The 72089-nt window shown below is 32.4% G+C and overlaps 1 protein-coding gene across 1 annotated transcript; it reads right to left on the bottom strand.

Annotated features, from left to right (window-relative positions):
• Positions 1-19682: 19682 nt before the first annotated feature.
• Positions 19683-52487, bottom strand: LOC145327719 (uncharacterized). The gene is made up of 11 exons (XM_080171274.1): positions 52393-52487; positions 47536-47589; positions 45466-45545; positions 44433-44506; positions 40759-40849; positions 39291-39423; positions 36563-36648; positions 35660-35707; positions 34613-34729; positions 33828-33987; positions 19683-23149 (listed from the first exon to the last, which is right to left on the bottom strand). Exons 1-11 carry the CDS (start codon positions 52478-52480, stop codon positions 23073-23075), a joined length of 1008 nt encoding a protein of 335 aa, XP_080027400.1. The 5' UTR covers positions 52481-52487; the 3' UTR covers positions 19683-23072.
• Between the last annotated feature and the right edge of the window lie 19602 nt (positions 52488-72089).

A 72089-nucleotide genomic window follows, 5' to 3' on the forward strand; every position in this document is an offset into this window, starting at 1 on the left:
TCATGTTTTATTTTTATCCTAACTTTTCCCCCAGACAAATATTGTGTGACAATGCAAAATCATTTTTAGAAAAGCAAAATTTGATATTCTTTGCTTCTATTGGCATCCGAGTTTTGTATTCTACTGCGTACTTTTCACCCTTTTCAAGGATTGGTGGAAGCTAGCAACAAAGTAATAAAATGGCCAATCATTAAAATTTTAGCGCAAGACTCAACAACCTCATGGTTATATCTACTACCGTTAATAGTCCGACAATATAATTGCACTAAAATACCAAAAACTGGATTTTCACCCATGGAATTATTATTCGGGACACGCAGCTCCCTGTCTAAATTGTTCTTTGGAGCAATAAAACCGGACGAATATCACCCTGAAATAGCTCGCACAGAAGCCTATGTGCAAGACCTCTCGGACGGTATACAAGAAAACTTGGACATCTCAGCAAAAGCTATTGAAAAGGGAAGGGAGGCAAGACTAAAGTATATTAACAAAACCCGCATACACAAACAATTTGATATAGGAGATCTTGTCTTGGTTAGAAATAACACTATTACACCTGGTGTTAACCCAAATCTTACTCCTATCTATCATATTTCACCCTATAGAGTTTTGGATGTAAGCCCTAACAGTTGCAAGCTTGAAAGAATTTCTGACAAGAGGACTGAAATATTTAAATACTCTTTCAACGAAATCAAAAAGTTCAAGCCAATTGACGAACATTTTGACACCCTCCCAGAGGAAATAAGGGGAATTATTACAAAGCCTTATAATAAACTCACAAATCAAGAGATAGCCACATTAGTTAAAAATGACACACTTCCGCTTATATTCCCGGTCAATTCAAAGGATCCGCAACCAGGAATACGCGCACACTCACCATTAGAAACACGAAAACAAGCGTCACAAAATAAGAAACCATTAGACTCTGATTCGGACATAGAGGACTCTAGTGCCGATGAGGACATGACACTAGACTCCGTATTTATTACCGGAGGTCAGCGACTTAGAAAAATAAATGATAGACATGTCAGATTTAGGAATGGCACAAGTTCACAACCATAATTTACATTTCCATTTACCCTGTAAACTTGTGAACAATATGATAATATGTTATTCTAATCTGATAACTAAGTCATCATATTCATGCAAAATTTTCCCACTCAAGGTTATATATCCAGTGGTAAAATATACATCTTTTCTCTTAAGCGAGGGAGACCAACTATATGCAATACACGTCGACTAAAAAGTCGATCCCTTCAAAAACACTTACATAAAATTGCATATAGAAAGTTTTGATTCTGTATAGTCAAACAGAGTCAAACGATTGACACAGATTGTACAAATATACGAATGTTACGAATGTTAAACACGCACCCTGATATATACACAAAAACTATTTAAAACATTTAATACAAATTGTATAAAGTGTACAAACATAGCATTACTATTAGGCAACCTATATATATATGCCTTGAATTGTGACGAGTTTGATTAGTTATTAGAAACTATAACCACTCTACATACAAAAAAAAATATGTCAAAACTTTAATTATAACTTCGGACAGGAAACGCCCACTCAGAATTTTAGTAGTAGTGAACAATAACGATAACTTAAATTTTATCCTGAAATTGAGTCAGTTTACTATAACATATCCACAAGTGAGGAAATCACCAACCTTGTGAAGTACTACAGTTATCACCTAACACGTAAGTCTTAACAGAATATTTTATAAAATTTATAAAAATGCAAACTAGATTCCGAAAGCCTATGCCTAGATCACAACGAATTCTACATGAGACCTTCGCGAACCTAGTAGAATATTGTTATAACTTGCTCACGATGATTAAAGAAATGTTATCGTTTAAAATTAGTTGTGGAATCAGCCAACCCAGTCGTATTGTACGATACTTGCATTGTCGTCTACTTAGAAATACTTATAGAGACGCATACAACCGTTTGGTTATACGGTACAGACAGCAAGAGTATAGAAGCCGGCAGGCTATAACAGACGAATTACGGGCAGTAGCACGCCAAATAGAGAACCTGAGAGACACAGTCCTCCTCATTTCTGGACATTGCACCCTCCCCACTATCCACGAAGAGTAAACTAAATTAAAACTGATTCTTATAATCTGACTTCTAACAATGACGTACGGACGTATCCTAACGATATAAAAGTTTTGCATATGGAAAGTATAAAACCTCTTGTACATATATGTATTGATGTAAAATACTTATATTCTCATATATCTCTATGTAATTATTGTAAAATTTATCTTAAATGAGAGCGATAAAAACGATAGGAAATTAATCGCATAAATCATAGCTGAGATATCAAAAAGAACATAGCAAGAAGTTTTGTTATTTATGAAAGTTATCATAAATCAAGTGAATGTAAGCTAGTTTAAGCACCTTGCAAAAATAACAATTTAATTATGTATCTAACTAAATTAAGGAACAGACAGTAATACTTATAGAGTAGCTACGTAAACGGGAGTTGTACACAACATATACTAAATCAGTAAATAACAGTGTATATGTTACTTAAAATCTCTATATTTATTTTAACAAAAGTAAATAATCTTTAGGAAAAGGTATAAAAATTTGACAAATATTTCTCTTTGGTGAAAATATAAAATTAAATCAATTTTGAAAACAGAACATAAATTTTTATTTTACAGTATTTGAAAAACATTATGATAGTAAGAAGATTTCTGACAATTTAACATCTTAGTTAATATAATTTTGGACATAAGCTGTATACTGGCACATAATAAAACTTCGAGATCGTTAATACTATTAATTGAACGCTAAATGTTGAATTTGTATATATATAAAGGCACATAGCCTAACAACAAGTCAATGTGAACCAAATTAACTCTAATTGTTGGAAAGAAGACTTAGTTTCAAATTTAAAGAGACATAAGAATATTTTACCTCGAAACATTAAGCTTAATGACTATTGTATTGAAATTAAAAAAGGGATGTTAAGCTCTATAATTTTAAAAGGAAACGCTATTTATTCTAAGCCTTATTAATTAAATAAATCTTCCTTAATGAGATCATCCGATCAATGATATTACTTTAATTACTCGTATTACAAACCGTCTTTACATGAATTTTCTTAAAAATACTTGAATAAGCGTACTTAAATAACTTTGTCTAACGTCAGTCTTTCGGTCTACTTAGATATTGGTTACAAAAAAAAATATATATGCTATTTACAAGTCCTCTCTATATCACAGCACAATTAAAATTCACGATTAATGCACAGGGATGGATATAAATGAAATTTGGAGAAAAGGTACTGAGGTGCGAGTTCGATTAAATATCTATATATACATAACCCTTAAAAGCTAACAAGAATGAATAAACTGTGACATAAGGCTGTAATTACAGTTGTTAATATACTATTGAGAAAAGAAAAAAATTAGTTCGCTTACGAAGAAAGTAATTGAGATTGAATGAATTGAAATACAACCTTATAATCATTTCCTGACATACTAATATCCTTACAGACTAACATGTATATACATAACATAATGGCAGAAGTGTAAATTAATATTTAGTTTTGTACAGTATAAAAAGTCATAACGTCTAATAACAAAAGTCTTTACTTCATAGTGATCACTATTTTGACTAGTTACAAAAAAAATTAGAAAATCTGTAAATTTAGTCACATGTTGTCTAAACTGGTCATTGTCTTAAAATTTATATGTCATATCAACCAAGCTAACAGCGCCACTTTACGGCGTACGTTTAGGGAACGTAGGACCCCGACGCCGAGGGACTCCCTCAACGCCGGAATCCTCTGTCCTGTTATTATCTGAGGAACGCGTAGCCGAATCGAAGCTATTTTCCGCCGACGTTATCTCTTCCAAAATGGCAGGAGTTGGAGTACGCATGGAGCGGCGCAGATGTTCCAAACTGAGAACTCTCAGTGGCGTAGTGTACTCGATCTCATCACTCACCGCATTAAATCTAATGGGCGGGAGATCAACTTCCTCAATATCGTCGACCAGTGGGACTATACTATCCACATCCTAAAATAAGAAAAGGGACATTAATAGACAATCATTTTAATAAACGTTCACAAGAAATATACCAACGCTTATCCATACATGTTTGCGAGTCATTTTTTTTACAAGATTATTAAATAACTTATCCAGAATCTTAATGTTGACCATTAGGAAGGAACTACACCATAGTTAAAGTAAAATTATTGTCTATAAGCATAGCTAACCGCGCTAAAAAGCCTAATCTAAGTTACGTAATTTTTGCAACGAAGAAAATAAGAATATTATAAGAGCTTATCAAACTTACCTCAGACAAATCAGCTGCAGATGGAGACTCAATGCGACTAAGGCACATAATAGAGCTCAATGAAGAGCTGTCGCTGGATCCCTCAGCTGTCCTCTCAGTACTGGCCCGATTACACCTCCCCATAGTTGTGTAGAACCGCTTCAGGGGGATTGAATTTGTCGCCTAAAATATAACAGATTTTATTAGCTTAATCGCAACACTAAAATAGAATCCAGGAAAATCAGGAAATAAGAATGCTTAAAATCCTGTAAAGCTATATGATTAGGTAGCGACTCAACCCACTTTATAATAGAATTAAAATCTTAAAACGGTTCAAAAATGCTTACGCAACCATACATTTTAAGGTTAATATTCTACCAATATAAGAATTTTAGTTGCAAACACCTCTAGATACGTGTACAAAGATACAGCCTCTTTCTGAAAATTAATATAGAAAAACTAAAGCATGGATACTTACATGAAGACGCTCTGATTGATCAAATATCAATGGACGGAAGCCAGGACTTCCTGACGGGGTGTCCAATCCCGCAGGCACATTACTGCCAGTAACTCGATCCTCAGTGGCAGATAGGCGGTGTACAGCAAACAGCCCAACTCTGGACCTCACCTCAGCTGGAGTTGATGGACTAGCAGAGGGAGCCTAAAACAAAAAGAATACATTAAAGTCTTGAACTAACATTCAAAACCCCAATGAGAAATGTGCGGCACGAGCAGACTCTCAACCTTCCCAGAGGGAAATAATATTAGCTTGCTAACTAAGATTATAGTAAATGTTAACTGGTATCTCAATTTGATTGCGGTAACCGAGCGGATTTCTCTGGTGACATAAAACGATGACAAGCAGTGAGCGATACATATGGAAGAGCCGAAAGTCAACGTTGAGGAAGTGAGAATAGGACAGAACAATCCTGCAACAACATGATGCTTTACTAGACAAAACGGGTGGCTATACAAAAAAAAGAATACAAAACAAAAAAAAAAAAAAATATACACAAAAGAAGAAAAGCTCACCTGTGTATCTGACAGAATATCATCCATCACAGAAGACGCGGCTTCGTAGATGCCTGTATCCGACGGCTCCACAGTTGGCGACGTAACTCCAGATCTAGTCCTGTTACCGCAGTGAAGAAGCTCAATGGTCCGGACGCCTATATCACGGAGGCGCGTACATACATCTCTTATCCAGCGAGCCAGCGACCTGTCTGAGGTGTTATCTAAACGAGTCAGAGTCTCAAGCCCTACAGCACCGAAGAAGACAACTAAGAGAGCACAAGAAAATAAGCCTAAACCCAACAACATGTTGAACAAGCCATCCATGTTGAGTGCGTCCAGACTCGTCTTCTGGTCTCTCCTCGACTCGGCAGACCCAGAATCACCTCCGGCAACATCGTCACCAATGTCACCGCAGGAATTCCGCATCACCGAATTGAGGAGAGACCAGATGATTTGTATCGTTCTACTAAGCATCAGTGAGAGATGCTCGTTGCCAAACATCTCCCCTTGATCCCTTTCGGACTCTACAGTATCAAAAGTACTCCCATAGTCATCAACGTCAGCAAGGCTTGGCATCCCAGACGTGTCGCTGTACACTGAACTCGAGTCGTCTAAGGAGGTTTCGAGAAGCGAGGAATTGGCGAGAGTGGCCGCAGCCGCTCTCATCGACTCCTCGAATCTCTCCTTAATATTCTGATGCGCGTCCAGGCTGTCCGGAATATACATAATGAGCGGATGTAAATTTAAAATAAAGGACTAGTGATTCTGAAAGGCAATATAGTAAAATTAATTTTATGAAAAAGACTGTACACACGAATATTTTTTTTTCCAGTATTTAAAGCAACTATGGTCGAGCTACCTAACCATTAAAACTTTGGTTTATCATTTAAAAGTAAACTTACTTAAGTTAACGAATGTGTAATTAATCTTACATAATTCAACGCTTAAAAATAGCTATCGTTACGCTATTTAACCATAAAAACTTTGTTTTTATCATTTAAAAGCAGATTCAATTAAGTTAAAGAATGTGTAATTAATTTTACATGATTCAACGTTTAAAAATAGCTATCGCTGAGCTATCAAAACATTTTCAGTATGATGTATCAAGCAACCAAAACTTATGTACTAGCTAAATCTGAATATTTTCAATAATGTTTTAGAAGTACCTACGATGAAGCTAGCTAAATATAATTTTTGTAAGCGACCACTTTAAAATAAATATGGTTGAGTTACTTGTAACGTAAATAACCTATTAATTAAACGACATTATAACTGAATTAAGTAAAACGAAAATCTTATTTTAAAATCTATAGCAAAATTGTCTTAAAAGATTTAAGTCAATATTCAATAAATTTTGATTACAAACAGGGGCGCTGTAATCAAAAGTTAAAACGAATAAAGTGATGGAACATATCTGTGTCAATATAAGTTTTGCTTACGATGAACAAATTTAACTTTTGCAGACAGAAAACGTAAACAAAACAAGGTACGTCAATTTACCTGATGATTCAGATATGTCCTATCAAAACTACAAATATTATATAAAACAAAATTGTCATAAATTGAAGATATACCCATATTGTTTCTAACCCACTTTTGATCAAAAATATAGTGATAAAGGCCTTATCGACGAAGAAAATGGGATTCTTGAGTCTTAAATAGTGGCTAACAAATGCAATAATGGGCATAACAACAATCTATAACATAAAAACATTTATATAAAACAAACGAGTTACTATATTTTATCACTTTTATATAAATTCCCTTGGAATTAGCGGTAAAATTAAACACTCGAACGCAAGCTCCGCTCGCAAAGACAATTGTTGTTAAAATGAGCATAATTATTGAGCCGCCAGCTTTTTATAACCTCGCTCAAATCCAACCCCTATCACTTTTGACCGCCCAAACATAAACAAAGGGTTGACAACTTATTGTTACGTAAATTTTAATTACGGACGTCGAACGATATATTTCATAGATATTAAGTCTAAAAGGTATACTTGACAGCGATGTAACGTAAGACATTAGTCTTCAAATTGATTAAAATTTATTCGTGTTAAAAATAAAATGAAATACAGCTAATACCAACAACGATATAAACCATATGTACATATACAAAATATACAAACAAGGGTTACCAACTATTGTTGGTAAAACCTTATACTTATACATATATACGAGTAATGTAACCAAAGAAATTAATACGATATGTAAATATTAATTGTACTTATAAATTTTTATATAAAATATTGTTTAAATTCAGGAACCAGTTATATTTAACAGAAATAGAGATAACTAATCAATCCAATATAGGTCTATCTGTAACGAAAAGAATTTCTATAATATCCCAGGGATAAAATGATTAATAAAAGATTATTAAAAGTTCTTTTGTTTAGATTACCATAGCCAGGATACCCCAAGGAACCGGTTGGAGCACGCGCACTAACTCTTTTTAGGATCTACCATGGACCAGCCTGGAGATAACCTAGATGATCATGGAGTATTGGAGCCCTACCACCACCCTACCTTGGACGGATTACGGTTGTGTTCCTGTCAACACCTTGACGCTATAGACGAGAACAACAACATTATCACCACACCAGAGTACGATGGATTCTCAGAGAATCTGTCCATCACCATTAGAAATTTCTTGTTAAATACAGCCCTGAATACCAGAGAAGAGAGTAGAGTGGAGACCGATAGTGACATTAGCTCCAGCAGCACACTATCCCTCTCTACCGATGACCTCAACCAACTCTACTATGACCTGGAAAATCACTCAATCACCTTGGACGAGAATGGCAACGAGGTAGCACAAGTGGACGCCCTTAGCTACATATCTACCTCACCCCCAACCTCAGTCTACACTTCGAAAGAGAGCATTTCACCACCTAGTTCATCATCAGAAGAAGCTGAACTATCCAGACTAACCAAAGCAAAAACATTTATTGATGTGACAATGTTAGATAAAACTAAACCCCTCAAGAAAAGAATGTATTCTATTTGGGAGGTTTATCATCTTGTATACCCAGCCATGAAAATACGCAAAGCTTACTTTCTTAATGGAAAGCGTATTTAACTTAGCTTGGAATACATAATTATAGTTTATTATATATGCCTATACTGGGACTACTAAACTTTTTCTTTTTCTCTTTTTTCTTTTTTAACAACTTACCCCCATTGGAGATGCGATCCTCAATTTTCAAATTCTTTGAACGTACATATAATACTTTTACAGAAATGCTTCGCATCCACAACTATCTATCTATGCTTGATATAAAGTCAACACTTTATAGAGCAGATTATGAATATTTGATTGACGCGTGCCCTGCAATTATCTAGTAGCACTCAGGGGCAAGACACAATTACTTTAGCTAGGCCCAAGGCATTATTTGTATCAATTTATGCATTCATAGGCCTATCTCTACCTATATGACACCATATATGGGTAACGCTAGCCTATTCATGGTAATCTGTATGTGATTTGCTAATAGTATATGTTTATTAAAGATATTATGTTTATTGTTAAAGTAATCATATAAATAATCAGTACAAATATGTATGCCTACAACCATGCCTGATTTACGTCACATATTAACACACAGACATTTAATTGTACAGACAAACACTAAAATCCTGGTCCAGAGCTAATGTTATAGCATGTACCTCTTAAATTTATTCAGTTATTTATTGACTCCCCTACCATCAACTTCTCTTTCTGGCTTTAAAAGGTAATGACTTAGTTGTTTGGCATGCATTGTAGTTTAAATTTAGGCCCCTTAGTACTTAGCATGAATTGAGCTTAGGCCTTGTGTTAGAACTCTAACACTTAGCACAATTCACTGCTTGGGACTTAGGGCACATTTCTGTCCTACTCTACTTATAATTTTAACACTTATCCTGTAAATATTTTCATACTTAACTTATGCACTTGTAATATAAATACACTTTATAAAAACATTTTCCTTCCTTAATACTTAATATACTTATATAATTCTGATCGAATATCAAAACCAACCGTTTATTCTTAGGTTAAAGCAACATAATACTTCGCCTGGGTCTTTTGTTGAGCTTCCACCAGCTCAACCAAATTCGTATTATACTTGTGGGAATAGAGGGTTAAGCATTCTAAACAAACGAACCGACGATGAGAATGTCTATGTGTATTGCTGTAAAAGTAGGTTTTTAGTAGTACTCATAGAAGAGCGGTCTCCATACCTAAATTTGGACAAACGCCCCATTCGCACACACAGGGCACAGCCCCTAGAGGCTAGGGGCGAAGCCGCTAGTAATTAGTAATTAGTTATAACTTTTCAATCAAAACTAGAAAATCTAGAGAAACATAATCTAATGTATTTTTTATATACCCTGAAATTCAATATATTTTCCAGTATGGCTTCGAAACCGATTAATATTCGATGGATTAGAACCGGTTCTCAGTCATACTGTAAAATCATGCGTAGCAGACTATTTTCCATGAACATTAAAAAAACAATAATAAAATGAATATCAGTTTTGTTAGGCCAGGCCTTCGGCCCCTCGAGGATACTAAAACTGGTTTTATCATTTTAACTTTTCAATTCAAAATCCGCGGAAAGATGTCTATAATACGTTGCGATGAAGTGTCTTAGTATATTTTGCTAATATTTTCTGTGGGTGTGTATTTTGTATTTGTGTTTGTGTGTGCGTATGTGTGTGTTTGTGTGTGCGTATGTGTGTGTTTGTGAGTGTATAGATTGATGAATGCTACGATGCCATGATAAATGAAGTCAATCAAAGTAATTGTATTTTCTTACATTGTTTTTCACAAGGATTAGAACAGGGAAGGTTAAGATTTATGTCTAAATATAAAAGTATATAACATAAATGTTTAAAGTAACAGGATCTCTGTGTGTGTGTACCAAAGTATCTCGATAACTGCTGAACCGATATAGTTCTCCTATGCATAATAGCATCTCCTTGGTCCTTGGTAGGTTTATAACTATTTTGGGGGAGGGCACCGCCCCCCTTCCAAGAGAAAGCGGCCATTTAGATATTTTTTGATTATCAAAAATAAATCCTTGCACAAAAATAATCTGAAGTAATATAAACGGATTTGTCTTTCAGTGGCGCAGCTTTTACATAATTGCTTTATTCTTTGTCGTGGAGCGTGCACTGACGAGTAAAGGGATTTTAGAAATAAAGAGTTCAATATAATTTTAGAAATTATCTCTTTTTGTGGAAGTTTAGTTTAACAAATAATATTATTTTTACGAAAAAAAACCAGTTTTTAATAATAGTTTTTCTTACATTCCCTAAGAAAGCACTTAGAAGTATGGAAAATTTATGATCATAATTGTTTGTTTTGGGAAAATTTATTGATTTTTGTAACAAATTTCATTTTGTTTATTAAATAAGCAAAATACATAATTTCTATAGAAAAACTTTGCTCCTCAAAATCAAATTAGTCTTTTATATACCTTTAGAAATATTAAACATAAAATGATAACTAAGAGGATCCAAACTGGTTATGGGAGAGTAATGCCTGTGTAAGGGCCAATACATTCTCATATCTAATGTAACGCGACAGTCACAGAAGACGTATGTAGGTATCATTTTAAACAGTTCTTATGTGACGTTATGTTTTTTTACAGTTGAAGTTTTTGTATAACAATTATAACAACTACATGATTTATTTAATAAAAGTATGTACATTCACTCAAACCTATTTGTGGAACACTGATCCCTTCTCTCATAAACATTGTTCTAGTTCCTTCGGGTTGTCCAAATCCTTTTTATGTGGGGCTCTTCTAACCAATACCTAACCCAAAAAAACTATTTATGTACATATGTATTAATGATAAGTTTTTTCCTCAAAAAGCTTATTTGTGATCCATATACGATTTAGAAAAACTAACTAAATTTCTTGTTAAATTTTACTTTTGTTTGTCTTAAACTAGACATAACCATGAAAACTTTTCTGTATGAGTTCATAAACATTAACCGTAGCCAAAATTTCATAGTTTGTTCTTTTATTCAAGTTATAGAATAGAGAGGGCATGAGCCACTGGGAGGGGAACCTCTACCATTTATGCTTTGGGTCTTCAAAATTAGCTAATAGCGTCGGAAATATAAACACAGCCGAGTCCCTACAAAAGAACAGAAAGCATTTTGCTCGCAGACAAAAAGGATTCCACCACCAGGGCCACGTAGTTATCTGGATGATATGTTAATCTATATATTTATTGTTCATATACCCAGGGTTAGATAAAACTGCATACAGGGTATTGATTCTGGTTCTAATATAAGAGACTGTTCTACCAGCTAGCTTGTTAGCTGCATTTTAAGTCATTTTAATGAAACAATATGCGGACCTAGTGCAGTTCAAGGTGAATTTTTGCTGGTAACCTTGAAAATTAATCTTTATTGTAAATATTATTATTTGTAAATAAAATTCTAAAAAATTCTGTTGTTTATGGCATAATTTGTTTAAATCCTTGAAATAATTTCTTTGGTATCAAGATAAAGAAAAATAGGACATGTATGTTTATTTTTTGTCAAGGGTTAGTGGGTTAAATTGTAACGTACAAACAAGCATGGTAGTTATAGAAAAGCATCGCTGTAAAAAGGTAAATTGTGAGTTTATTTTTTTACCTAAATGTTTACATAAGATTTGTGAGACATGTTATGGCTTTTCTCTTTTATATTTTTATTATCATTGCTCGGCTTTTAGTAGTTTCAAAGCCACTGCCAAGAAAATTTGTGTTTATAACAGATGAACAATCCCCTTATTGAACCAATAAGAACAGAGTAAAGTAATAATCAGACTACATAAATAGATGTAAAATATGCATGGATATTTTAACAACAGAATAACTGTCGTAAATTTAGATTGCTAAAATGGACATCATTTATTGGTAAATTTGTTAATACAGTAGGAGGGGAGGGGATTAGTTAAAGGGTTGGATTGTGAGAGATCGTTATTTTAGCCAGCAACAAGGTTAACTTTATCAGAGTTCACAATAATCTTGTGTAAGATCCTGGTAACAATAAATCCATTATTACAACAGGCAAGTTTTTTTCATTTTCACCAATCCGCTATAAACAGTTGAATTTTAATGATACAATCAGACAGATTATTGTGAAATCTTTTTACAGGAAATGCTGGAAGTTTGAAAGTAACAAAAAGCCACCAAAAATATATTTTTGAGTAGCTGCGCTTTTACAACTTTACTATGTCAAAAAATAACTTTGGCACATTGGAGAATAATAAACTTTGTTTTTAAAATTAAATGTAAGTTCAAACAATTATTTTTAGGTGGAACTTTAATTAGTTTTTAAAGCCTTATTAGCGGCTGCTTATCAAAATTCAATTGTTTGTTTTAAAATTATGTTTGTAATAGAATTTAAAAAAAATAACTAACTAAGATAAAAACCTCTTTGCAGGCTTTAGTACATTTTTAAGCACAAATATCGGGTATAGTCCTTTCCACGACATCCCTCCATAAGTAGCGATTCTTCGCATTTTTAAAATGGCTTTTTATAGGTTATTTTAGGTTAGGTTAGGTTATATTGTGTTAGGTGATTGCCCCACAGGGTTAGGTAATTGGCCCCGCAGGGTTAGAGCCCCCCGCAGGGGCTAGAAATAGGAGAAAAGCTACTGTGAAAAATAGCTACTGTGAAAAATACGAAGAATCGCTCCTTATGGAGGGATGTCGTGGAAAGGACTATACTTCAAATATCTTTTGGCTACCGCAAAGCCTTGACAAAAAGCATGCCAAAGTTTACTAAAAGAACAGCTGTCCTTGACTTACTGGCACTAAAAATTAAAAAGCCCCGCTTTAAAAAAGACACATTTTTGCATTGAGACTGAGAAATGGGGGAAATAAGTTAATATTATCAATCAGACTTACAAATAATCTGGCATCCAATGGATATTGACACAGATTATAAAAATAAATATTTTATTTCATACTTTAACTTTCAAACTTATTATTGTGTCGAATTTGATTTTAAAAATTTAAATGAGTAACGTCTCTATAAGTATCTGCTTCCCCCACTGAATGAATGAGTGACTGACTAAGAAATGTTATTTACCGCTATTAGAGTATATGCTACTAGAGTGCCCTCTGAGTCAATGCTATTACATTATATTAGTGTATCTGTTAAATCGAGGTAATGTTTCCACTAATAACAAAAAAAACATTGAAAATGTTAATCCCATAGGTAAAAAAATAGCAGCCACGTGCGTAGCAAAGTAGTAGCAAAATTTCATAACCTATTATATGACCACTTTTATCTAATTCTATACAGTCGACATTACAAAAAAAACAGCATGTCGATAATTTAGTATACGCCCCTAGAGGCCTCTAGGGGCACTTGAGGAGGGGAGAGTCGAATTTGATAACCCAATTACTATTTTTTTTTTTGGGGGGGGGGGTGGAGAGGGTGCCCCCTCCTCATTTTTAATTTTAGTTACATTTTTTTTTTTTTGGGGGGGGGGGTAGGTGGTAATTTTTTATCTATGGGCGATTTCTTTTGTGAGGGTGGTGGTACCCTCCCCAAAATAGTTATAAACCTTACCGGGACCTATTAGAAGCTACCCTGTTAAGGAGAACCCGATCGGTTCAGCGGTTAACGAGATCCTTCGGTACAAACACTCAAACAGACATCCTGTTAGTATAATTATCAATTTTAACAATATCAGCGAAAGCTATAGTCAAACAAATCCTTTAAATTGTTTATCTATATCCATACTTGCATTGGGCGAAAACTTTTCCATTGCAGTGGAGAAAGTCTTCTTATGTAACTAACTGCATAAAGGAAAAAATATCAATTAGGATGGGGGGAAAAAATTATCCGAATTGGTTATGATATATTTGGGCATATTTTCTAACCTCTTATATAATTTATTTCCGTTCAAATGCGAATATAACCCAAATCTAGAATGGTTTTAATATAAATATAAGGGGCCCAGCAAACAAAAGAAAATAATCATGTAATTTTTATTTATGTATCCAATTACAACTTTCTACTAGAAATATTCTATTCTAAAAAAAAGAGAGAGATGTTTGGCTGAGATAAAAATATTTCTGAAATTTTCAATGGTCTCCATTTTCAGGAGTCGGCGACTGCATCTGAAAGCATGGATGAGGCTGAGGGTGTCTGTAGATGAATGCAAGATTGTGGCTGCGGGTAAGATTGGTTGTGGCTGGTTTCAAGTGGCTATAGCTTAAATTAAATTAAAATTTGATAGCTGTGGCTGAGGGTCGCTGAAGCAGAGTTGTGGCTGCTTCCGTTTGTCTAAGATGTAAGAATGAGTATTACAGAGGTAACAGCTGATAAAGCCAGATTGGTGAAAATGAATAGGGTTGAGTTAGGCCTTATGTGAAATTTTTTTATGATGACTGTTAGCTGGGTAAGTCGCACGGCTGCCATTGAGGTTTATTGCGTAACTTACATAAATTTTGTTATAAAAGAGAATTTTTTAAAAAGTTTATTAAAAGTAAATAAAAAAAAACTCCTGGTGACAGGTAAACCTGTGAAGCTGGATTAAAATTTTTAAAAAATAATGATTCAAAAAATTGTTTTTATACCAAAAACTATGCAGGGGTGGATTTAGAAAATAATTTTAGAACAACCTGGATAGATTATTGAGTAGCTTCTCAACTAGAAATGAAATTTAAAATAGATGCTGGGAGGAGGAAAATTGTATAGTAAGAAATTTGTCCTTAAAAGGGCAATGGCAAGGATAATGCATCTTACTAAGTATTCAGGGTTAAAGGGATATACAATGTAAAATCTTGTAAACTGCTTGATTTATGAATCGGTTTAAATTTTTTTGGTAAGTATAGATTTGATCCTGATTATGTTTTAAGCTATTTAATTGGGGAATAAGTCAATAGGAAACGAGTGTTCAAACAACGATTATGATCCTTATATTGGTCTATATTATTTATATCTACCATTCTCTTTATAAAAGGACTATTACTCTATAATAAACTGCACAGGTGCTGCATTAACAGACAAACAAAATGTAGTATAGCATAACTCTACAGTCACCAAAATTTAGAATTTATGTTACACATTTTTCTGGGAAAAATACTGAATACTAAGGTTTTATCAAAAAAGGTGAAACGATCAACTGCAAGGTGAATGCTTCTAGAATCTAGGTGATTAAGGTCATTAAAATTATGTTTACTTATCCTTGCTCCGTGAAATAGTTGTACTTGTGTTAGTTGCAATTATTGGCATTCTCAACTATACTTTCACACCAGTTAGATCACAGTGGCATTGAGAAATAAAAAAATGTAAAAATATTTTTTTCAACAACGACAATCATATTTATAAGCAACACAGATGTACTGAATTTTAGTTTCCAAAAGTGTACCTAGCTTCCGCGTCTTATATCAATATTTGCTACTGACTAAAAAAGCTTCAAACTTCCAAAAAAAAATCAAAATTTGAAAAATTTAAATTTTGAATGTATAATTTATAAATTGTTTATACATTATATCGCTTTTCCCTTTGATCGTAGTAGCTGAATTGCAATAATTGGGTTATCTGCTGTACAACTTTGGAAATTAGGGAAGAAATAGGCAATCCATTTTCAGCACATCGAAACACAGCAAGAGCAACATAAAAAGATAAAAATAATTTTTTATTATTTCTAAAAAATATATGAAAATGATTATCCTAAAAACTCTGAAATTATTTAACTGTGAGTCTGAATGCTTAACAATGGTGCTAAACCCTTTTCCAGTTACTTAGTTATAGATTATCTGAAAATGATTACAAGTCCTTTCTAAAGATAGTATATATTTTCAAAATACAGTAAATTTAAAAATCAAAAAGACTGATTTTTTTTTGTTTTTGCAGTGTTACAAAAGGACTTTGGAACCCACTTTTCACGTTTCCTGGTTCCTTAACAATTTGTTGCACTAAAACTGTCAATTGTCCTGTTGCATCAATTGAGGCAGGGAGGGGTCAATGACGGTTAAATTAACCTACAATTTCCAATTATTTTATGGCTTTAAAAGACAAATTTTCAAGAGAGGGAGAGGACAATGGTAGTTAAATTAAAGAACAGCTCAATCTATTTACTTCATTTTACAGCAATGAAAAGCTAAATTTTTAATAAATCTATTTTATAGCTTTTTAAAAATTGTTTTAAAATAACATTTAAGGTCACTCATTTTGACTTTACAAGTCTCTAAAAAATAGTATCCTTATAGAAAAGTAACAGATTACTAGCGAGTCTGTGTGTACCGAAGGATCTCACTAACCACAGAACTGACATGGTACTCCTTTACAATGTAGCTTTTTATAGGGTCGTGGAATGTTCATAACTATTTGGGGGAGGGTATCACTACCTCCCAAACAGAAATATATTCTAAAAAAGGACCCTCAATTAAAAAAACTAAAATATAAAGAGAGGGGGGGTGGGGGCGTTTTTTACCCCTCCCCCAACTAAAGAAGCTTCTATATATAGTATTGCATATGACATCGAAATTTACCCAAGTAGCTTGGTTTAAAGTTTAAAAACATTCATATTTTTGTGTTATTATACCTACTAAAAATTTATAATAAAAGTTTTATCATAAACAAATAAGAAAAGTTTGAATTATGTTTATTTTTTTTCCTCCAGAGCACTTGTAAATTACTAATACATGTTTAGTTTGTTGCTCTCCATCTCACGGATAAAGGAAATATAAATGAAATATGGGGAAGAATGAATTTTAAAAAAGTATTCAAAAACCCGCTTAAAAGCAGTCCGACCACCATTGAAGTATTCTATTATTGATTATGCCTTTAATGGTGGGAATGTTGTCAAAATGTTTCAACTTTCTATCTTTCATAAAAGCCGAGAAAATCACGTTTCCCCCAATTCGTGTCTAACTGACAGACGGACATTTTGAATTATAGAGTAGCTTCACTACTAATAATGGAAAATATATCTTCTAAGTATATGAGTTATATATTTTTTATATTCATTCTTGGTTTAAGTAAAAATCATAATGACAAATTACACAAAAGGAAAAAGTAAATAATACATACAAACGTCTATTAAAAAAATCAGAGATATTTAATTTTACTTTTTTGTTTTCTGATTAAATGAGTTGTAGAGATGCTTCGCAAAATTTAAATTTAAATCTAAATTATTATAATCCATATTAAGAAATATTAAAAACTTATTTGCAAACTTAAACCGTTTTATAGATCTAATGGTCTTATTTTTCAATGACCCCATATTTTGCAGACAATTGTCTTTTTTGTCAGAATGTATTGCATTTATATCAAAGGTAACAATCTTATATTATTGTCTACTTTGTAGAGAAGCTTTGTTATTCCCAATAATACAGAGTCACCATATACAAGTTAATTTATAGGCAAGCAAAACAATGTTGGTTTGAATATTTAAGACAGCGCAAAATAGCACCAAAAAAACACGTCATAAAATAACCAATTAGAGGCGAGTATATATTTTTCCATTGGTCAATTACAGTGTATTCTGGCCTCTCATTGGACAACTTTATTGTATGACATCATTTGTTTGGTGTTATTTTGCACTATTTATAGATTAGGTTGGGTTAAACAGAAAGATCATGATTCCTTTCCTTTATGTATTTTGGGGAAGGAATGGAAAAATACAAAAAAAGATAATAATATTATAAAAATATATACAAGCAAATTATTATCCATGGGAGTATAGCAACTCTTTAAGTCGTCCTGTCCCACTGCATGAGCATATATATTAAAGTTCTTGCTGTAGTATACAATGATTACTTATCCCTTCTTCCCTGTGATTGTTAAGATATATTTTTTTCCTGTTCTGGATTCTAAAGGAAGAAACATGTTTGGTCTGGCAGATCAGGGGTGATACAAACCTGATAACCTGGCGTAAAACCTGCGTCGTGTTTACCTGATTGATACCTAGGATTTTTATCCTATAATATAAAGTAGTAATTTGTTGTCTGAAGCAAATAATCTCGGTTATTAGTGGTCTAAAGTTGATGAACTTTTTAGTGGAGCGATATAAATATCTTTGTTTTTTTTTGTTGCTATTTTTGCTATTTCTAGAGGCGAGGGGCGAAGTAACTAGTGTAACTTTAAAAAAACTTTAAAGTAAAATTTCTATGACATTAAAATCCCGACTTTTGCTGAAAAACAACCCTTTAATTACACGAATCTTGGGTGGAAGTCCTATCGTTTCATAATAATGAGATGCGCTTTCTTTGAATGCCTCTTTTATAACTATAACTATAAATATGAAGCAGCATTAATTTTTGATTTTTTTTGCTCGATTTTAGCCGAGATTCTAACCCCATCTAAGAGTCGCATGTAAAAATTTCTAAACTTAAGATGACAATCTTAGTTCCTTTAGCCTGTGGTGTAGAATGTAATAGCCCATGAGCAGGCATAACTCAATTATAACTGTGATATTTATGATATTTTGAGTCACCACCACATGTAGACTAATAATCCTAGGAGTAATGATCTTGTAATGAAGGCTTTATGATAGGAGCGCAATCATATCCGCACGTGTGCCACATCAAAACTGCATATTATTACAACAGTACAAACTGACCCTTTCCCTTTTCTTCTCTTTAATCATTAAAAACAAAGATTTTTCTATATTTAGGGTCTTATTATTATTATTTAGGCATGGTAGAATTGTCCTAGCAATATTAAACTTGACATGTTGATTCCTGTAACAGTTTAGAATAGTAAAGCTTAGCCCCATCTCTATAAAATGTCCAACAAATAATAGTATGTCCTTAAATAGTACCTAGTATTTACTAAATTTTTTAACAAATTTACATATAATTCTTTTAAAGTTCCTCTTCTAAAATTCTGACACTCCACAAGCGTTCTTGTTCGTTCATCATATCGTCTGTTGTTAGAGGTTCACTTTAATGAATGTTGTATTAATTGTTTATTTACTAATGTTATAACATAGAAAACTTCAATAATATTTGACAAAATGTGAAAGTTATTTCACAACTTCATGATATACTCACTTAATAGGCATAGTCGATCTTTTAAGTTTTTTAAGTCGTATAGATACAATCGATTTAATTATCTATACTGCTGTGTTTAAAACTAGTGGCTACGCTCCTAGAGGCCTCTAGGTCGCCTCCCCCCAACATTCAATTTTAGTTTTAAAAAGAAAAAGTAAAGAAGGTAAGCTTTCCCAAAATTTGTATTGACCTTCCCTTGACCTATATTGGTTCAGCGGTTAGCGAGATCTTTCGGTACAGACACACGCATACATACACAGATACTGTTACTTTCATATGAGGATTAAGGAGTTACCAATTTCTCGTAGCACTTCAATATTGTTGAACGCCCCCCCATCCGGTTTTTTCTATCTCATTTTCTGTGTGTGAAAGATAAAGAGCCCAAACTGCTTGACTTTTTAAGTATGGGTATGACACATAACTGAGAGTTGAAATTTTTTGAATATCTCCATCCTGGCGGGCACAGGATGCCAGCAAACCTGGCAGGGTCATCCAGGTAAAGAGCAAAATTTTTTTTTTGACTAAAACAAAGCATTTTATCATACCAAAATACTAAAAAATCCTCTAGTAGTACATCCTTATATGAAATACAGGTGTTCAAGTCACTTTCAGGTTCCAGGTATGATCCTGCAGGTCCTGATCCTCCAGGTCTCCAGAAATCTTTAAAAGGCTCCTGTGGCCGCAATTTTTGACTTAGAGACTTCAAATTTAAAACTTAAGCTTTTCTTACATGTCTACATAACGTATTAATATTTCATGAAGATCCGCCGCCGTTTTCCCGCCGACCGCCGACTGCGGCGGCTGGCAGCTGCCAAGTACAGCTGCGGCCGCTGAAATTTATATTTTGATATTTCTAATGTAAAATTTACATAAAAATAAACATTTTCTGGAAAAAAAATTTTCTTCTAGCTTCAAAAATAAGAAAATTACAGCCGTTTGAAATTTTTAAGTAAAACAAAGGTTGTTAAATAAAAGGGTGAAGGAAGCGAAAATTTACTTAGACTTATAAAAGGTCGGAAATTCATTATCAAACAGGGGACTTGCACAAAAAAATTTAGCCCTCTAGCTCTAATAGGAACTGAGATAATAAGGGGGGGCGTTGAACGCCCCCCCCCCCCTTCCGACTGATTAAGGTGCGGCAAGGGGCCCGACTGTAAAGGGTTAAGGAGACTATGCAACTTTCCCCAACCCCTGCGAACTATTTGTTGGTTAAAATTTTTAAACAGAAGATGTATTTTTTTCTCTTGTAATGAACGTTACAGGAATCACCAACTAACGTGAGATACTAAATCTATCAGTTTTGAACGGACACAATCTGATGAAAAGCTTCGGTTATACAATTGTTTTTATATAACTAAAATATATTAATATTTAATATCTTGTACCAACCGATTAGAAAATTGCTTTTCAAGAGCGAAGTTTTTTTTTATGTAATTATGTTCGTTTCGTTCGTCTATCCGTAACAGTTTTAGGAAGCGTAGCAACACTATAACCGTTATCAGAATGTACGTACGTCCATTTAAAACATGTTGATTCTTTACCGTTTTGACAACATTTTTTTATTTTATTATTGATACTGATTCCTATTACAACAAGGTACAATGTTTTAAGCGAGGCATCTCTATAAGCAAGTCCCAAAAATGTAAGTATCTCCTTAAACAGCATTCTCTATTTAAGCAGTTTCGCAACAAATTTACTCACAATTTTGTTCAGACTTATATATTTATATATTCAGGTATGACACTATGACAATATTTGTTTGTCCACCGTTTCAGAGCTTCGCTTTTATGTATGTTGTCATCCTTGTTCCTGGAAAGATTAGGATCTATAATGCAAAGTGAAAATTTTGCACTACCAAAATTATTCTAAAGTAAAGAGAATTTTAGTTCTTTCCACAAATTGGGTTTTGTATAGGTAAATATAAATTAGAATAATATACACTAGAGTTTTCATCACATTTTTTAGGGGGAAGTGTTATTTTTTAATCAAATCCTAAAAATGAAAGTATGTCCTTTTACTGTATTCTATATTATGGAATTTTGCAACAAATTCATGTACAATTTCGTTTAGACTTACAAATTAATGTTCTGCTTATCAAGTGTTAAGATTCTACAGATTTTAGATCCTCGCTTTTATAGATGTTGTCATCCTTGTTTTTTACTATTTAGTCATAATGTCATTGGACTATTGATATATCAAGAATACGTCAGCCAAGACCACTTTTAATATGTGCCATATAATCGCAATTATACATTGAAAACCGACAGAATGTGATAAGTTTTTAAGTTTAATGTTCAATTTATTTTTCAAAGTATTTCCCCCTCTTCCTTTCTTACAACCAAAAACCAATTTAGGTAAAAGCTTTGAATTCGCTGAAACTTTGCTCTTCTTAACAACAATAATAGAACTTATAAGATAACTTTTAAAAACTTATTTCTAATCAAATCATTATTTGAAAAACTTTTTTTCTTCTTAATTTTGATTGTCATTTTTTTATCTAATTATTTTTCCTTTACTATATTGTGTTAAATGCTAGATTAAAGTCAAGCTGATTTAAATTGAATTAAAAAAGAAAGCTTTCCGCGGATATCAAAATGAAAAATTATAGTATTAAAACCAGTTTAGTTTGCCCTGAGGGGCCTATAATCGGAATAAAAAAATGGTAATAATATTATGACTTTTATTTAATATTCGTGAAAAATTATCTGTAATACGATGCTATACATGACTTTTCAGTATGACTGAAAACCGGCTCTAACCTAGCGGTTTCGAAGCAATACTTGAACAGACAAACTCACCATATGAATTGTAATTCCTCCTCAATGATGCCAAGAAAATTACCCATTCTTTAGAATATAATTATTGATTAAAAAGTTTGGAACTAGCCAATCAAAATTCACCAAAAGCACCCACAGTTTTTAAGATAACGGATGATTTTAACTTTGTTAAAACCGTTCGAACAGTTCATTGTCATGTCCTTCTATGCAAACTTGTAGAGCGAAAATGTAAGCCATACACAAACATGATAGATATAGAGCAGTTGCGCTACTATAAATTCCAAGCACCTTTGGTAATTTATTGCTTTTGCTTTCTAAACCTAAGCTTCCTACACTTTTCCGTCCGTCTGGAACGAGTAGCTTTTATTGTTAATATATGCATGTTGGAATGGTCCTATCGATTTTTAAAAATTCACAAAGATTCCTGTGACGTTTGGGTACACTAAATAAAGCGGAGGAAATCTATAATCAGAAAGACCGGAAATATAACACTAGGTCTAAAAACACCGTCACTCTTTGCTATTCAATATTTGTTTGACCGACAGTTAGATTTGCTTGGCTTCGCTTTTAATGATGTTGTCACATTTGTTTAAATTAAAATGATTGTCATGAAAACATGTATTTTAAACTCATTAATTAATTAATGCATAATATTAAACAGCAGGATTTAAATAATAAGATCAAGTAGGATGGAAAAAATTTGGACAAGGGCTCAGGTTTATTTGACGTTTGTGGCTTAATGGATGAAAATACCAACAAATAGTATTGAATACCCGAGATCTACTAATAAAAAATAGCGTAAAAACGCATTAAATCGTGATTTTTCGCGCATTATTTATTATTATGGTGTATCATTGCCTCTAGAATCATATGTTGGTAGCTAGTAAACAATAAAGTTGTTTTTATAAACTTTGGCTCTTGTCTAAAAGGTTTTCATGCATCAAACTTGATCCAAATAATTTGAAAGACTATTTATTATCACAAGAAAGGAGAGTAGAGCAAGTATAAAATATGTGGGAGCATCATCAAGTTAAAAAATCCGCCATCCGTCCAGCCTGAAAAGAAAATAAATCCATTAATATTAATTTACATCAACTGCTTTGCAAATTTGTAGATAGGGGTATGGCATCTAAAGAAATTCTATTTTGTTATTAAAGTATTTACAAGAATATTTTTTAGCTTTGCCAACAGGGTGAAGAGTCGACCTTGTCCCGATTTTTGTATTGGGTATTATATAAATATATTTATAAATAATTTAATAGCGTCGGAATTATAAACACAGCCGAGCCCCTACAAAAAAAGCAGAAAGAAATTTCTTAGGAGACGAAAAGGATCTCCGCCACTTACGAAATCTATACTTATACATTAATTATTTTGTCTATAACTTTTCCGGCAGTCTAATATAGTTAATAAAGTAAAAAATATTTTTTTCTTGTATATTTTATACAATGCAATGCCGTAATGATTAAAAATAAAAGGTTATATAGAGCTGCTTCCTTTGCCTAAGTTAGAGATAAACAAGGATGACAACATCCATAAGTAGCGAAGCACAAAAATTCGTGGATGGGACTGACGGTCATTGTTGTTTTCTTCAAACGACGGGAAATTTAATTTTGATATCTTTAACTGAAAAAATTTTGAAAATAGATCCATAAACACCAAAGATATAGGGGAAAATGTAAAAATATAAAAAAAGCCAAAAACCTGCAAAAAGGTAGCCTGACCGTCATTGTTGTTTTCTTCGAACGACGGGAAATTTAATTTTGATATCCTTAACTAAAAAAATTTTGAAAATCGGACCATAAATACCAAAGATATGGGGGAAAATGAAAAAAATATAGAAATAGCCAAAAACCTGCAATTTAATTTTGATATATCTAACTGAAAAAATTTGAAAATCGGACCATAAACACCAAAGATATGAGGAAAAATGTGGAAAATAAAAAAATAGCATAAAACCTGCTAAAAAGCCGTCCGACCGCCATTGATGTTTTATAGTTAATTGTGCTCCTTAATGATATGAATGTTGTCATTCATTGTCAGAAATTTCAGCATTCTATCTTTTATATGAGCTGAGTAAATCCCATTTGCCCCATAGCGTTACGGACTGACGGACTGACGGACGGACGGACTGACGGACAAAGTGAATTATAGAGTAGCTTCGCTACTAAAAAATGTTATAACTTCAATGTATTGTTGGGAGGACTGCTCGCTCTTTGCCCTAAACATTCTTCAAGCATCCTTGAAAATGCTAAACGGTATTTCAGTCGTTTACAAAATCTTACCAGACATACATACATACATCTAGCTTCTCATGGGCTCTTGAAAGTTGGGTGGAAGGAGGGGGGTTACTTTTGTTTAAACTATTAAAAAAAGAAATACATAAATCGCCAAAGAAAAGAGAAACCATATTGGTCCAGTGGTTAGTGAAACCAGTTGCTACAGACACACTTATAATCACTCACACACACACACACACACAAACACACACAGACGACTACCTTAGTAACTGTGACCGATCTTATTTAGAATGACAATGCAGTAACTAAAAATTTAAGAAAATGGTATGAGGAAAAAAAGGAAATAAAATTGAAGGATCAGGACGGTAATACAAAAAAGGTATCTATCCTAAACCTTCCAACTTCTATTGCACAACAAAAGCTCGCAAAACAAAACTTTAAATATTCTGGAAGAGCCAAAAGTTAATAATGCACAGGAATCTGCTTAAGTAAATGCGCTAGAATGTTAACCCTCAAAGAGCCCCCCCCTCTAGTTTTTTCAATCTCATTTTTTTTGTAGGTAAGATGGAGAGCTGTAACTTCATGACTTTTTAAGTTTAGTAATTATACGTCGGCAAGAGTTGATTTTATTACGATATCTGCTCTGTGTCGGTCGTGGTGTCCGGTCAAAGTCGGTTGGGTAGCAAAAAAAATTAGAAAAAATTCTAAATAAATCCTAATTTCTACATTATGACTTTTGTGTATAAGGTAGAAACCTAAACTTTTTTTGTGAATACTTAGATATCAATGACCATCTGAGAAAAGTGGTGTTATGACCGTTTGACCGCTCCCTGACCGACTTTATGACCGATTTTTGTCCGGCTTTTATTACAGACATATATCATGAATATCGTGGCTTCTATTACAGCTAGAGACCTATAATTTTTTTGGTAAATCCTTGAGCAATAATAAACAGATAAAAATATTAATTTGCGCCGCCAACCACCGTTTTACCGCCGTAACCGCCGAAAATGGCGGTTTCCGTTATTTGCCGTTTTTCGGCGATGATTAGAAAAAGTAATTTTTTTGTTATGAAAAATAAAAGTTCGTCCTAAAATTTGGTAATCCTAGCTGCAAAATTGGCGCTCTACAGCTGTTTTAAAATTTAGCGGCTGGCCGCTTAAAAGCGGCTAAGGAGCGGTCTGACTGCTATGACTAGAAAAATTAATTTTCTCTAAAAATACACATGAACCACCAGAAAAAAATTTTTACGTCTTTATCTGTACCAGGAGCCGAGATAGATGGGGGGGCTCTTTGAGCCCCCCCCCCCATCCCCCGATCTATTAAGGTGGGAATTGGGGCCCGATCTGTAAGGGTTAAATGCTGTATAATTATATCCATTAATGGACAAGGATCATAGAGGATAAGAAAATAAAAGATAAATTGTTGTACAACCTCAATTATGAGCAATGATGTATAGATAAACAAGGATGACAACATCCATAAGTAGCGAAGCACAAAAAATCGTAGATGGGAATACGTACAGGTAGATTTAAAAGGTTTTTACTAAAATCAAGAATATATTTATTGGATAAAATAAATATGAAACCTTGTTTTATTTTGTATGATGACGATGGTCAAAGTAAATTATATTAAAGATGCTCATAACAATGGAAAAAATTATTTTGATACTGATATCCCATAAAAGTTTGAAAATTGGATCAAAATAAACAAAGATCTTGGGAAATATGTAAAACATATAAAAATAGCCAAAAACCTGATAAAAGGCAGTCTGGCCGCCATGGTTGTTTTCTTAAAACGACAAAAAATTTAATTTTTAAATCCTTAAAAACTTTAAAAATTTTGAAAATCGGACCATATACACTGAAGATATGGAAAAAAATGTTAAATATATTTATAAATAGCCTAAAACCTGCCAAAAGGGCAGTCTGGCCGTCATGGTTATTTCCTTTAAAGACGGGAAATTTAATTTTGATATCTACAACTGAAAAGTTTTTGAAAATCGGACTATAAGCACTGAAGATATGGAGAAATATGTTAAAAATATAAAAAAACAGCCTAAAACCTGCTGAAAAGGGAGTCTGGCCGTCATGGTTGTTTTCTTTAAAAGATGGGAAATTTAATTTTGATATCTTTAACTGAAAAAATTTTGAAAATCGTACCATACACTGAAGATATGGAGAAAAATGTGAAAAATATAAAAATAGCCTAAAACCTGCTAAAAAGGCAGTCTGGCCTTCACGATTGTTTCTTTAAACGACAGGAAATTTAATTTTGATATCTGTAACTGAAAAAATTTTGAAAATCGGACCATAAACACTGAAGATATGGAGAAAAATGTGAAAAATATAAAAATAGCCTAAAACCCGTAAAAATCGGTCCGATCGCAAATGATGTTTTATAGTCAATTGTGCTCCTTAATCATGGGAATGTTGTCAAAAAATTTTAGCATTCTATCTTTCATAGGAGCTGAGTAAATCCCATTTCCCCCATAGCGTTACGGACTGACTGACGGACTGACTGACGGACGGACGGACGGACAAAGTGAATTATAGAGTAGCTTCGCTACTAAAAAATATTATTTACTTTATCTGGTATTTTGATGCAACCAATCAATACTGAATAAAAGTATCTCAAAAATGTATAAGTCAACCAATCAGATAACATGCTTAGAACACATTGGGTACCAGAGGAATTAAAGTCTCTTGCCCCCAGCAGGGGCATCCAAGCTTTTTTATTTGGGGGGGAAGGGGGTAAAATTTTAAATAAAAATTTTAGGGGTGCCTACAGCACCCCCAAGCTCATTTTTTTTTGTTTGGGGGGGGGTAATCTTTATTTCATAGAGGCATTTTTTAATTGGGTGGGGGGGGGGGGATAATCACCTTTTTTCCCCCTTCCCTTGGACGTCTATGGCCCCCAGTTTCTTATAAAAGCGAATTTAAGCTGTGCGGCTATGGCCGTTTGGAATGGATAAAATATAAACATGCATATTATGACAGGGGAAAAGTTATCGTTAATTTATTCTGCTAAAATGGAAATCACTTATTGGTCAATTCGTACATCCAATAGGGTGGGAGATGACGGTGTAAGGGGATTGGATGGGAAGGGGATTGTTATTTTGGCCCACTGCGAGTTTTACTTCATTATAGAACCATGATGTAAAATCAAAATAATAATATATCCATTTTGATTGGTCACAAGCAGTTTTTTAAAATTCCTTAATATTTTCTTACTTGATCCAAAGGAAAATGAAATGTTGATTGTTTACTTTATAAAACTAGGCAGTATAAAGTTTTCTCATTGTAAACAGGGAAAGGCAAAAGAAATATAAAAATAAATTAGTAGAATTAATTAGTTAGTATTTCCGTTCTATTCTTTTAAAAAGTAACAGTATCTGGGTTTGTGTGTCTGTACCAAGGATCTCGCTAACCGCTGAACCGATATAATTCTTCTTTATAGTATAGATTTTCATAAATAATAGGAAGGTTTTAACTATTATGTGAGATGGTACTAGAAAAATATGGCTCCCCCAAAGAGATTATTTCTTTTAAAACTATTAACAGACAATCAATATATGTTTTTCTAAGGTTAAGGAGCTTTGTCAGTATCCCTGTTTATAAACAAACTCAAGGGTCAACTTTATTGGAATGGTCATTTTCTTATCCTAAAACTTAACCATTTCATACGGGATGGTAAATATAAGTCAGTATGTTTTTCATGCCTGAAAAGAAAATAAATCTATTAATATTAATTTACATCAACTGCTCTGCAAATTTGTAGACAGGGGTATGACATCTTAAGATATAATATTTGGGCTCAATACCAGCTGAGTATCCACGTGGATATTCAGCTACTATTGGGGTCATTTTTGGATACTCAGCTACCATTGGGAAAATGTGTGGATATTCAACTACCATTGGGGGAAAAAAGTTTTTATACAATTATTTTGATTAGCTTTTTTGTTAATTTATACATGTTAGAATTGTCCTATTGATTTAATACAAAAGATACGATTTGGGAAGCGTAGCAACCTTATAAAGTCCGCAGGTCAATTTTAAACATGTTGCTTTTTAACAATTTTTTTTCATATAATGTAATAAATGAAAGTTTTTCTACATTTCTAGGAAATTATATCAACTCTATAAAATCGTGGCTTTAGGGATTTTTGGTCCAAACAAATATTGGATTATTAGCCCTGTAGATTCATCATTTTTAAAAGCGAAGCTTTTTATAATAAGGGCCTGTGCGTCTGTCAATTTCAAACTTGGCATTATGATTCATGTAAAGCACATTATAAAGAACATAATTACCAACATATCAAATTGATTATTGTATGCCCAACTACGCTTTTAATGATTTTGTCATCCTTGTTTTTAAGGTGCAATAAGTGGGTGGAGATTTTTTGGCTTCTGTGTACAAATTAAATTCAAGACAAAAGCATACGTAGATTGATTTATGTCTAAATGGTATTTATTATTTATAAGTTTGAGGATATCTAATTTATGGAATACTGGATTCTTATTACGATAAGGTACAATATTATAAGCAATATAATTCAATAATCAAGTCCTAAAAATGGCAGTATGTCCTTAAACACTAGCATATACTTAAGCAGTTTTGCAACAAATTTACTACAATTACAATAATTTTATTTAGACTTATGCATTATTATCCTGTTAATGGTAGTTTGTCCTTTCATTTCAGAGCTTCGCTTTTATAGATTTTCAATATTTGGTTCCTAAATCTGTATTAAAGTTAAATGATAGGTGTGAATTGCTTGCATTAATGTGCTTTATTGTCTTGGGAATCAGCATTATGAAAGGATATAATGAAAATACCAATAGGAAACTATTGTGGATATTCAACTACCATAGGGGAAAAGTGTGGATATTCAACTACTCTTGGGAAATATACGTGGATACTCAGCTACTATTGGGGAATTTGTGGATACTCAGCTGGTATTGAGCCAATATTTGTCTACACCTTTTCCGGCATTCTAATATACTTATAATTGTAACAAATTTTATTATATAAAAAGGTATCCTATTCTATTAAGTAGTAAGTATTTTTGTCTGTAGCCTAAGATTTAAATAACTACTGAACCAATTGGGTTCTCAACTTCATGTAAGCTTCACATAGGTCCTGTGATGGTTTTTGGTTACTTTATTTTTTATTATTTTTTTAGTCCCTTTCAGTCCCTAGATGCAATGGGCGTAGCCTCTAGTAACTGTCATAAACCAATAAAATGCAAAAAAATTTGCTCCACCCTTTGCCTTAGTGAAAAAGAAATTAATATTTTTTTTTGAAAATCTGTAACTACTGTAATTGCTGATGTAAAAGTGAAAAAAAATTCAGGAAATGTTTTTTTTACTAGTCAGTTTGACTGTCCATTACCCAAGAGCCTGATTTAGCAAAAGCATCCTTGAAAATAAAAAATAAACGATTGTTTCAGTTCAGTCGTTTACGAAATCTTACCAGACATACATACATACATCTAGCTTCTCAGGGGCTCTTGAAAGTTAGGTGGGATGGGGGGGGAGGGAGGTACTTGTATTTAAACTTTTTTCTTGAGATATACATAATCACAGAAATGAGAAACCATATTGGTCCAGCGGTTAGTGAAACCCGTTGCCACAGACACACACATACTCACACACACACATACTCACATACAAACACACACACACATACTCACACACACACACATACACACACAAACACACACACACACAGTGATAGATCTTATTTAGAATGACAATGCAGTAACTAAAAGTTTAAGAAAATGGTATGAGCAAAAAGTCTTAATAAAATAAAGGATCAGGACCGTAATACAAAAAAGGTATCTATCCTAAACCTTCCACATCCTATTGCACAACAAAAGCTCGCAAAACAAAACTTTAAATATTCTGGAAGAGCCAAAAGTTAATAATGCACAGGAATCATACTGCTGAAGTAAATGCGCTAGAATGTTAAATGTTGTATAATTATATTCATATTCATTAATGGACAAGGATCAGAGGGGATAAGACAATAGAAGATAAATTGTTGTACAACCTCAATTATGAGCAATTATGTATAGATGCCAAATATTATTTTATTTATCTGGTATTTTGATGCAACCAATCAATACTTAATAAAAGTATCTTAAAAATTTATAAGTCAACCAATCAGAGACCATGCTTAAAACACATTGGTACCACAGCAAATAAAGTTTATTGCCCCCAGATTTGAATGTAGGCGAATTTAAACTATGCGGCTATGGCCGTTTGGAATGGATAAAATATATACATGGATATTATGACAGGAGAAAAGTTATTGTCAATTTTGGCTGCTAAAACGGAAATCATTTATTGGTCAATTTGTACAACCAGTAGGGTGGGAGATGACGGTTCAAGGGGATTGGATGAGGAGTATTGTTATTTTGGCCACCTCGAGTTTTACTTCATTATAGAACTTTGATGTAAAATCAAAATAATAATATATCCATTTCGTTTGGTCGCAAGCAGTTTTTAAAATTCCTTAATATTTTCTTACTTGATCCAAAGGAAAATGAAATGTTGATTGTTTACTTTATAAAACTAGGCAGTATAAAGTTTTCTCAAGGTAAACAGGGAAGGTAAAATAAATATAAAAATAAATTAGTAGAATTAATCAGCTAGTATTTCCGTTCTATTATTCAAAAAAAGTAACAGGATCTGGGTCTGTGTGTCTGTACCAAGGATCTCGCTAACTGCTGAACCGATAAAATTATTTTTCACAGTATAGGTTTTCATAAATAATAGGAAGGTTTTAACTATATTGTGAGATTATTTCTTTTAAAACTACTTATAGGGTGTCTGTTAATATATAAAATTAACAGACAATCAACATATGTTTTTCTAAGGTTAAGGAGCTTTGTCAGTATCCCTGTTTATAAACAAACTCAAGGGTCAACTTTATTGGAATGGTCATTTTCTTATCACAAAACTTAACCATTTCATACAGGATGGTAAATATAAGTTTTTGAACCTATTTTTAAAAAAATATTCTAAGAATTAAAGATATATTTCGATTTTATCATTTTTAATTCATTTGTCTAAAAAATATAGATATGAGACATTAGATAACAATAAATACGATCAAAGATATTTAAGATAAGTTAATATAAAAAATTGTTACAAATTATGTTAAAATTCGTCAACATGATGATAAAGTAAAAACTAAAGACATTTTTTTACCACCCCTAAAATTTTTATCCCAGGGGTAAAATTTGCTTGGGGGGGGGGGGGGGGGGAATTGCCGACCCCTTGAAATCTGTTGGCCGGGGAAAATATTACCGAATAACCTGTTGGGGTGGGGGCGGGTGTTACCTCCTCTAAAATATTTACCCCAGGGTAAAATTTTTTGTCGGGTATTTTAATAAAGTAAAAAACTACCTTCCTAACAATGAAGTACTATTAAATATTTAGTGGTATCTCATTCCTATATATAAAAACGCAATAATATTATTCAACCCACAAGTCTTGCTAGCTGATGAACCAATATGATTCTCCTTTAAAGTGTAGCTTCAAATAGGTCCTGCCTGCACCAGCAAAATAAGATTTTGATATTTAATGAAATGTTTAATTAGGATGATTTATCTATTTTATTGAAGCTTTACATTTGATTTTATTTAAAATTTTTTCCTTAATTATTGGGAAAATTTTACTTCTATGAATAGACATTGTTAAGACACACCCAGTGCATTGTTTACTTTAAAGGCCATTACAAACTATAACATGTATTTTTTTATCATGGTTCAAAACTGTTTTAGTCTAATGGAACTATATAGTATTTGATGAAGAACATTCAAGCCTTTTCGTTTTGAAGGTGGTAAAAATCTAAATAGTAAAAATACGCGTCGAAATTATTTTTATTAGGGATTACTTATTTTTTTTGAGTGGGTGGGTAAATACCCCCTCCTAAATGGTTGAGAGTGCCTACAGCACCCCCAAGATAGGGATAATTTTTCACATGAGGGGGGGGGGGGTAAAATATAAAATATTTCTAAAAAATTTGGCGGTGACTATAGCATCCCCAAATTCGTTTGGAGGCGGTTATCACCCCTTCCCCCCCCCCCGTGGACGTCCCTGCAATAACCATCACAGGATCTATGTGAAGCTTACCTTAAATAGAAAACCCAAAAGGTTTACTAGATATTGGGTCTTTTATCAACCCTTACTACTTTATGATCTAATATAGGATGACCCAAAAACATCTTTCTTTTTTACAGGGTGTTTCTGGACAAACTTTTTTAGAGATGCCATTATCTTTTTTATCTTTTGTAAAGCTGCTTGAATCATATACAACAATACATTTTATAATGTTAAAGATGTTTCAATAAAATCTGAAACCCAGTATTTTCAAAAATCAACCAAGTATGTATTATCTTATTCAATTATAAAATATTTATATCTTAACTGTAGTAAACAACAAATACAATTTTTAGCAAACAAGGAAACTGAATGAGAAAGATTGTCACAAATTTTAACATTTTAAATTTCTCCAACTTTAACAACATTTTTATAAACTCTGATTTTCTTAGTAAATACTTTTTATTTTGGAGAGAAGCTATTCTAGAAATTATACTTTTATTAATAATAGAGGCTGAGCCCCTAGCATCTAGGGACTCTGTGTTAAGAGGGCTAGGAAAAGGAGGAAAAGTGGCATAAAACCATCCCAAGACTTTATTATGAAAAAAATAGACTAAAACCATCCAGGATGGTTTATCTATAATACAAAGTAGAACGATGTCTGTCTGTTTGTTTGTCTGTCTGTCTGTTTGTTTGTAGCGAAGGATCTCGCTAACCGCTGAATCGATCGGGTTCTCCTTAACAGGGTAGCTTCTCATAGGTCCCGGGAAGGTTTATAACTATTTTGGAGAAGGGTACCACCACCCTCCCAAGAGAAATCACAATAAAATCGAAAAAAATTGAAATATTTCCGCCGCATAGTGTCGCTAGCGTAGTCGCTTTGCGTAGAGACATGAATTTAACAGTTGATAACATAGACAAATTATTTCTCAAATTAGATATTTGAAATAAAAAAAAAATATTTAAATACCACTAGAGGCCTCTAGTGGCGTAGCCGCTAGTATGTGTACAAAGCAATAAAATAAAGAGAAAATGAATGTACAAGATAAAAAAATGTTCAAAATCTTTGTTTAGCAGGTATTAAAATTATTAAATCAGAAAGTTTACTCTTTCTATTTTGATAAGATTTAGCTATGAAAATTTAGTTTCTTGTTGAAAAACGAGAAAACATTTAAAATCTTTCTTTTGTTGAAAGTATTTTCAACTTAACAAACAAATTGCTTATTGTCATGTTAATATTATTAAGTTGCAATTTTAAAACTTTGATTGAAAACCTTTTATTGGAAAAGATTTTTTAAAATTTTATTTAGCCTATTCAGTTGTGTTTTTAAGGGATGTTTTATTTTCCCTAAATGAAATACCAAAAAGTTTGAATCTTATACCTGCGCCTGCCGTCACACTAGGCTGAAAAACTGGTTCTAACTGGTTTCCCGCCGTGCCGGTACCACCGTTTTTCCCGCCATGAGTTTGGTTGGCGCGCACGGAGGCAGTTGGCGGGTCTTTCACCAGTATCACATAGTCTTTACTCTGGTAATGGTGAGTCTAAAAATATATATATAGTGATTACCTATCAATATTTGAATGCATTCTTTTTAGTTTTAAACAGGATAATTGTTTGGGGGGTGGGGGAGATATCTTATCTATGATGGATTTCTCTTGCGAGGATGTATTAAAACATTCCTATGACCTAAAAGCTTAGAGGCTTCACTGTAAGTGAGTTTAGTGGATTACGAGATCTTTCTGCAGATACATTTAGACAATTCAAACAGACAAACAAATATCCTGTTACTTTTATAAAAATATTAGTAAAACACAAGCAAAAATTTTACTATTATATCCATCGTATACTGTTAATTAAATTTATTGATAAGTCAATCTATCCATCTTTTTATCAGTGACTTCATTATGTCGATCAGCTTTTATCAATCTAAATTTATATTTTTATATCTATTTAGTATTTACCTAGTTTTCTGGAACACAAGAACCTGTATCCAGATCAGAGTTTTCATTTATCCCTCAGGTTTTACCCACCTGCTATTAATAATAACTTACCCAGAGAGAAGCCAGACACTTGACCTTAGTTTCCTGGAACACAGGTGCCTGCAGCCTGGCCAGATATGTCATGAAACTATTAGGTTTTACCTGTCTGACATTTATAATAACTTACCCAGAGAGAGGCCAGACACTTGACCGTAGTTTCCTGGAACACAGGTGCCTGCAGCCTGGCCAGAGTTGTCATCAGACCTGAGTCCTCCGTTTCCTTCTCAACACTCACAGATTCCGTCTAAAGTAGGATATATTATAACTAAGATGGTACTAAAAGTTTGTCTATTCTTCAACAGCTAGACACCTATTTTCTCCAGCTATGTGCACCCTATACATTTATTACATTAGTCAAAGGGCTAATCAATATTAGTTTATCATTTATATATTGTACTTGGTCAGTTCTTGTCTCCTTTTTAAGGCCGTTGGACTTTATTACCCTAAGCACAAGCAGACAATAACTATGGAGACTATTGTTATAAAATTTTTGGGTGTTAAACAAATGACGAGAAAGGATTTTTAAAAATCAGTTGGAAAGGTAAAATTATGCGTTTTATCAGAATGCATAAAAAAGCTTTGTCTAATTTTAAAATAATTTTTACTTGTAAAGTAATCCAAGTAGTACAATAAGTTCTAAAACTTTTATGAATACAACAACTGTGTAATTAAAACAGTGTTGAATTAAACTCTTCTCTTTTACTAACTTTAACACTATGACCCATTTATTTCTCATTCGTCCTTTGCATATTATGATTAGTTTGCTTTTAAACAAAAAAATCTCAAGCATAAATGATATAGTTTCTACTAAATAATTGGCAAAAAAAAAACAGCATAATAGTATAACTTAAAAAAAATAATTTTTGTTTCTTCTACTTTTTTCAAGCTTGACTAGGTCCAAAAAATATTTTTTTGAGGAGATTATTTTTCAAATACTATATTCGGTTTCATTTACAATTATACCTTTTGAAACTAAAAAGCAAACTATCTTTTTATGTATAGACGTATTAACATCGACAGGAAATTATATTGTTTTACTTATAGCTTCAAATTATACCGCTAAAATATTACTTTATGTATATAATATTTACTTTAAAAAAACTTTTTACTTACGAAAAACTGAAAGCTCAATTTATTTTCTTGAGTTGCCAGATCCCTCTCCCTGATATATTACCTTTATATCTCCAAGGTACCAAGTTATGTTGGCTGAGGGAAATGTATTCTATACAATTATATTTTCTTTTCTCATAATTACAAACTTTAATTAATTTATACATACTTTAATAACACACTAGCGGCTTCGCCCCTAGCCTCTAGGGGCTTTGCCCCAAGAGGTTATCAAAAAAAAGGCTAAATTCGTAAAAGGACCAAGGAAATCTTCAACAAAAAAATATTAAAATAAAAAAAAAATAAGAAATAGGGGGAGATTTTTTTTTTGGGGGGGGGTTGGGGGTGTCCCACCCCCCAAGAAAATAGCCTAAAACCACCACAGGACCAGTAGTTATATTCCCTGAAGAGTAGAATCCGATCGGTTCAGTGGTTACCGAGATCTTAAGGGACGGACGGACAGACAGACAGACGGACGGACAGACTTTGTATTATAGATGTGTCTTACTTTACAATATACTAGTGACAGCACTCATAAAATATAGGGGATCTGTAATTGGCAGTATTTCAAAAACATCCAGGAACCTATGTGAAGAACTAGGAAACACCAATCGGTTTAGTGGTTAAATATACCTTAATGAACCGATTAAAAACCTTTACAAAACAAAAAATCTACTTTGCAATAAGAATGTTGTATGTCCGTCTGTCTGTCTATCTAAAGATATTGATAAACACTTTGAATATCAGCCAATAGCGCCGGAAATATCAACAGAGCCAAGTCGCTACAAAAGAGCAGAAAGCAATTTGCTAGTAAATGAAAATGTCCCCAAAATTGAATCCAGGTAGGTAGTTATCTGGATAAAATATGTAATTATAGCAATAGATTTATTGACTGCATGACTTAGTAAGTAGCTTTATGATTCAAAATTTTATTTTAAAACTGATAAATTAAGCTTGAAAGAAAATATCCCTGAACTTTACAGGTAAGCTGTACATCTTGTCCTGGCCGGTAGAAGGTTTGAATTCCATGAATTGTTGGTCTACTCTCTGGCTCAACTAAAAATATAATATAATATAGAGAAATATTGTCAATTTGACTTTAGTAAAGCAGTTGATAATATAGTGCTCTAGATGAGGAGGGGCTATTGGCATGGATATTTAATTACATCTATTTTACACCAGAGTTTTATATACTCTTATCAGTGAAACACATAGCTGGCTAAAATAACAACTTTATCCCATCTACCCTCTTGACCATATCCCCTACCCTCCTACTGGATAAACGGACTGACCAAAAAATGATGTTCACGTTTGATAAAGTTGCTCTAATATTTTTCCTAGTAAGGGAGGGGAATTGAAATTAAATGAAAAACCAAAGTTTTAAAAACATGTTATCTCATTCGTTGACTAAAAAACTTGGATACTGTTAATAAAACAATTGATTGCTTGGTAGAAATAAGCAGTGTTTAAACTTTTCTACCACCAATTAAAATCTAATGATGGGAATTTAGTTCATTATAACTGCTGGAGTCTATATTTAAAACTCTAAAACACAATTTATTTCTTTTTTGTACACATTACAAATGTACTGTGTACAAACAAACAATTTGTACACTCTTGTACTCTATATTCAAATAACAACAATTGTGGTCAACAAGAAAAAATGTCTATATTTGTATAGCATAGCTTACAATAAAATACTAAACTTCCTATAACATTTTCTAAATATGCCTAAAAATACCATAAATGATTATTTGTTCTTTTATTTAGGTAAAATATGGTTAGCTTAATATTGCCATGAAAGTGACTGCACAAATGCTGACAAAAATCTGGAAGATCTCAGTAGAAATCTAGGAAAAGTTTTTTTTCCAAAAGATTGATGTGGAAGGGTAGGAAGAGCCAAACCAAACTTTTTGGTTCCGGCCATTGGCTTGTGGATACAAAATAGAGTATTTGTTAATTTAGAAAATAAGAAAACAGTCAATGCACCTTTATCATATGTTTTTGAAGAATTTTTATTTACCATATCGCATTATAGACAGCTTTCTGCGTATATTAAAATGAAAAATAATGAGCAGTTTTATCAGCTCCAGAGGGTCCTATACATAATTTTCAGTATGGCTGAGAACCGGTTCTAATACAGCGGACATTAATCATTTTCAATGCCATACTGGAAAAGCTTTTCTATGATTAGGTTTCTGGTAATTTTATTTCTTTCTGTACAATTTAAGATTTTAATATTTGTATTAATCCACATGTACTTTCTTCAACTCTCCGTAGTTTTATTGTAAACATTTGATTTTCTCAGCGGCTAATAAAGATAAAAGCCTAATATTTTCTTTGTTGAGAATTTTTGGTCTGCAATAAATTATAATTACTAGAAAAGATTTAACTTTAACTTATCTGTTTGGCTGTTCTTATTATTTTAGTAAATGAGTTTTTTTTACTTATGGTTGTTCTTTCCTTGTTACAGAATTTTGTTTTGCAAAAAAATATATTGTCTGAAAGGAAGAAATGAAAATCAATTGATAAAGACCTATTGTTGCTAAGATTAATACTCTATTATGTAAATCTATTGGTCATTGCATGCTCATTTTTCTGTATTGGGCCAGAGAGCCACTTTAGGAACTTTTACAGTAGAAGATCTTTACAAAAAATAGTTTGATATGGGTAAGAACTATAAAACAAAGAATCTGTATGTAAATACTAAGGTGATGGGTTCGAAACTAAGCCAAAGTTACGTATAAACTAGGGCTTTTAAAATTATACTTACTGCTACTATGTCAGATGAGCAACATTTGTAATAAGAGTAGAAAGAATGTTTAACAGGACAAAAAACTGCCTTAGACCAACACATTAAGCTTGATGTCCATATATCCTATTAAAGCTTTTCCATAATTTCTTAACTCTCCAACCAATATATGCAAACCTTATAATACTTTTTCTTTTCTAGGGCATACAATGAAGTTTGTTTGGGTGTACAGAATATTTTGTTTCATTTGTTTGGTAATTTTTTTATATTCCTCCATACAATTGACATACATAATCTCTTTTCAAAAAGTTTCTTTATTCATCATGAAGAATGAAAACAAAGGACAATTTAAAACGAAGATGACAATGTCAAAGCTCAAAAAGCCAGACAGTTAACAATAAGAGTGAGAGCTTTTTAAATATTGAAGATTTTCAGCCTACCAGATTTTTTCCAATTGCTACAGAAATCCATTTGCAAGGTTTGAAATCATTGGAAGAGGACAATCCTAACAGTAGTTGGTAGTATATCTTTTCTTTAATCTACCTATTATCTTTAAAAATTCAAATATTCACTATTTATTCTTTATTTTACATAGGTACCAAACAACTCTTATAGAAGTTGAGAAAATGGTAATATTTACCTATTACATGTAATCTTTCAGAAGCTATACCACTTTCCCAGAAGTCAAATCTATCCTTTTTTGCTATGCAACATTAAACAAATTTTACAATATTTAATTTACGTAGGCGCCGCGCTTAACAACTCTTATGAACTTGAGCAAATATTAATATCTACCTAGCTTAAAAAATCTTTGAAAAGCTATACCAGTATTTCAATAAGGCGAATCTGCCTTGATTAGTATGATACATCAAAATAAATGTGTAATATTTAATTCACATAAGTTCCTAAGAACTCGTTTGGAATTTATGGAAAAAATAATACCTACCTAGCACATGCAATCTTTGAGAGGCTATACCAGTATCCCATGAAGGGGAGTCAGCTGAAATTTCACATGTGTACACCCCTTGGCTGAACAGGTCAACATTCAATAGTTCTGCATGGAGAACACCAATACCAACCTAACAAAAATAAATTAGAATTTTATTGTTTGCAAAATATTTATGAATTTCAATTTCCTTTATCTATATGTTTGTACTCTTTAAAACAATTACCTATATTTACATTATTAAACCTAGATTTATATTTTAGACTACAGTATTGTAGATAGTTTTCCAAAGATACTAAAAAGAAAATTAGATGTTTTTTTGACACAAAAAACAGAGATTTTTATTTGTTTTGTGTGTTGAAAATTAACTTTAATACAATATGATACATGACTTTCAGTAGTTCATGGAACTGGATCTAATCCAGCATGCCAACAAAGGAAGAATTGGCTACATTGGGTTAATGTACATCTGTAATATGACATCCTTGTGTAAAATTGCTGCAACTCACACGCATATGTTGACAAAAAAATGTGATACATTTTTTCCTAAACCACTTTCACATTCCTGTGTAATGTAATGCATAGTTATACGCATATACAGCTAAACATGATAAAATGCATTGCATTCCTACCCACAAGGCCTGTACCCTGTTAAGCAACACCAGCAAAAAGCTGTCATGAAAACTAGATTGGATTGTATTGGAAAATTATGATATACAAGTAAGAAAACAAATTTTGAACAATAAAGGAGTGAATATACCAATTTTGTTAGCCTGGACCTTGGGGCTAACAGAGATGGTTAAATCTAATTTTTTAGATTCTAATATCCACTTAAAGCTGCAATATTCTATCAAACATGGGCTATGTGAAAAAGTTTACTTTATCATACTTCATACAAGATAAAAACTTCTGAAATTAACTTAAATAACAAAAATATTAAAATAATGATAATTAAATTACATTAATATCTAAGAAAAACAGATAATGTTTTACTTAAAAATAGCTAAAGCGCTGAGCTACTCTAATTAATAAAAAAAAAACAGTTTCCTTAAGCTGAGACTTTCATAGACAGAAAACATATTAATCAACTCAATTTATTTAAACTTAAAGAGTAGCTGCACTTGAAAACCAGGCCCCGTGAACCTAGACAATTTAGCTGGATGAGGTTTTAGAAAAGGTATGGATTGTGCATACGAGAATAATAAGAAAAAAATATATTATAGGTTTGATGAAAAAAAAAAAATAGTAAAAAGTGTACAAGAATATGCATATGAGCAAAGATTTCAAAATTGTTGAATTAAAATTAGAAGATTACAGAAATTCTATTATTAGTTGCCAAATGCTTTTCAGTAATCATGATTCATGACAATTTAAAAATGGTCCATAAACCAGTCAATTGTTCCATCCCTGCACCACTGCAAGTCATGGTCCATCGACATACAGGAATAAAAAAGTGTCTAGTACCCACCTTTAATTTCTTTAATAGTGGCAGAGACGGGTGATCAATCTGGTCCTCGTGATTGTAAGAAAATTCAAGAGAATTCAAGGAAAGATTGGTCCTGAAAAATAAATGAGTTATCAGTGTTAGGGACAGCTTTCCTAAATTGAAATTAAATTGAAATTGATTATTAAAATTAGTGGATCTATTTTGAATTATGACGTCATACGATAAAATAGCCAATGAGAGGCCAGTATAAACCAATGGTAAAATTTATGCTGGCCTCTCATTGGTTATTCTACCGTATGACGTCATAATATGTTGAGGGACTTTTTACTAGCTACTTCCCTTTAATTTTTTGTCCTGTCCTTCAATTACCATTTACATATCTACGGACAAATGTATATGTTTTATGAGCGTTAGGAGGTTAGTATTTCTTGTGTTAGAACTGCATGGTTAGAACCCAACGTAAGTAACATAAAGAAGAAATGGCATTCTCCTTATTTTTATTGAGTCAAATAGGGGATGGGGGGGGGGGGATTAATTTTACCCATCTCTGTTTATTCTTCTTATATGATAAAAATCATAATATATATGTGTCTAAAAACTGAAAAAATCCATCTTTTTCATATTCTAAATGCAATTTGTGAATGATATTTTATATTTGCTTTTCTACATTTAATATTTGATCTGTCTCATATCTTACACGGTGTCCTTGCAATTACACAAAAAAAACGGTTTTTTATCCTTTAAAACTTATGTATGCAATGAAGCAAATTTTGAAACAGGAGCGACAGTTAATGGTCCCCAATATCTCTCAATGGTTGGCATAAAAACTTTTGCAACATTTTTGTTTGTGTTGATTGCTTGGATCAAACCGGCAATGTGCAAACTTATTCAAGATTTTAAGGAGTCATTGCGTTTATTGTTATTTGGAGTTTACATTAATTTTTTACCTTATCCCTCTCTGCCTTTAATATGATTTAAGGATTTCAATCAAAGCAAAATCTATGTGTAACAAGTTTGAAATATGGACGAAACATTTGAGGCAGCTTACGGTCAAACGGCTGGCAGTACAACCAAGCTTCTTTTTTTTATTATAAAAAATTACCCTAAATTGCACTTAAGAAATAAGCTATATAATACGCGCAGCTCAGAATTATTCGATTTAGCACATTTATAATTTTAATGACTCTTTTAATGTTGTTCAGGACGTTCAGAAAAATTACTGAAAAAAATGCCTTCTATGAACGTTATAAATAAGCAAAAACTTGTTTTTTAAGAATCTGTAAATTGGCGATAGTTGATAGAACACCATCCTACACTTTCTCCCTTTTCAAAGCTAGAAATAAATTTTCTTGAAAAAAAGCTTTAGAATTAAAATTCAGGGATTTAAAAAAAAACAAAATAATGGATGATTTTGTTTTGTTGGAAAATTTTGACATTGATTGTTTTAACCCACAAACCAAAATTATTTGAAACTACCAAAAGTTTTCAGCCAACGAATAAAATAACTTTTTAAGAGAAAAAATAATTTCTTAAAGACAAAATATTTACTGATGACAGCAAAGTTAATTATTTTCCATGGTTTAAAAGAATTGATATTGCTTTAAATGACGCTATGCAGAGAGGGAGGGGACATTGGGCTGTTTATTACACTAGTACCCAAAGTTTTATAATAAAGTTTTCATATTCATTGGCATAACAACTTTGGTGACTTTTATTTAATTTTAATTGATGGGTTCTTTAAGTTGAGTGTCCAAACATTTTAATCACTAATTGTAATTTATAGATGGGGTAATATTTTATATCATCACTGCGGATGTACATCAAATTATCGGCCATTGTCTTATCCCTTTAGATTTCTGGACTTTATTCATGATTTCACATAGAGATATTATTTATGGTACTACGTCAAACCCTAGATACGTCAAACAATAGATGCGACAAACGCTAGACAGACAAACAGTAGACAGACAAACCCTAGACACGACATTCGCTAGATACGACAAACACTAGAATGCGACAAACGCTAGAATATGACAAACACTAGATTTTTTCTAAAGGCGACAAACAATAGTTACGACAAACGCTAGAATTAATCCTATTATATAAAGTAATCCGCTTTTTCTTGTCTGTAGCAAAGGATCTCACTAACCGCTATACCGATATGGTACTTCTTTGCAGTGAAGCTTCATATGTGTCCAGGGAAAGTTTTGAACTAATTTTGTGGAGGGTATCTCCCCCCCACCAAAAAAATATTCTTTTTATTTTCAAAACTTAAAATGCAAATAAAATAAGAACTGATATGGTTATTTTGTTACTTTAATGAATTATGATTGGTTGGTTTAATAAGTTGAATGTTTTAACGTTTCAACCACTTTTTTTGCTGTAGTGGCTGTACATAGATTTTTACGGCCATTATCTTATCCCATTAGATCTCTGCATTAATAGAAATATAAATTTAGTATTTATGAACGAAAAAATGTTTGAATATTTTATAATTTTAAATTTTAGTTTATGTCGCTTCTAGTGTTTGTCGCACTTTAAAAATTCTACTGTTTGTCGCGAAATGGCAAATTCTACTGTTTGTCGTAGTCTAGTGTTTGACGTATCTATTGTTTGTCTGTCTAGCGTTTGACGCATCTACTGTTTGTCTGTCTAGCGTTTGTCGCATCTCCTGTTTGACGTATCTAGTGTTTGACGTAGTACCATTATTTATTTATGTCTTGTATGATCTACTGATTACATTCTAGAATACATTTCCTTATCTAAGATCTTTGTCAAAGGCACATTTTGCAGATCTAACAAAAATGAAGGCAATTACACTTACCCTCCACTCCACTTTAAAAAAATAGGAAAATAATTTTTATTTGAACCAAGGATGATAATATTCAAAAAGAGGGAAATCAGTAAATTAGACATTAAACGAACATTAACAAATGGAAGCTAATTATAGTGTCTCCCAAAAAGGATAAATGTTCAAATGTTTTGGCCGAAATATCCTGAGATGGACGTCATATTAGAAGGAAATATGACGTCAATTACGATAATTCGGCCAAACATATTATTCCTAAATCTAAACATGTAGGATATTTGTTATTTCTGTCTTTTTTGTTTCACTTATTATATGGTACATAAACTGACTATAAATCACCATTTCAAAAATGTTACCCAGTAACTAGAACACCTCTGACGTTATAAACACTATGTGGAGCCTGGAGGTCTGAACTCCAGTATAAAAAAATATTACCACCCTATCATTACAGGCAGAAGGACAGACAGACAAACACAAAACAAATTTGTATACTTGCCCAGTAACTAGAACACCTCTGACTTTGTACACGCAATGTGGAGGACTCAACTCCAGTAAATAGAATAGTACCACCCTATCATTACAGGCAGAAGGACAGACAGACAGACAGACACAGAACAAACATGTAAACTTACCCAGTAACTAGAACACCTCTGACAGTGTACACGCTGTGTGGAGGGCTGAACTCCAGTATAAAAAATAGGACCATCTTATCATTACAGGCAAGTTGACAGACAGAATATAAATAGGTAAACTTACCCATAACTAGAACACCTCTGACTTTATACACGCTGTGTGGAGGACTGAACTACAGTATAAAAAAATATTACCACCCTTTCATTACAGGCAGAAGGACAGACAGACAGACAAAATGAATGTTTACACTTACCCTGTAACTAGAACACCTCTGACTTTATACACGCTGTGTGGAGGTCTGAACTCAGGAATGAAGTGCAAAAATTCCTAAATAAAAATGTATTTATATATCTTAATGCCTATTTTCAGGAGTTTTCCACCTTGATGGATAAATAGGATAATTGTATCATACAAATAGTTAAAATCCACATATTTGAAACGATTATAGAGTTGCTACGGCTCCTAAATCATACCTAACTGTCATCATGCAAAGTTTGAAATCGATAGGAAAATTCATACATGTCTAAATTAAGGAAAGAGCTAACCATTACTAACTGAAGTACGGACGGACGGACGACCCTAATTATAGAAAGGCTTTACTTTTAAAAAATCCAGGAAAATGAAGATTTATAAAAAAATAAACAAAGAAAAAACCCGAGAAAGGTGAACGAACTAAAATGAGAAAAGATGCATTAATAAATGCCAAGCTTGGTATAGTGGTGGGGAGCTTAGCCTACTTTAATTAACATATTATTATTTATAATAGTTCCAGATTCTTCAAACATTTTGCAAATCAGGACCGGGGTTTATATAGTTCTAGCTATATAATACAACAGAGAGTTTTTTTCTGATAGAGTATAATTTGATGGAAAAATGATAATAAATAGACGGTTTAATCTAGGACTTAGACAATGTACAATAATGTACAAAAAATGAATGTACATCCTCAACAAAGATACACAAAATTACCCTTCTGTAGAAGATCTAAATTATTGGTGGAAAAGTTTATATACTTTTAGTTTGAACCAACCAATTAAGTACCCCCAATGTTTTAAGCCAACAAATGATAATGTTTATAAAACTTTTATTGAATTTTATTGGTTGATCTTCAAACGTTTCAACCACTAATTATAATCTACATAAGGGGTAATTTAATGTATCATTATTGGGGATGTACATCAATTTACCGACTATTGTCATATCCCTTAGGTCCCTAAAAATGTAAAGAATAAAGGGACATACAAATAAGGTTAATGATAGAGTTGTCAAATCAAATAAAAACCCACCTGACTTCCTTTGTATAGCTTTATACTGTACAGGGTTTCATTCTCCATATCAAAACTACATTCCAGCTTTACATTAGAACCTAAAATAAATTAATAATTAAGGGAGGCAATACCAATTGAAATTATTGGAAGGCAATTGACGAATTATATTTTGTGATTTATGATACATCCCAAAAAATCAAAAACAATCCCTTAAAATTCCTTTTCAAAACTTTATTTCTTAATATTTGAGCTCCTTACATTGCTACGAAGCTAATGGATATAATTGTCCTTGTTATTCAGATTTTAGCTAATTAAAAGTTATGCTTTGTATATACCATCTCCCCCTAAGATGAAAAGCCCTCACCCTGTGACAAATATTCTTTTTCTTTTCAACTTGCCGCTCCTCCCCCCCCCCAAAAAAAAAATTAGGGGGTTTCTTATTCCCAATAGTCTAGTAGAATAAGTTTATATAATATCTAAGTACGATAGGAAAAACCTGAATGAATTAGAAATGGAATCATGCATTCATATCTCTATGGGAGTTCATGTAAAGATAATGAATCTATTCAAAATGTTCAGTAGTAAGATGTCAGCCTGTCCGTCTGTCCGACAGAACATTTGTCCATCTGTCTGTCTGTATATCTGTCAGTCTGTTCATCTGTTAGAAATGGAATCATGCATTCATATCTATTAGAGTTTATGTAAAAATTATGATACTAAATGTTAAGTAATAAGATGTCCGTCTGTTCATCTGTCTGATTGTCCATTTGTCCATCCGTCCGTTTGTACATCTGTCCATCGTTCATATGTCTGTATGTTCGTCCTTCTGCTTTTCATCTTTAATAATGTAGGATCGACCGTTTCAGCCGTTTACAGGATCTTAGGTAACATACATAAATAAGTATATCCTGTTATATAAAGTAAAGTAGATCCTGTCAAGGTTTCAGGCTATTTTATTCACAGATTTAAACTTTAAAGTCTTGGGATTGTTTTAAACTTCTTTTCTAGTCCCTTCGAATATAGTGATCCAATATTCTAGGGGCGTAGCTGCTAGTTAGAATAAAAACTTTTGGTAAAATTATATAAACTCCTATACGAGAGAATATCAGGGATCTAAAGGGATAAGCCAATGACCGATAAATTAATGTACAACACCAATGGTGATACACAAAATTATCCCTTTAGAAGATTAGAAGTTGAAACGTTTGGACACTTAACTCAATGAAATAACCAATCAAAATTCAATAAAAGTCCCCAAAGTTGTTAAAGGCAATGAATAAGAAAGCATTAATATAAAAACTTTGGGGACTAGTGTAATAAACAGCCCATTGTCCCCTTCCTCCCTGTAAAATATCCTGTTGTGATGTATATCGTTCATAAATACAATGCACTTCCTTATATATTCTAACTTGCACTCACATTTATATATCACAATACCCTTTAACCATGAGAGGGAGGGCAAATATAAAATACACAAATACCCAATTTTTTAAAACCACATATCTTACTCTTTAGCATAAAAATCTAGTTAATTTGATTGGTTGGTTTCAAGCTAACAGTGTCCAAAGTTTTCAACCAATAATTTGAACGTCTCTGGGGCAATTCTGTTAAACTATTTTTAACCTTTTTTTGAAAAAAGGTATATCAAAAATATACTCTGACACCTGTAGAATCATACTTCATAGCTAAAAACACGAATAGGCCCCCAAATAACTAAACTTGATTATTGGGTCGTATTTTATCTCAATTTTATTAATGGGTGGTGTGATCCACCCAAATACCCTAGTACAAGGATTTGATATATTGTAAAGGTATTTATACAACATACAATTATATACCAAACTTTTTATTCCTTACATTTATACCAGGGATCGGAAGCCGCGTGTAAGCCTCAGTGCAATCTTTATTTTATCACTATAAAATTCAGCTGGATGTATAAAACTGCTCTTTAGCAGACAATCCTTCTTTCTAAAATTTCTTTTTATGCTCACAAGCAGGTTTAAAACTGAGGCTTATGCGCGGCTGAGGCGCGGCTTCCGATCCCTGATTTATACCTATCTAAATTTCTATCTATCTATCTATCTTTACCTAAGGTAGCCACAGCAGGTAGATTCACGACGACATTTCTAATCCCTACGACACCTAAAAAAAGAAAATCAAAATTAACAAGAACAATTCTATAAAAAAAATATGTAAATAGAAACAGCTTTACATACGTACAGATGAACAGACATAGAATTATTAGCTTCGCATCTACTGATAGTTTGTTTTGAATTCTTTATCAAGTTTAGTAGTCATAAAGTCACTAAGAAAACGCAATGTCGATAGAATATCAGCTACGACCACTTTAGTTTAATGCGATATAGTCGGCATGTCAATTTGTGTGTCAATATGAAATAAATATTTTGAAAATATCTTGATTCTAGGAAAATTATTAAGTTACCCAGTTAACTAGCTATGTCACGTCATCAATAAATAAACAGAAATTCAAGGGGAATGGAAAAGTAACATACGACTTCAGTTTGCTAAAAACAAAAACCCTAGCCTAACCTTCCAGGAATCTATGATGTTTTACTTGTTCGGGGTTTTTATTGAAATAACAAAAGAATCGGCTTGTAGTATAGCCGCCCCTCAAAATGGTAATTGTAAAATTTTTTTTTGGGGTGTCATATTTTTCTTGGGATGGTTGTGGTACCCATCCCCAAAATGATTATAAACTTCCCACGACCTGTGAATTGCTACATTGTAAAGAAGAACCATATCGGTTCAGAGGTTAGTCTGGTCCTTCGGAGCACACAGACCGAGATTCTGAGAGAGATAAAGAGAGACATCCATAATAAAACTAGAAATACTAATATATTAAAATTTGTATTGATTTATTTGCTAAGAGTACAAGCCTGTACAAGCCTGTATAAGCCTTGCATTATTGAATTAAACCTATATCCTTTTATTTCTTCTTCTTTTTTCCTTTTCCCCAGAATATTCTGACTCTGTCATTTCTGTTTATTCGGTCATTCAAAAGAATATACAGCTTTAGACCAACACAAATTAGCAGTGTTTAAACTTTTCAACCAATAGTTTTGATTGCAGATGTACATATATTTTTCATCCTTTGTCTTATCCTCTAAGATCCCTGACATTTATTGCCATTCGTCTGAGCATTAAGTACATAATTTTTCGGTTCGTTTGTCTATCAGTCATGCTAAGAATATAAATGAAGTGCCTATAAAGAATGATGTCAAGCTTTAAAAAAAATGACCAATGATAGGGCAGTTTACATTTTTATTGACAAATGGTAAAATGTATACTGGCCTATCATTGGTCATTTGTATTGTATGACGTCATTTTTTATAGGCACTATAAGCTGCTTCTATATTAATATTATTACCTATAAATAACGTATATGAAAGACAGGTTTCGATATTTTTTTTGATGTTTTGACCTCTTATGGTGCTTCGCACCTTATGGATGTTTTCATCCTTGTTATGATTTGAATATAGAAAAAGTTTTATTTTGTTGGCAATGCATTTCCTAAATGATTTGGTCAATTTTTTGTTGAATTCATTTTTATTTGTAATACAACTAAATAAAAGAAACAAGAATACAAATGTCCAAGGACTAGGTTTTAATTATGTTATGTAAATAATTTAATAGTTGCCTAACTCCAAGCATCAAATGGCTCTGTTTTGAAGAGAGAGGGTGGGGTAAGACATATTGCCCAAAACCATATTAAGACTCAAATCTAAATATGAAATAGCCTAAATTAAACCATTCTTAGACATAAGCAAAGCCTCTTTAAAATGGATAACTCTTTCGATTCAGCTGCTAGCGAATATATCTGACAACGGCGGAACGGACAAACAAAAAATCTTACTACTTTATAAAAAAAAGATATAAAATGATCTGTGGCAGATTTTTTTTGTAAACATTTGAAGGATAGTCCTTTCCAGTATAGCTTTGAAACTGATCAATATCCGCTGGATTAGAACCGGTTCTCAGCCATTATGGATTTTAAAATCCTTGGAAAGCTGTCTTTAATACGATGAAAGATAATATGAATAACAATATGATAGGACCGTCAAAAAACACACTGTTTAATCAAAGAAAAGTTTCACCCCATCAAAAATAAAAACGTGGTGTAGTTTTGCAAAACTATAATTGTTTTTGTTTTGAAAAAATATGCAAGAAATTATTTTTCTTGGCATTTGTTTGCTTGACAAAATTAGGATAAATTATTTTCTTAATAAAAAGGTTATTTTTTTTCAAAAATGTAAAAAAGAACAAAAATTGATAGATTTAATCCTAGTAAAACCAACAAATGAATTAATCTAAAAAATATATAAATTGGTATTTACTAAGACCGCCTCCCAAAAATTGAACTAACACGATACGATACATATTTTTATAAATTAATGCATTTGTTGTTTACTGCTGGATTTAATTGGTCTCTTTATATTTGATTTGATCTCATTTTGTTCTATAAATCCAGGAAGGAATTTCTTAGCTTTCTAGATTCATTGGTATCTGAAATATGTTGTCAGAAATTTTGTAAAGTTCCTATGAACTTATATTGAGATCTACATTAACCCCCCCTAACTTCTATTTGTTACAAAATCTATATACTTAGGACTAGTTTTAAGCTATTTTTGGAGAACGTTCTGCCTTATTAAAATAGCCAAGCACAACAGATCCATAGTATATGAGGTAGTAAGGTTTTTTTTTTGTATGAAGCTAAAGATCTCTGAATTTTCTATTCCGAATAGGTTGTAATTTTCTGGAAAGGTTTATAAATAATTTTGGTTTAGTTCTAGATAATTATCTATCTCTCCCCGCCCTTCCTTTCCGTAGGGGCCAAGCAACAAGCTATAAATAAAGTTGTAAAGTTTTCTGTTTAAAGCAAAATATCTAAAGCAAAATATCTAGGGGTACTTGAAGTGAAGGGGGAACCATATCGGTTCAGCGGTTTGTAAGCTCCTACAGATAGAAAAATAAAGATCCTATTACTTTTATATCAGGATTAATAATATTCATTATAAAGAAATAGCTCAAGGTAGGTAAGTCAGTGTTTCACAACTAAAGTTTGAGGTATATTGGAGGATTCCATTACTGTTCATCACTCAAATACCTTTCCACATTCCAAATCAGATCAACAATATGAAACAATATTCTACAAATGAGATTATTTGGAAACAGAATGTTCAAGGTGAATTTGATTAGGATGTGTTTTAGTTTTATTGGATGATTCTATTGAAAACAAGGAAGTAAATTTTCATGAAAAGAAAAGACTAAAAATATCTGCAAATCTTAGTTCATCAGGGATGAAGGGGACAATATTTTGCAAATTACACTGTTCCAAACAATATATGTATAAATACAATCCTTCATTTGTTAGTTTTAAAACTTTAGAATTTAAATTTTATTAAAAATTTACGGTGAATTATTTTTTTTAACAAATCTGATAGAAGGTGTTTATTTCATTTATCTTAATTGAGGTTGAATATTGATTTATCTTATACAATAGGATTCCAGATAACCAAATAATACTAACATTTCAAAAAAAAAATATCTCAATAATCATAATCAAATAACAATAGTTTCATCAATTTTAAAATACTCCCTTCGTTGGGCCAAGCTACTAGTATTTTAATGTCATATATCTCATTTCTAATTTCTTAATATGAAATACATAATTATTTTAAATTTTCTCAACCAAATAGTTGCAACTCTTAAAGTAGGTCTTGTTTATCTAATTTAAATTCAACAAATTGTTGCCAGTTTAGATAATGTTGATGAACCGTAAGTTGATAACTTGTATTGGTTTAAAATTAAAGAAAAATAAAAGGGGATATCAGGTATATACCATCTTTTCCCTACATGGCAAGGACCCAGTCCCGATTCGTAATGGGCCTTTGAAAAACAGCTAATTAGCAGGTAAATTAAAATTTCAAGTTCCTGGTATTATAACAATTCCAGGTCCATTCAAGACAACAACAGGCAATATGTGAAATAAAATATTTTGTTAAAAGTCACTTGAGTTTATTTTCTTAAATAAAAAGTAGATACATATAAGGTGCGAAGTAGGGGGGGGGGGGGGGGGGGGTTATTATCGTTTTGCTGACAGTTTCCTGAAAGTTGGTTTCTATTCCTTGCAAATTATCAGATTTGCATGAATTATGATATTGGCATAATTAGTGCTCTGCACAGTTCATTCGGATCATTTCGGAAATAAGAGAGTTACTTTGTTAGTATGTCCTTCGCTTTAATGGATGTTGTCATCCCTCAAATCTGGTCAAATGGTCTTCGCTTACCTCTATAAAGTTAAAACTATTGGTTGAAAAGTTTGAAACTACTAGTTTGGAACCAAGCAATAAAAATTCAATAAAAGTAATCAAAGTTTTTGGACCAATAAATAGGATAACCTAGTTATTAAAACTTTGGGTACTAGTGTAATTTACAGTCCAATGTCCCCTGCCTACAAGTAAAACACAATCTTTTTTTATGTTTCAGACTTAATCCATTAAATCTGCGATAAAGAGGGAAAATCATTTAATAGACTTTGCTTAATTTGAATATTATTTCATTTGAAGTTGGAAAATCTGTATATTTCCTTATTGTAATTACAATTCTAGAAAAATTGTAGAAATTGTACTGAAATATCAAAGAGGTGTATAAAAAAGTTACACATTAGTCAGAGTATCATTTTAAATACATTAAAATTGTTCTAAACCATTTTGTTTAATTTTGATATTTTTAGCAGTCTATCTTTCCTAATAACCTTTTATATCCTATTTCCTTCAGATAGCCTGTCAAATTTTTTACTTTATATATTACTATCAAATGCATTTTAATATCAAACTGCTATTAAATTATGACAAATATTAGGACAAACGCAGGAGTGACAAACGTCGGAGTGGTGGTGTAGCATGGCTCGGCACTCTTACTAACCTGCTCCGTCCAGAGATAGTAGTATAAAGAGTAGGAGGGGTATTAGAGAATGCGCTGCAGGGCTCGGCACTCTTACTAGTCCATACATTTTATCTTGTTCTGAAATTATGATAAAATTTAAAAATACATTCTATAGTAGGTTTGTCTTATTGTCCCAATGTCTTTAAATGTTTTCAAATAAGATCTACTGCGGCTTTAACATCAACTCAAGTTTTGTTTAGAAGGTACACCGACAAACCTCCTAAAGGGACAAACGTCCTAATGCGACAAACGTCCTAAACCTCATAATGCGACATACATCCTAATGCGACAAACCTCCTAAACGACATACCCCCTAATGCGACAAACCACCTAAAGGGACAAACATCCTAATGCGACATTTCTTAAGTAAAACGTCCTAAAATTTTTCAAAAGTTAAAAAATAAAAAAAATCTTCCAAATTTAAGGATAAAATCCACCACTGCTGTTAAAAAAGTTGAACAATAAAATCCAATATGGCGATAAAACACACAGGGACGAAATTCAAAACCGAAATTTCTTTCTTGAATAACTTTGTCCACAGGGTGAAATTTAAAAATCCGTCCGACAGTTATCCCAAAGTCTGTGTTGGCTACCCAACAGCATGGTTTCGAACCCGATACAACCTTGCATCAAAAATATCGACCCTTACCTCACACTTAATAAATGTGATATCACTTGAAAAGTTTTTAGGGGGTTTTACTTAAAAGATGTCGCATTAGGAGGTTTGTCGTTTAGGAGGTTTGTCGCTTAGGACGTTTGTCGTTTAGGAGGTTTGTCGCATTAGGACATTTGTCGTAGTATGACGTTTGTCGGTGTACCGTTTAGAAGAACCCAAATTTGAATGTGCAAAACATTGTAAAAGAATTCTGTTATATCTATATTAATTATACAGCAACATATATTCCCTGTAAACTAGTTTATAAGTTATCAAGATCATTAGCTCCAGACAGATAGACAGATGGATAGGGATACATGGTTCTATTTTTTATTATATTAAAAATATGTAAATTTTGGTTTACGTTGTTTTTTTTGTGACAAATGAGGGATATTCTATTACCTTAAACTAAAAAAGGGACAAATCATAGTGAGTAATGTGCATATAGTTTTGCCATGGCTGGATGTAAACCTTGATGGGGTAAAAAAAGGGAGGCAGGTTTTCAATTATAATTTACGAAACACTGTGCTTCTACACCCCCTTTTGCACGTCTATGTTTCTAATTTATTTTTATGTCTAACTATGTATATAGACATTATCCTGGTTTGTTAGTGACAGAAAAGGAATAACATATTGACATTTCACTTCCTCCAATCACAAAAGTAATCTTTTTTTCTAAAATAATATATAGATTTGGTAATTTTCTTTTTTATATTTCTAATTTTAAGCCTAAATTTACTAATGTAGTCAGAGAAGTAAGAAACATCGACTTACTAGATGTATTGTGGTATGTGGCATGCTAAAGATATTAAAAATACCCTTGCTACTTTTAAGATAGGATAATAGATCACAAACTTTGAATTAAAAGTAAACGATCATCGAGGGGTTGGTGCCTGAGAGCAGTTTTAAAAGAAATTTTCCAAAAAAAGTGTCGTGTTTAAATCAATCAATTAAACTCTCGGTAGTATGTATATCGGCATTTAAGCTAGATGCGCTTTTTATTAAGTTTCATTGACTAAAAATCAAAATAAGTACATTTTTAGTAATAATTTTCCTAATCTACTTTTTAATATCTCTAGCTTCGTTTTTCTATTAAATCTTACACGTAATTTAAAGCTATTTAAAGACACGAAAGGTATAAATCTAATTTTGTAATAAAAAAATACTAATTGGAAATATGTTTTTATTTCGATTTTTAATTGACAAGTCAACAAAGCGCAGTTTTGCGGCATTCAACTATATTGAACGAGAATTGAACTAGTTTTAAAAACGCATCTCTGATGTAAATTTTTGTTACAAAAAAAATGCTTTAATTGAAGGATTTTTTTGTAACTTAGGATAAATCTATTTTAATATATTTTTAAATATTTATTGCCACATTTTCCTTTAGATAATACAAATCTTTGTATTTACACAACATTGAAATTCTCAACAGTTTTTAATATATCAATAAATCATCTTAGCTTTTTATGTCAGGGCTTGGCAGTCGCGCGATAGCCTTGGGTAAGCCTTAAATTAAAACCTGTTTGAAAACTATGAAAATAATTTTTAATGGAGGTTTGGACTTCCAGCTGATTTTTGATATTTTTAAAGGTTGATTTCCCTGAGGCTTACATGTGTTTTAGTGACAACATGAATAAATTTACACACCCTTAACTTAACACTAACCCGATGAGCCAAAATATTTGATTTTAATTGTCAACCAATAGTTATAAACAATTTATACAATATAGTACATTGTATAATCCCTTCAGATCTCTGATTATAAGTAACGTGAGCTATTGTTGATAAATAGCCCGTGGTTGTTAATATTTTTTCTTATTAAACTTTAAAGAAAATTATAATATTGAGGCCACTTTAGGCTAAACGCGAAGCCACTGTAAAATAGAATAAAAGTCCAACCAATTGTATCCATTCTGTAACCAAAAACATTAACTGGTGTATAATATGTATTTTGGAGAGTGTCATGCAAGGATGTATTTTTTAGTAGCGAAGCTACTCTATAATTATCTTTGACGTAGCGTCAGTCCGTTTGTCAGTCAGTCCGTTGTTCTATGTGGGAATTGGTATTTAAGTCTTACTGCTCATGCAACAAAACATAAATATTCAAACATATTAAAAATATATAATAAGGTCTTCGTTGTCTTTATAAATCTATTTATGACCCCTGTACATTTGCTCTATAACTCACTTTGTCCGCCTGCTTCTTAGAGATGTTGTAATCCTTGTTTTTTTTTAACTTTCTGTATGAGAACCATTATTCTTGATATTTGCATAATTAGTTTAATATTTTCAACTGGGTACTGCACTGCCCCAGTAACAAGTCCAGTTTGCGGTACTTTAACTTAAACATAGGTTTGATCAACATAAATCCAGTTGGGTTGTTAATTGCACTGTCCCCAAAGTTTTATAATAACGCTTTCTAATTCGTTGACTTAACAACTTTGGGGACTTAAGTGAACTTTTATTTTAGATCGAACCCTGCGGTTCTTTTCATTTGGGGCTTTCTAAAATTTATTTTAACTAAACTAACCTAAAAAAAGCATAAAAAATACTGTTCAGTAGTCAGCTTTGCAAGACTTCTGAAATATATTTAAAACATAATCTGTACTGATGAGCATCTACTTTACAACTCAAATTGACTGAAAGGCTGTCCATAATTCTATGTATAAAATTAAAAATATTTTTCGCATCGTATTATAAACAGCTTTATAATGTACAATTATAAGATATAACTCAGTTTTTTTGGCCCCGAGACGCCGTTGGTACGGGCTTAAAATTGGTTTTAATCTTATAATTGTACGTAAATGAAATTAATGTTAAAAGAATGGTTAAGTTAGTATTCTTTTCACAATGACTTTGTTAGGACTTAAATGTAGTGACAACTGGACTTTACCCCACTCCAAGTGCATTCTATTCTTTATAACATCCTCAATTAAGCTATGCAATTTAAACCAAAGTGTTGAGATACATTCGTGCTTTCCTACAAAGTGTTTGTCAAGCAATGCCCCCCCCCCTCCCCCACCGCCCCAATTATTTCTGAAATAATTTGTAATAAATGTGTTAGGGTTACTGTATTCACCCTATTATACCTAACCACTGCGAGGGGCGCTAACACTGCGGTACCCAAAACCTGCGGGGCTACCCAGTATCCATAACTTAACCTAACCTGGCTGGAAGTATTAAACAAACAAACGAAAATCACCCCTCCCCGCCCACTTTTAGTTCAAAATAAAAGGGGTGTTTTGGTGATCAACAGGACATTTTACGGGAAAATGCCGCTACATTTTTGCATTACTTAACACTCACATCAAAGTGAGATTCCAAGATTAAGTATCCCCTATATCCTTTATATCTAGTTTTGTGGTCTGGCTCAAGGTCAAGTAAGAGATAATTTTAAATTTAGAGGTTATTTTAATTTGTTCGGTAGTTTTTAGGTAATTTAATATCTCAGTAAATAATTCTAAAGCAAGTACTAGGTCAATTGGCAAGCAAAATTCTTTATGGGGCTAGTCGAGTAATGAAACGTTTCTTGTTTGTCTGTTCTTCATTTTTCTTGGATATTGGATTGATTTGGGCTATTTTTCTGTCCTTCTCCGTCCCATTTCTATTACAAAGTCCCGAATAGTAGGGGAGCAGTTTTTAGTATCAGCAAAATAATTAAGACATCTAAAATAATTTATATCAAGATTGAATCAGTTTATAATGAAAGGTTTAATAGTTGCTTTTTTATATCGTATTAGAGACAGCTTTTCACGGATATTAAAATGATAAATTCAAAGATTAAAAAGTTGTCTGTAATACGATGCTTTAAATGATTTTCCACAATGGCTGAGTTTACCGGTTTTAATCCAGCGGATATTATTCCGTTTCGAAGCCATACTGGAATAGTTATTTCTCGTATCATATTATAAACGTCTTTCCGCGGATATAGAATGTACAATTATAAGATTAAAACTAGTTTTTTTAGCCCCGAGGTGCCGGAGGCACCAGCTAAAAAAACTGGTTTTAATCATATGATTGTACATTTCTATATTCGTAGAAAATTGGATATAATACGATGCTAGACATAGTTTTTTCGTATGGATGAGAACCGGTTCCTATCCACCGGATTCGAATGAATACGAGAAACAAATTTATAAAAGTTTATCTTGTCTTTGATACTTTCTTTATTAAGATTTCTTTGTTTTGTATTTTCTCTAAGAAAAAAAACACAGTAAATTATTTGAAAATATAAAAAGAAATGTCTAATGATCCATTTCTCATTAATAAAATTGCTTTCAACAGAAACACTAATTTTTATTTACTAACATTTTTTAATGTAAAGATTTCTTTAATTAGGGTCGGTCCGTACGTCCATCCGTAAAACTTTAATCTTTCATTTTATTTAGACATGTTCGAATTGTCCTTACAATTTCAAACTTTGCATGACATATAACAGTTAGGTACGATTTAGAAAGCGTACCAACTCTAAAATCGTCTACAAGAGTTATTGTCCGTTTGTATTTCCTAAGGGTGACAACATCCATAAGAGCAAAATAAATTATACTACATTAACATACACTTGTAGTAACACTTGAAGAATCAGAAATCAAAGTTTGGAATCAATAGAATGCTTCTAACATATACAAATTAATTATTAGAGATATCCATATGACAACTGACGTACTGACTTAGCCTAAGAGTAAAAAAAGCTTCTATTTTAAAAATATTCCCTTAATTTGATAACTACTATTAGAGATAGAGTGCTTTTTTTTAGCGGAGATACACTTTACCAACGAGTATTCAGTAAAGAATTTGATATGTCAGTCTGTCGGTAATGCTACAAAAGAAAATTATATTTTTTAGAAAGATTTCGTGATTTTAAACTTTTGAAAAATCAAGTATTCTCTCTGTTTTTTTAAAAATACTAAAACATGATTTTTAAATATATACACATATATTTGGATTAAAACCACTGAACATCCGCTCTCTTTCAACGTTTGTCCGTTTATGATTTCCTTGTGCTACGCTACTTATTGATGTTGTCCTCCTTGTATATATGTGAAGTGATAGAAAAGCGGGTTAAGATAGCTGAGATAAAATTATATCTAATGGCAGGGAGGAAGGGGGACATTGGGCTGTTTATTACACTAGTCCCCAAAGTGTTTTAATAACGTTTTCGGATCTACTGCAGTTCACGGTAAAATATTGCTGGTAACGAATATTGCTAAAAATTTATGAATTTTAAAGGCTGCTAGCTGCCAAACGGCTGAACGTACAGATCATACCCGCACACCATTTTAAGCGGCATAAGGAGGCCTACAAATAATCTGGAATAGACAAGATCCAATGATGCACAGGGAAAGCTTCACTGAAGAATAACCGCGTAAAATAGATCTTTTTCGCGCATTTCTCTGCACTGCAAGATAATTATGCATTATTGATTTATGGCTATTCCAGATTATTTGTAGGCCTTTTTATGTCGCTTAAAACTTTGTGCGGGCATGATCTGTACGTTCAGCCGTTTGGCAGCTAGCAGCCTTTAAAATTAATAATTTTTTAGCAATATTCGTTACCAGCAATATTTTACCGTGAACTGCAGTAGATCCACGTTTTCTTATTAGTTGGTCTAATAACTCTGGGGATTTGATTGGCTGGTTTATTAGGTTGAGTGTCAAAACGTTTTACTTTCGACCACTAATTGTAATTTTGTCTGTCATCACTGGGGACTTACATCAATTTATCGGCCATTGTCTTATTCCTATACTCCCTGATTTAATGGACTGGTCCCCATTTCATTTCTCTTTCATCTAATATTTAGACCATGGGTCAAAGTGTGAGAAGAGTGCTAGAGATAGATAGATATAAATAGGTATAACAAGAATGACAACATACAATAAAGCAAAGATCAGCAAATCAGAGGGCCAAGCGAATATTGACAAACATAGATCATCATAAAGTAGAACAAAATATCAATAAAAATCACATGTTTAAGATGGACATACTAACTTTTTGATACAATAATAGAGTTACTACACTTCTAAATTGTCAACCAATATTATAGAAAGATTTTCTTTTATATACTGAGTACAAAATCTACAATATCTCACTAATATTAATTTAACACCAAAACACTTACAGTACAGTTAGTAAAAATCCCTGAAAATATCTTAAGGCCTTGATTAGATTAATAGAAAGCTGTCCTGTAGAGTATTACTACGTCCCCTGGAAGCTTTTTATAGGGCCTATAATAAATGACGTCATTGGTCAATTAATAGTTATTTCTCGCATCGTATTATAAACGGCTTTCCGCGGATATAGAATGTACAATTATGAGATCAAAACCAAAGATTGAAACTAGTTTTTTAGCCCCGAGGTGCCGAAACTAAACAAACTGGTATTAATCTTATGATTGTACATTTTTATATTCGTAGAAAGCTGGATATAATACAATGTTAGACAATGTTTTTTAAAAGTAACAACAATAGAAATAAAAAAAAGAAAGATAAAGATAATTGTGTTTATTTGTGCTTATGCGACTTCTGCATTAGCATATGTCAATATTCCTATATATTGTCTTCAGTCATATGCAGGGATCTCAGGGGATAAGACAATGGCCGATAAATTGATGAACACTTACAATGATTATATACCAAATTAGCCTTGCTAAAAATTATAATAAGTGGTTGAAAATTTTGAACACTAGACTTAATAAACCATTCAATCAAAATTCAGTAAAGTCCCCAATGTTAATAAGCCAACGAATAAGAAAACGTTATTGAGGACTAGTGTAATAGATAGCCCATAGTTCCCTCTCTCATGGCAAGGTAATGTTTCGGATAATCAGTCCTTGTCTATACATTTTATATAGATCACACATAGTACCTTCTTAAGCACTGATACCCCCCCCCCCCCCCGGAACATATTTATCAAAATTGTAAAATAAAAGGGAAGGGTTGGGGGCGATTACTTTAATGGGTCAGGTATATAAAAATTAGGGGAATCTGTGATCAACAAGCACTTTGTATGAAAGCACCCTGATTAATTAAGCGATTTCAGAAAACTTAAAACTTACATCTGGATTTCAAACGATAAGTAAAGAAAAAAACTTATCTTTGATGCTTATTTTAGGTTTGGTTAGATTATCCCCTCAGGGTTAGAGTCTCCGCATATTTAGGGAGGGACGGGGGGGGGGGGGAGGTTTGGTTGGTCCAATAATAGATTTAAATGAAAGCATCAATTTTATTAAATATTAAACAATTAAAATTTAAACATAATTAAAATTAACTAGCTTAAAAAATTGAAGAAAAAAAAATATGAAAATTAAAAATATATAAAATTGTACTTTGAGCATTTTCAGCATATGATAGAAACAAAAAAATACTTAAATTTCCTAATTACAGAATAGTTGTACTGCTGAAATCACAACTGTTTATTATAGCTTCATCATAATTTTGTCTGAATACAATGAAAAGTTTTCCTAAATGATCTGAACTGTCCTATTAACCCGACATAATTTCCATATACACATATGTATCATTGTATATGTATGTTTATTACATAAAAGCCAAATGAAAATCAAAGCTAGCCACAATCAAAGTGTGTTTGTGTTGGTTTAAGTGTGTAAGGTCATTATTAGAAGTGCATGTGTAAATGTGTTGCATTAAAAGCAATACACAAATGTGTGTGTGTGTGTGTGTGTGTGTGTGTGTGTATGTTTAAAGATAAAAGGTAAATGAAAATAAGGAAAAAGAGTTAAAAAAATTTACAACATCAACTACTAAATTATGACAATTTCGGTGGAAAAAATAGCTTAAAACTTACGTAGGTTAAGGTTATTTATGTTTTTTTTTGTATATGTTTTGTTTAAGATATACTTTCTTGTATAGAAAAAAGCTTGGTTCTGGTAATATTTATATTCAAATTGTACATAATTTTGTACATTATTTTGTACAGCGGCGAGACAAATTTTCCACTACTAACAAAAAAATTTAAAAAAAATAAAGGTTAATACGATGATTACCTAAATACTTTATTAAAATTTGCTAAGGCTACAAATCAATATTCTTAATTCATGTATATACTTAAAATTTATGACTTGTTTATAGAGATTCATCGCTTGTAACATTATACCTAACGATCCTAGGAATCCATACTCCTCCTAATCAAGTAAATAGGATGATTATATCATAGAAAATATTGTACTTAAAAAGCTAAAATTCATCATGTTTCTGTTAATGATTATAGAGTTACTATGTCATTTAAATTGTACCCAAGTTTGAAATCGATGGGACAATTCTAACATGCCTAAATTAACGATAAAAGCTACTCAATACATACTGACCTACTTTGGTTATAGAATTATAAAAATCTCTGAAGAATTGGTTCATTCTAGATAATACAGATAATTCAGAGACATATTCTCTTAATCAGCTAATAGGATAACAGTGGAAGAACAACCGTGCCATGGCATTGGCTGAAATTGTGTACAGATATTGGTAGAAAAGACATTATTTTTACTAAATAATACTAAATCAAATAATACTAAAATTTTAAGGAATGGTCCCTTTCGTGGCAACGCCCCTTAAGGGGCGATTCGTCGTATTTTTTAAATGGCTTTTGATAGGTTATTTTAGGTTAGGTTATATTGGATTAGGTGATTGCCCTGCAGGGTTAGACAATTAGCCTCGCAGGAATAGAGGCCCCCTGCAAGGGCTAGAAATAAGAGAAAAAAACGAAGAATCGCCCCTTAAGGAGCGTTGCCATGAAAGGGACTATACACAAATTTTTTACTTCAGCAGAAAACTGCCTATAATGTGATGAATGGAAAAAATACTTTAACTTCTCAAATTTGGAGGAGAAATATTCTTTCTTGAGATGAAATATACCTCCCCCTTGACATAATGATGCAATGTGATATAGAATATTAATGTGAAATAATTCCCGCATATAAACTATTAGGTCACAACTCTACAAGGTTACAACAGCACAATTCTACAAGTTTAAAAATGTGGTCAAATTATCCTAATTTTTTTTTTTTTTTTTGGGGGGGGGGGAAATAGCACCCAAAAATTCGATTACGGGGGTTAATCAACCCTTAACCCCCCCCCCCCTCGACATCCTTGAAATTATGAATATGAAATATTTTGCATGAATTCATAACTGTGTATCCGCTAGTATAAAATAATCCATAACCAAAATACACTATACCTGAGGTGGATTCTTAAAAAAAAAATTGCCCCACTAATCGCTTAGTAGGGCAAAATTGTTTTCGTGAAAAATCCACCAAAATCCAATTAAAAATCTACAAAAATTAAACAAAATCATAGAAGGGTTATTTACATAAGATTTTATTTAATTTTTGTAAATTTTTTATGTGATTTTGGAGGATTTTTTTTACGAAAACAATTTTGCCCCACTAAGCGATTAGTGGAGCAAATTTTTTGTTAAGAATCCATCTCAGTTCTCTGCAATACAAATTAATATGAAACCGGTTATATCCGCTGGATTAGATCGAACCGGTTCTGAGCTATACGGAAAAATCTTGTATCATATCGTGTTATAGACAATTTTCTACAAATAATAAAATAAAAATCATAATTTTAATTCCATATTTGTTAGCCTTGGCCTTCAGCACCTTGGGTCTAACAAAAGCTGGAATTAATCCTACAATATTTCACTTTATCATATGCGGAAAGCTGTCTATAATACGATGCGATATAAAATTAACAATGTATTTTATTTTCATATCTTTTGACACCAGAAAATATCTAATAATGATATTACTTACTTGGTTACCATATACCAGGGATCTTAAGGGATAAGACAATGAAAAATATAGTCAAGGAAATCCTAATAATGAAATGGTTCAACTAATCATGATATGATAATAGTACCTAAAGTTGACAACTAATATGAGTGCGTGTACTTTGGGTACCAGTATAACTTACAATCCAATGTCCCCACCCAGCCTGGCATATACAAACAAAGATACAACGTAGTATTGTCCTATCATAGATTATATTTGTTATTCGCTAGATATGAACCTTTTGGCATGTTCTTGAATAATGTATCTGGTTAATAATAGATATGATTATGATATTTTCACCAAGTAGTTTTCATTTCATGTTTCAACATCAAAAAAAAAAATTTTTATTTTTCACTTTTTGAGTTATTTCAAAAGAACATCAAATCTTCCGCCATCCTAAAACCCAATCAAAGCAGGAAATCATATAGGTTAACATTTTTTCCAATCCCAGGAATAACTCCACCCATTTTTCAACAGATTTCAAAATTCAAATCTCCACCCATGCACAACCAAGGACAAAAATAAATCCACAACCTTTTTCCTTTTTATCTAATGTCTCATCCCTATATTTTTTTTGACAAAATGAATTGAAAATGATTGCTAAAATCGAAATATATCATCATGTCTTAGAATAGTGTATTTTTTAAAAATAGGTTGAAAAACATACTAACTTTAGAAAATGATACTTACGCCAACATTACGACCATTTAATTCAGGATTAGAGAGTCTAGTCTCTAACACACCCCTTTCCCTAATTTGGCAACTATGATTGGGCGCTAGGCTGTGGGATTATTTCAATATTTTCTTCTAGTCCAAAAAATTGTACACTTTTGCTATCATTTCAATTAAATTTTCAATAAATTACACAAGCCATGACCCATTTACCATTTTCTATTTTCCTACAACAACAAAAACTTTGGTGGCTGAGTTTGAATGTGATCATGTTCAGAATTGCAACGTATATAATTCTTTAACAAAAGATTAAAGTTTTCTAAGGTTGCAACAAGGGGCTGGCAGCTGCAGTTATGCCGCGGTCTTACTCAAGCATAAAAGCAGAGTGTAATATCTACTAACTTTTTGATTGTATAATCTTTGTCTAAAGGTTGTAATTTTGAACACAGGGTAGAAGGTTGTAACTTTTAAAATGGCATTCCCTTACTCATATTAGTCTTAAATAAAATAAAGGATTGTTAAAAATAAAATCCTAGAGTATTAGGATGTCTGTCTGTTCGTCTATACCCAGTAAAATCTTTTAAACATTTGGAGTTTCGAAAAAAAAACTTTGAATTAGCAGATAACTAATCTTAAGAGAGAGAGAGAGAGATAGAGAGAGAGAGATAGAGAGAGAGAGAGAGAGAGAGAGAGAGAGAGAGAGAGAGAGAGAGAGAGAGAGAGAGAGAGAGAGAGAGAGAGAGAGAGAGAGAGAGAGAGAGAGAGAGAGAGAGAGAGAGAGAGAGAGAGAGAGAGAGAGAGAGAGAGAGAGAGAGAGAGAGAGAGAGAGAGAGAGAGAGAGAGAGAGAGAGAGAGAGAGAGAGAGAGAGAGAGAGAGAGAGAGAGAGAGAGAGAGAGAAAAGAGATTAAGAGAGAAAAAAAGATAAACTATTGTATATAAATCCTTATTTAAAAGCCACAGGATGTCCGTCTGTCTCGCTAACCGCTGAACCGATATGGTTTTTAATTACAATATAACTTCTCATAGTCCCTGGAAGGTTTATAACTAATTTGGTGGAGGGTACCTCCACGCTTCCATTGCCTCTAGAAGAAAAAGACCCTGCATAAAAAATTATTTAAAAAAATTAAATGGAAAATGATGGGATGGGGAAATGGACATTTATCAACACTAACCCTAAGAGGCCACTAGAGGCGTATCAAATGGTATGATATAAATTGGCTGCAGTTAAAAATATGATATAAAAAATGTAGATAGTCACATACAAACATATCTACATACAATATGTTCCTGTGCATGTACAATTTATATCAATAATTTTACTTTTTTTGTGCAAATATACAATTCTTATTACACTGTAAAAATATAAATTATATTAAGCTACTTTTTTTTAATATTAGCGGCTTCGCCCCTAGCTTTTAGGGGCTTTGCCCCAAGAGGTAATTAAAGAAAAAAAAAATAATTACCTCTGGAGATGCCCCCACAAATTTTAAATAATTAAAAAAAATAAGTACCTGATGAGAAGCCCCCACTCCACCACTAACTTTAAATAATTTAAAAAAAAGTTAAGGGGGGAATTTTTTCATTTTTTTTTTGTGGAGGGGGGGTGTCCCACCCCCCCCAGAAAATATCCTGAAACCACCACAGGACCAGTAGGTATATTCCCTGAAGAGTATAATCCAATCAGTTCAGTGGTTACCAACTTAAGGGACGGACGGACAGATGGACAGACAGACGGACGGACAGACATCATTGTACTTTGTATTATAGATAAGCAAAGCTACACTATAATTCACATAACTGTCAGTAACACTATGGAAGAAATTTAATTTTATATATGTTATTCCAGATAGACAGCTGATTTTTTAAAAATTAACTTCCATACGAATGAGCATCAAGTATGTTATTTACTTATCAGTTTATCAGCCAAGCCAAAGAATACAAATATTAAAAAATATAAGAATACACGAGAAAAGTTTCGTGATTATTGATTTGCTTTTCAAATCTTCTTGTCCGTATTCCCATTCATGATTTTTTTGTTGTCATCCTTGCTTAATTCTAACTTATTATAATATTGCAAACACTTTAATCTTATGGCATATGATATATTACTAACTATACAACATTGTTAATACAAAATCATCTTGTCTATTAAATCCTAATACATAAAGTAGTAAGGTTTTAGTCTGAAGCTTAAGATCTCACTAACTGTTGAACCGATATGGTTCTCGCTTACAATGAAGCTTCTTATATTTCCATGGAAGGATTTTAATTATTTTTGGGGAGTGATTCTTCATAATCCCAATAAAAAATCTTTCTAACTTCAAAATGAAAAGAGGGGGGGGGGGGCGTCAACTTTTGCCCTTCCTTACTCAAGTGCCTCCAGTTGTGACCATTTTAAAAATAAATTTCAGAGAGTAAATATTAACTTCAATAAGCTATCATTTTTTTTTTATACTTTTAATGTTTTTTACAGTGTATGTACAATGTACATTTTTTCTTTTTTTTCTAATATTTTTCTTACTCCTTCCCGATTGAACCAACAGGATCTAGACTTGTACCAAAACTCCTTGCTATATCAATTTGATGAATTATTAAAAACCTAAGAAACATTTTTGACAGCAAAGCCTCTCTATAAATGAAAAATCTCTTATTAATTTTATCAGACTTTAACAATGCTTACTGTTTCTCTACTCCATAACTCATTGCTACTTTTCTACACCTCCTGGTGGTGCCAAGTCGAGCACCGAACACCTCTCCTTTATTTTGAAATGAATTGAAAATATTATACGGGGTGGTAGTTGTTTTTGTGTTTATTTTTTACTTTTTGTCAAGTTAGCTTAGGAATATTACCAGCTTGGTTAGTTAGGGCCCCTGCAGGGACTAGGCATAGGAAAAAACACACCTTATTTTCATTTAAAAAAAAGGGAAACAAGGGGTTTTCTGTGCTCGATATGCACTTTAAGGGAAAGCATATTTTCCTCTTATATTTTCTTCTCTCCTTTTCTTTAGCTTTATAACCATCTATTCTGTCTGCCTATTATGGTTCTTAGCTAAAAGTTAAGATAATAATCTAAAATTTGATTAAACATTATCAGTATCTTATGAAAAAACAATTACATGCTCCATAAAATTTCTGATCTTTAACTAAATTTACTTTCTATTTAGATAAGCAGAAAAGGAGAAAGAAATGTTATTTATTATTTTCCTCTTACATTTTCTTCTCTCCTATTCTATCCCTCCTTAATTCCTCTAATAACTACTTTTACCTCACTCTATTCTAACTTAGGTCCATTGTTAAACCCTCCATTGCAAATTTGTATTTTATATAAATCATATTTGCATATTTGGTAGATTTTCTTATTTATCCTTTGGTACATAACATCAACCCCTCCCCCTCTTCCTTGCGAGAATCTCTAACAAAAATCATAATACCAAATTGTTAGCCCAAACCTTCGGCCCCTTGGGGATAACAAAACTGTTTTTAATCTTATCCTTTTTATTTATAATGTCTGCGGAAAGTTGTAAATTATATAAAGCGATAAATAACTACTCCCGTTTCCAAATTTTCAATGTAAAACAAGGATGAAAACATCCATAAAAGCGAAGCACTGAAACGGTAGGACAAACGGACAAGAACACTTATATAGTTTCAGAATATAAATGTATCAGAGTCGTAGCAAAATTGTAAGTAAATTTGTTGAAAAACTGCTTTATTCAGGATAATGTTTATGGACATACCTACATATTTAGGACTTGATTATAGAGTTGCTTCGCTTATAACATTATACTTTGTTGTCCCAGGAATCAATATACCAAAGATCAAATCAATCTGATGATTAGATCACATAAAAATTTGTTGTTAAAAAAGTAAAAAAATCAACATGTTTAAAATGAACGTAAGGAAATTTTGGTAATGATTATAGAGTTGCTACGTTTTCTAAATCGTACCTTACTACTAAAGGAATCACCATGCAAAATTTGAAATCGATAGGATAATTCTAAGATGCCTAAATTAACGAAAAAAAGCTATCCGTTACGGACGGACGGACTAATTATAGAAAAGCTTCGCTTTTAAAAATGTAGAATAGGTTAATGACAGTAGTCGAAATAAATAATAGAAAAATGGCTTGTCGATAATTTGTCAGTCTTAATCACCTTTTCATATTTTTAGTTGTGAAATTCTAACTTATACTCTTTATTATAACACAAGCGGATACGCCCCTAGAGGCCTCTAGTGGGACTTTTAAAACCTTACCCTTCCCCTGACCTATGAGAAGTTACCCTGTAAAGGAGAACCTGATCGGTTCAGTGCAGTGGTTAGCTGGTTAGCGAAATCCTTCAGTAAAAACATAGAAACACACACACACACAAACAGACATACATCCTGTTACTTTATCATAAGGATAACACATTCTTTTACTTTATTTTGCGTATAGTGACTGTTTACAATTTTGTACAATAATAGATATTTAAAAACTATTTAGAAGGATGGGTCCATCAAAGAGGAATAAAGCATTTTACACTGTAAGATCTATTTCCTAATTAATTGACGGACTTACAAATAGATCAAATTGTAAAGTAGCTGCGCTTTTAAAGGATACATAAGTAAGAAGAGTAGTATCGAATAGATATAAATCTAATCTGGATTATGTAATTTCAATAATAAAACAAGGATAACACTTCTATGAAAGCGAGGCTCAACTAAATAACAAAAGAACAACAAATGTAACATTGTGTTTTATCGTACTGGGAATCATACTGAAAATCAAGATTTTAATATTCTATTTACAAATTTTGCGGAAAAAAACTAAAAAACGAGTTTGTTTCTAATTGTTTCAGGTATCCTCTTGCAAAGTTTACCAATAGGACGGTTCTAGCAATTATTTACGACAGACTGACACACCAAAACACGTAGAAAACATACACTACAAAATAAAATAATATATTCAGCTAGTTCAATAGTGCATTTTATTTTCATTTTTGATAAAATAATACTACAACACAATTTTATACAATTTATAACTTTAACAGTCTAGTATGTATTTGCTTTTTAACATAAACAAATAAATATATAGAAAATTATCTTTGACGCACTTATGTATCTCTAAACTGGTTTCGGGTTCGAGTCTGGTTAACACCGCGCAATATCAGAAACATTATAAATGATACCGACTGCTGCTATGTTTGGCACGTGACACTAATAGTTACAGTATGGGGAACGCCTTGGTCCATAAACAGGCGTACACAATTAGGACTTTCCGACAAAGCTCGTGAAATCAAAGGGTTGGTTGTCTGTTAGATGTTTCTTTCACGCGGATGATGCTCTGGTTTCTCTAGATGAACACATAAAATCGAAGGAGAATCCCACCCTAACGGGATAATAAACTAGGTATGTAGCTCTAAATTAGAAGGAGGATGATTTTTTTCTCGTGAAACTTTGCAAAATGATTGCTATTACGATAGGTTAGACATCTACCTTGCTGACAGCCGTTAAAAAGATCTAAACAAACACACACACATATAAATAAATATATATCAATATATTTTAGTAGATAGGATTACAAATCATGTAATTTTTCACTGGGATCTAAAGGGATAAGACAATGGCCGATAAATTGATGTACATCTACAATGATTATGCTCAAAATTGCTCCTGTTATAGATTACAATTAATGGTTGAAACGTTTGGACTCACAACTTAATGAACCAACCAATCAAAATACAATGTAAGTTGTAAAGTCGATGAATAATAAAACTTGATGATAAAACTTTGGGTACTAGTGTAATACACAGCCTAATGTCCCCTCCCTCCCTGATTTTTCCACTGCAAAATGTAAGATTCTAATATATTTGTTTCTATGTTTTGCATTTCAACTTGAGTTTTATGATTTATAGTTCAACAGTTCTCAATATTTTCATTTCTTCCATTGTTTTTTTTATTAAAATATTTACACCAATGTATTTTTAATATTTTTATTTATCTTATGTAACTTTTACTTCCATGGGAGCGGAAGACGAAGAAAGTCCCTCCAAAAAAATTCTGATGTCATAAAATGAGGGATGAAGAGAGGAAGAGTAGTAAAAAAATTCCCCTAAAAAAGAGATGGATAATTCCTCATTTTTATGACGTCACATTGGGCTACTTTCTTCGTCTTAGTGGGAGTGTTGGAACATTTGACTGAAAGTTATGGTTACTTTTGTTAAATCATGATTGGTTGAAACAACTACAAACTAGCAAGTACACTTTTTTTATTGTCATTTAGGATTAAGATCAATTTAACATCCATTGTCTTATCCCTTAAAGTCCATGGAAACAAGGATTGTTATTACTCTTTGAAGTTATGTATTATTTCACGTCATTACATTTAAAAGTCATTGAATACTTTTGAATAGTTTTAAAAAGGAAAGAACATAAAAAGAATGAATCGAAAACTATCAAATTTCAGAGTACCAAATTTTTTTGTTTACTCATATGTTTTTTGTTGTTTGTCCGACATACCAACAAACCAAATAAATTATATACTGGATGCTTTTAGATATAGTAAACTGTTTGACTTACAGTAGGGTTTTTTTCGCGTTCAAGTGCACTTTCCAAGGCATAACACAACCAATACACACATTCTCCGATGGAAACAAAAGAATGACGCGCCGGAGCCGAAAACAATGCGCACATGCCACACTGATCACTCAACAGAGGAAAGAAAAATTGTTGTCTTTATTGCATTTGGATAAGGGAAGTTCATCCTTTGGGCTTTCACACAGAACACGACAAAAGAAAACTCAAGGGGAAACCTTGACAGTGATACATAAACCTTTACAAAAATCAGCTTTTTCTCTTAAAAAGTAGTCCGCAAACAATATTCAGAATATAATGCCTGAAGTGCCAAATGTCCCGGAATCAACGTACTAACGTACTTGTCGAAATTCTGGAAAAGATTAACTTTCGAATTTTTACATAATATTTTAATTCTTATGTTCATTTTGGAAGAAAAAATATAAAACATAAATTTCCTTTTCCTATATTAGTCCAAATTAAAACTATTAAAGGGACTATTCCCAAACTATTTAATGTCCAACCAATGATAACTAATACTAAAATACAAAAATAAAAATATATTAAATAGTAAGTTGTATGTATGTGTCCTAAAAGATCTCATAAGTAGCTTTACCATTAATTTCACAATTTCCATGGAATTTTTATTCAGGAATTAATTATCTTATGAAAGTTTTAGACTTGTAGGATGCAGGGGGGGGTATTTTTTTAACACTAATTCTAGGGGCAAAAATGGAAATTGATTTATTTTCTGAAGAAAAAAATCACATTGTCCATATAGTAATTTTTTGCGAAAAAAAAGTTGTTTAAGCCGAAGAAGATAAATGTTTTATTTTGATGCAATGGTTCCGCGGGGAAATCAATGATAAATTTAATGTGCCATCACTGCCGTACATCAGCAAATCCGCATTGTGTTTAATACTCGCTAACAGACACAGTAGCAAACAAATTATAGGGGTTGTTTAATGATAAAATTGAATAAAAGAGGAAAGAGAGTTCTTGCTATTGTAATCAATTGCGGTTCTCATGAAATATAAATTTAGTGGAAATGAAGAACAACTAAATATTTACTTGCATCCGACTCAGGGTTTAAGGAAATCTTTTTTTCTTAGCACAGCCATTCTATAATTAGGTTCTGTTTGTATGTCCGTCATTTTGTCCCTATATTATTTCGTCACTTGTTTAGATTTTACATTAGAGGAGCATTTTTAATTATACTGGTTATTTTTAGGGTTGGGCCGGATATTTTTTTGGCCGGATACCGGATACCGGATATCCGGCTGATTTCAAATGCCGGATATCCGGTATTCGGCCGGATATCCGGCCAACGCCGGATATCCGGTTATCCGGCCAAATTACCGGATATCCGGCCGGATAACTGGCCAAATTACTACATATATAAGTATCTAAAAAGGATATAGTCCCTTTCGTGGCAACGCACCTTAAGGGGCGATTCGTTGACTTTTTAAAATTGCTTTTAATAGGTTATTTTACAACGACTTTTTTTGTAAAAATTAAACAGCCTAAAACCACCCTGGGACCTATAAGAAGCTTCACTCTAAAGGAGAACCATATCGGTTCAGCGGTTAGCGAGATCCTTCGCTACAGACAAAAAAAAGCTGACTACTTTATATAATATTAGAAAATAAGTTATTACTTTGATGTTTAAAGGTGTAGCTATCTTAATAGGATAAAATTAATGTTAAAGCTTAAAAATTAAGTAACTATTAAATGATCTTTCTTCTTAGCAAATAAATCTAATTATCTATTACTACCCTCAATCTGTAATATCAACCCCTAATGGTTGGAGGATGGGCGGGGAGGTAGCGTTGAATGCCTGCCCCTCCCCGCCCTATCTATCTTTTTTCTATCCTATTTTCTGTGTATAAAAGGTAGAGGGCTATAACTGAGTGACTTTCGAAATATTGGTATGACACATAACTAAGAGTTGAAATTTTTTTAATACCTCCTTCCTGGCAGGCACAGGATGCCAGCAATTCTGGTA

The sequence above is a fragment of the Acartia tonsa genome, chromosome 9 (genome assembly GCF_053477335.1).
Source record: "Acartia tonsa isolate MP-2025a chromosome 9, ASM5347733v1, whole genome shotgun sequence".
Classification (NCBI taxonomy): Eukaryota; Metazoa; Arthropoda; class Copepoda; order Calanoida; family Acartiidae; genus Acartia; species Acartia tonsa.

Coding starts and splice junctions, on each gene's coding strand:
- LOC145327719 (XM_080171274.1), bottom strand. CDS start 52,480: ATGTATGGACTAGTAAGAGTGCCGAGCCCTGCAGCGCATTCTCTAATA. Junction 45,546..47,535: donor ACCTGCTGTGGCTACCTTAG/GTAAAGATAGAT, acceptor AATTTATTTTAG/GTTCTAATGTAAAGCTGGAA. Junction 36,649..39,290: donor TCAAAGATTGCATGTGCTAG/GTAGGTATTATT, acceptor TTATATTTTTAG/TTGAGCCAGAGAGTAGACCA.